The sequence below is a fragment of the Hordeum vulgare genome, chromosome 5H (genome assembly GCF_904849725.1).
Source record: "Hordeum vulgare subsp. vulgare chromosome 5H, MorexV3_pseudomolecules_assembly, whole genome shotgun sequence".
In the NCBI taxonomy this organism is placed as follows: Eukaryota; Viridiplantae; Streptophyta; class Magnoliopsida; order Poales; family Poaceae; genus Hordeum; species Hordeum vulgare.
The window spans coordinates 550,152,909-550,213,856 of NC_058522.1; the positions used below are offsets into that span (position 1 = coordinate 550,152,909).

A 60,948-nucleotide genomic window follows, 5' to 3' on the forward strand; every position below is an offset into this window, starting at 1 on the left:
TTGGTAGTTGATGACAACATATACATAGGTCTCAAAAAGATTTAACATACATTATAGTCTAGGAGATATTTAGTACGGAGCTCCCCCTTAAGATATGCATGATAAAGAAATCGAAGCTCCAATGGATCAACATGTAAAGATGATAAAAACCTAACTACGATACATTACTCCCCCTTTGGCACCAAGTACCAAAAAGGGAGCCATCAACAGCACCAATCAAACTCAAAGCTCATCACCATCATCATCAGCATCATCAGCCAAACCACTGCCACCAGCCTCATCAAGGAAATCAGACCACTCCGGACCAGAAGGGAAGCCAAAATCAGTAGGAGGAGCAGCAGGAGGGGCCTCATCATCACTCACATCAAGAGCGCCCGAGGCTCTCAGACGAGCCTTGAGGGCATTCTTGGAGGAGACTAAGCGAGAAACCACATCATGGGTTTGACCACACTGGAAAGAGACGGCCTTCATCAGCGCAGAATGTGCCTTGCCAAGGAATTTGGCAATGCGACCGAGAGGAGCGGAGCTAGATGAGGGGGTGGCGGCCCGTGCAGCAGTGCGGCGAGTGGATGTGGAGGATGAGGGGCTTTCTTGGGAGCAAAGTCATCCGCCATGTGAGCGGAATGACCCACTTGCGATGGGTGTGAGTGACAACCACAGAGAAATCAGCAACATGGTTAATAAGTGCTTGGATGAAAGGAGCGTGAGGAAAGGCTCGCTTGTACTGAAAGCTAGCAAGCCGAATCTCATGCCATAAAAAATGGGGCACATTGATTTTGCCCTTGGGGTGCTCGAACAAGTGATACATGATGTCGATACAATAGCCACTGCAAGAACCCTTATCACCCATCTTGGGATAGATGGTGCGGATGAGACACTCAAAAATAATGAAGTAAGGTGAGCGCCAGATAGATACCTGGTTAAGGTCCTTCATGCGCTCATCCGCATCAAGCTCACGTAGTGGCTTGAGAAGATGTCCACACACGTCAATGCGCATGGTTAGGGTCATCCCTATGTATTTTGAAACCGGAATTGGGGAAACCCAGTGCGGCAACACATGTAGCATAAGAAGCTTCGAAGCGAACGTCAGAGGTGATCCAGCTGACAGTGTTGTCGGAGCCAAAATGGCATGTGGCATAGAACTGGTGAATGGCAGCAGCATTAAAGTCGCAATGAAAGGCACCCGGATGCCTCAATAAGCTCAATGGCACCCGGATATTTCGCCGGGTGCATGCGAATATGCTCAACATCAATAAAGTGATGAATAGATAACCTCTTAGGAACTATGACTGTGGTAAAGATGTCTGCCTGGACGTTTGTGCGGAAACGTGAGTCCGTAGAGTCACGTGCGACCTCGTATTGATCTATCTCGCGGCGGAAAGTGAGATATGAAGCTGCGCCAAGTGTGGTGAAATTTGTGATAGCACGACCTAACGTGGCAGGAGGTTCTAGTGAAATGCGGCGAGCTTCACCTGCGGGCTGGGCAGGAGGAGGTTGTGGCATGTAGGACGCCCTGCGAGTCCCGGGCTTTGGCTTGGACCTTCGAGTGACGTGCTCAGGAAGGTCCTCGGTGGCAAGCTCCTCCTCGAAGTCGGGGTCAGCACCATCAGACGACGAGGGAGATGGTGAACGCCGAGCCGCAGAACGCCGGGCGGTCCGTTTGAAGGGACGAATTGGCTCATCCGAGTCCGACCCCGTGTTCATAGGGGTGCGAGAGGATGAGCCGGCCACGGTCTTCCGAGCGGTGTGCTTGGTCTTGCCCATGGAGCTCAAACACCTGAGGATGGATCCCGCGAAGAATACGGAGGAAGGAGTGGGGGATCCGCGAAGGAGATCGGCCCGATCTCGAGGTTGGCGGCGCAGGGCAGGAGCTCTTCGAGCAGCTCCTCGAGCTGGCGGCGGCGGCTAGGGGAAAATGGGGCGCTGGGGGTTAGGGTAAAAGCCCAGCCCCGCGCCCAGCTACATATATAGGCCCCGAGGCATCGGACGTCCGGAGGTTATTTTGGCGTCGGACGACCGACACTGGTCGGACGACCGGAGGATTTTGCCTCCGGACGTCCGAGATTAGTCGGACGTCCGAGAAGGAAGTGGAGACAGAGGCTGATTCTGTTTTTTTGTTTTGATGATGATGACTTGCATGGTATCGCACACAAAAAGAAAATACGAACATGGTTTTCCTATAAGCATTACATGCATGAATTGATCTATGTGTACTTGGTCAACTTAAAAGTATAGAATTACGACTCACTCCCCCTAAATACATGCGCACATCAAGACACAACCATAATGTGAGTGTGTGTATGTGTGCAAGATTTCAAGATATGTTGTCAAGCTCCAAGATACCAAGTTCACGCCTAAGTTGACAGAACCTAGCTACGCTAAGTGGCTTGGTGAAAATGTCGGCTAACTGCATGTCGGTACCCACATGGGTAATATCAATGTCACCCTTTTGCACATGGTCTCTCAAAAAATGATACCTAATATCAATATCTTTTGTGCGAGGGTGATCAATGGGGTTCACGGAGATCTTTATGGCACTTTCATTATCACAGAGAAGAGGAACGTGTCGATACGTGATACCATAATCCTTTACTGTTTGCCTCATCCATAGCAATTGAGTAGCACAGCTTGCGGCTGCAATATATTCGGCCTCGGCCGTGGAGAGAGAAACACAGTTCTGCTTCTTCGAGGACCAACTTACCAACGAGCGTCCAAGAAACTGACATGCACCGGAAGTGGATTTCCGTCCCACTTTATCACCGACCCAATCCGCATTAGAGTACCCAATAAGATCAAACTTTGCATCCTTAGGGTACCATAAGCCTAACTTTGGGGTGTGAACAAGGTATCTAAGAATATGCTTAACCGCCGTGTGATGGCTTTCCATAGGGGAAGCTTGAAATCTAGCACATATTCCTACACTTAACATGATGTCCGGTCTAGATGCGCAAAGATAAAGCAGCGAACCAATCATGGAGCGGTAAGTAGATGGGTCAAAAGGAATACCGTTTGAGTCTTCATTTAGAACTACATCGGTGGCCATGGGTGTCTTCATTGGTTTAGCATTTGTCATATCAAATTTCTCAAGAATGTCCTTGAGGTACTTAGTTTGAGACAAGAAAATCCCTTCTTGAAATTGTTGTATTTGAAAACCAAGAAAGTACTTCAAGTCCGTGTTGGGTGACATCTCAAAGGTCTTGGTCATGGAGGCCGCAAACTTCTTGCACAAATGGATGTTAGGAGAACCAAAAATGATGTCATCTACATAGATTTGGCATAAGATCAAATCACCATTTCCCCTCTTAGTAAAAACAGTGGGATCGATCACCCCCACCACAAAGCCATCATCGAGTAGGAACTTCTTAAGATGATCGTACCAAGCACGGGGTGCTTGTTTAAGACCATACAGTGCCTTGTGAAGTTTATATACATGGTCTTTGTGATGAGGGTCAACAAACCCAGGTGGTTGTGATACATATACCTCTTCTTGTAGAGGACCGTTAAGAAAAACACTTTTCACATCCATTTGATGCAAAGTAAAACCATTAAAAGCAGCATAGGCCAATAAAATGCGAATGGACTCAAGACGAGCAACAGGGGCGAAAGTTTCACAAAAGTCCAAACCTTCAACTTGGGAGTACCCGTGTGCTACTAACCTTGCCTTGTTGCGTAGGACAGTCCCGTTCTCATCTTCCTTGTTCTTGAAAATCCATTTAGTTCCAATGACATTATGTTCCTCAGTTGGTCGTTCTACCAATGACCATACTTCGTTGCGTGTAAAACTGTTTAGCTCCTCTTGCATAGCAAGTAGCCAATCATTGTCACATAATGCATCCTGAACCCTGTGTGGCACGGTACTAGAGACAAACAAAAAGTGAGCACAAAAGTTTGTTAATTGTTTACGAGTCACTCTACCTCCCGACACGCCTGTGAGGATTTGATCAATATCAACACGACCGGCCACACGTGGCATGATGGAGGTCAAGGTTTCACGAGGTTCAACCTCGTTTACATCATCAATGTCCTCAACATATGGATCATTTATGTGCGGAGGTAGATATTCCTCTTCCCGTTGCACCTGTTGAGGTTCATCATCAAACATACCCATGTTGGGTAACGTAGCATAAATTCAAAATTTTCCTACGCATATTCAGATCTTCCTATGGAGAGACCAGAAACGAGAGAGGGGTAAGAGCATCTTCATACCTTTGAAGATCGCTAAGCGGAAGCGTTGCTAGAACGCGGTTGATAGAGTCGTACTCGCAGCAATTCCGATCTAGTGCCGAACTACGGCACCTCCGTGTTCAACACACGTGCAGCCCGGTGGCGTCTCCCGCACCTTGATCCAGCAAGGAGGAGGGAGAGGTTGGGGAAGAACTCCAGCAGCACGACGGCATGGTGTCGATGGAGAGACGAGGTCTCCCGGCAGGGCTTCGCCAAGCACCGGCAGAGACGAGGAGGAAGAGGAGTAGGGCTGCGCCGAGAGAGAGGAAAAACCGTGTGTCTCAATGGCCAAAAGTGCCCGATATATATAGGGGGAGGGGAGAGGGGGTGCCACCCCTAGGGTTCCCACCCTAGGGGGTGCGGCAGCCCCCCAGATGGGAGGTGCGGCGGCCAGAGGGGGAGAAGGGGTTGGCGCACCAACTGGTGGGCCTTAGGCCCACCTGGCTTAGGGTTTGCCCCCCTTTTTCTCTCCCCTATGCATTGGGCTGAGTGGGGAGGCGCACCAGCCCATCTAGGGGCTGGTTCCCACCCCCACTTGGCCCACCTTATCTCCCGGGGTCGTTGCCCCCCTTCGGTGGTCCCCCGGGGCCACCTCCGGTGGTCTCGCTGGTCCCGGTACGTTACCGGTGACGCCCGAAACACTTTCGGTGTCCGAAACCATCCGTCCTATATATCAATCTTTACCTCCGGATCATTCCGGAGCTCCTCGTGACGTCCGGGATCTCATCCGGGACTACGAACAACTTTCGGTAACCTCGTATAACAATTCCCTATAACCCTAGCGTCATCGAACCTTAAGTGTGTAGACCCTACGGGTTCGGGAGACATGCAGACATGACCGAGACACCTCTCTGGCCAATAACCATCAGCGGGGTCTGGATACCCATGGTGGCTCCCACTTGCTCCACGATGATATCATCGGATGAACCACGATGTCAAGGATTCAATCAATCCCGTATACGATTCCCTTTGTCTGTCAGTATAGAACTTGCCCGAGATTCGATCGTCGGTATACCTATACCTTGTTCAATCTCGTTACTGGTAAGTCTCTTTACTTGTTCTGTAGCACGTCATCGTGTGACTAACTCCTTAGTCACATTGAGCTCATGATGATGTTCTACCGAGTGGGCCCAGAGATACCTCTCCGTCACACGGAGTGACAAATCCCGATCTCGATTCGTACCAACCCAACAGACACTTTCGGAGGTACCCGTAGTGCACCTTTATAGTCACCCAGTTATGTTGTGACGTTTGATACACCCAAAGCACTCCTATGGTATCCGGGAGTTGCACAATCTCACGGTCGAAGGAAAAGATACTTGACATTGGAAAAGCTTTAGCATACGAACAATACGATCTAGTGCTAGGCTTAGGATTGGGTCTTGTCCATCACATCATTCTCCCAATGATGTGATCCCGTTATCAATGACATCCAATGTCCATGATCAGGAAACCATGATCATCTATTGACTAACGAGCTAGCCAACTAGAGGCTTGCTAGGGACACATTGTGATCTATTTATCCACACATGTATTACTGTTTCCTGTTAATACAATTATAGCATGAACAATAGATGATTATCATGAACACGGAAATATGACAATAACCATTTTCTTATTGCCTCTAGGGCATATTTCCAACAGTCTCCCACTTGCACTAGAGTCAATAATCTAGTTACATTGTGATGTATCGAACACCCATAGCATTATGGTGTTGATCATGTTTTGCTCGTGGAAGAGGTTTAGTCAACAAGTCTGCAATATTCAGATCCGTGTGTACTTTACAAATATCTATCACTCCACTCTGGACATGGTCCTGGATGGAGTTGTAGCGGCGTTTGATGTGCTTCGTCTTCCGGGGAAACCTGGGCTCCTTGGCTATGGCAATGGCTCCAGTGTTATCACAGAAGAGTGTCATAGGACCCGACGCGCTTGGAACCACTCCAAGGTCGGTGATGAGCTCCTTCATCCAAATTCCTTCATGAGCCGCTTCTGAAGCAGCTATGTACTCTGCTTCACATGTAGATGCTGCCACGACTTCTTGCTTGCTGCTGCACCAGCTCACTGCCCCACCATTCAACACATATACGTATCCGGTCTGTGACTTAGAGTCATCCGGATCTGTGTCGAAGCTAGCGTCGACATAACCCTTTACGACGAGCTCTTCGTCACCTCCATAAACAAGAAACATTTCCTTAGTCCTTTTCAGGTACTTAAGGACATTCTTGACCGCTGTCCAGTGTTCCATACCTGGATCACTTTGGTACCTCCCTACCAAACTTATGGCAAGGTTTATATCAGGTCTGGTACACAGCATGGCATACATTAGAGAGCCCACGGCTGAAGCGTAGGGGACAGAACTCATCTTCTCTCTATCTGCTGCCGTGGTCGGCGACTGAGTCTTACTCAATCTCATACCTTGCAAAACTGGCAAGAACCCTTTCTTTGAATTTTCCATATTGAACTTCTTCAATATCTTGTCAAGGTATGTACTTTGCGAAAGACCTATGAGGCGTCTCGACCTATCTCTATAGATCTTGATGCCTAATATGTATGCAGCTTCTCCAAGGTCCTTCATTGAAAAACTCTTGTTCAAATAGGCCTTTATGCTCTCCAACATCTCTATATTATTCCCCATCAATAATATGTCATCCACATACAGTATGAGGAAAGCTACAGAGCTCCCACTCACTTTCTTGTACAGACAGGCTTCTCCGTAAACCTGTATGAACCCAAACGCCTTAATCACCTCATTAAAGCGAATGTTCCAACTCCGAGATGCTTGCATCAGCCCATAGATGGAGCGCTGGAGCTTGCACACTTTGTTAGCACCCTTAGGGTCGACAAAACCTTCTGGTTGCATCATATACAACTCTTCCTTAAGGTTCCCGTTAAGGAACGCTGTTTTGACGTCCATTTGCCAAATTTCATAATCATAAAAGGCGGCAATTGCTAACATGATTCGAACTGATTTCAGCTTCGCTACGGGAGAGAAAGTCTCTTCGTAGTCAACTCCTTGAATTTGTCGAAAACCCTTTGCGACAAGTCGAGCTTTGTAAACGGTTACATTACCGTTTGCATCAGTCTTCTTCTTGAAGATCCATTTATTTTCTATGGCTCGCCGGTCATCGGGCAAGTCCACCAAAGTCCATACTTTGTTCTCATACATGGATCCTATCTCGGATTTCATAGCCTCAAGCCATTTGTTGGAATCCGGGCCCGCCATTGCTTCTTCATAGTTCGAAGGTTCACCGTTGTCTAACAACATGATTTCCATCACAGGGTTGCCGTACCACTCTGGTGCGGAGCGTGCCCTTGTGGACCTTCGCGGTTCAGTAGTAACTTGATCCGAAGCTTCATGATCATCATCATTAACTTCCTCTTCAGTCGGTGTAGGCGCCACAGGAACAACTTCCCGCGCTGCGCTACTTTCCTGTTCGAGAGGGGGTGTAATTACCTCATCAAGCTCTACCTTCCTCCCACTTACTTCTTTCGAGAGAAACTCTTTCTCTAGAAAGGATCCATTCTTGGCAACAAAGGTTTTACCTTCGGATCTAAGATAGAAGGTATACCCAATAGTTTCCTTAGGGTATCCTATGAATACGCATTTCTCCGCTTTGGGTTCGAGCTTTTCTGGTTGAAGTTTCTTCACGTAAGCATTGCAGCCCCAAACTTTAAGAAACGACAACTTAGGTTTCTTGCCAAACCATAGTTCATACGGTGTCGTCTCAACGGATTTAGACGGTGCCCTATTTAAAGTGAATGCTGCAGTTTCTAATGCGTATCCCCAAAATGATAGCGGTAAGTCGGTGAGAGACATCATAGATCGTACCATATCTAATAAAGTGCGATTACGATGTTCAGACACTCCGTTGCGCTGCGGTGTGCCAGGCGGCGTCAGTTGTGAAACGATTCCACACTTCCTTAGGTGTGTGCCAAACTCGTGACCCAAATATTCTCCTCCACGATCAGATCGTAGACATTTAATTTTTCTGTCACGTTGATTCTCAACCTCACTCTGAAATTCCTTGAACTTTTCAAACGTCTCAGATTTGTGCTTCATCAAGTAGATATACCCATACCTACGCAAATCATCGGTGAGAGTGAGAACATAACGATAACCACCGCGAGCTTCAACGTTCATTGGACCACACACATCAGTATGTATTATTTCCAATAAGTCGGTTGCTCTCTCCATTATTCCTGAGAATGGAGTCTTAGTCATCTAGCCCATGAGGCACGGTTCGCATGTGTCAAATGATTCAAAGTCAAGAGACTCTAATAGTCCATCAGTATGGAGCTTCTTCATGCGCTTAACGCCGATATGACCAAGGCGGCAGTGCCATAAGTATGTGGGACTATCATTATCAACTTTGCATCTTTTGGTACTCACACTATGAATATGTGTAACATCACGATCGAGATTCATCAAGAATAAACCATTCACCAGCGGAGCATGACCATAAAACATATCACTCATATAAATAGAACAACCATTATTCTCTGACTTAAATGAGTAGCCGTCTCGCATTAAGCAAGACCCTGATACAATGTTCATGCTTAAAGCTGGCACTAAATAACAATTATTAAGGTTTAAAACTAATCCCGATGGTAGATGTAGAGGTAGCGTGCCGACGGCGATCACATCGACCTTTGAACCATTCCCGACGCGCATCGTCACCTCGTCCTTGGCCAGTCTCCGCTTATTCCGCAGTTCCTGCTTTGAGTTGCAAATCTGAGCAACAGCACCGGTATCAAATACCCAGGAGCTACTACGAGCGCTGGTAAGGTACACATCAATAACATGTATATCACATATACCTTTAACGTTGCCGGCCTTCTTGTCCGCTAAGTATTTGGGGCAGTTCCGCTTCCAGTGACCCTTTCCCTTGCAATAGAAGTACTCAGTCTCAGGCTTGGGTCCGTTCTTTTTCTTCTTTCCGGCATCTGGCTTACCGGGCGCGGCAACAGCTTTGCCGTCTTTCTTGAAGTTCTTCTTACCCTTGCCTTTCTTGAAACTAGTGGTCTTGTTGACCATCAACACTTGATGCTCTTTCTTGATTTCTACTTCTACAGACTTGAGCATCGAGTACAACTCGGGAATGGTCTTCTCCATCCCTTGCATGTTGTAGTTAAGCACAAAGACTTTGTAGCTTGGTGGGAGAGATTGGAGTATTCTGTCAATTATAGCATCATCCGGAAGTTCGACTCCAAGTGAAGTCAGACGACCGTGTAACCCAGACATTTTGAGTATGTGCTCACTGACAGAACTGTTCTCGTCCATCTTACAGCTAAAGAACTTGTCGGAGACTTCATATCTCTCGACACGGGCATGAGCTTGAAAAACTAGCTTCAGCTCCTGGAACATCTCATATTCCCCGTGTTGCTCAAAACGCCTTTGGAGCCCCGTTTCTAAACAGTATAACATGCCACACCTAACCAGAGAGTAGTCATCACTCCGCGTTTGCCAGACGTTCAGAATGTCCTAGGCTGCTGCGGGAGCGGGAGGGTCACCTAGCGGCGCATCAAGGACATAAGCCTTTTTAGCTGCTTCAAGGATGAGCTTCAAGTTGCGAACCCAGTCCGCATAGTTGCTACCATCATCTTTCAGCTTGTTTTTCTCTAGGAATGCGTTGAAATTGAGGTTGACGTTGGACATCTACAATATTTATAAAGACAACTTTTAGACTAAGTTCATGACAATTAAGTTCATTTAATCAAATTAAGTATGAACTCCCACTTAAATCGGCATCCCTCTAGTCATCTAAGTGATACATGATCCATGTTGACTAACCCGTGTCCGATCATCACGTCAGACGGACTAGTCACCATGGTGAGCAACTTCATGCTGATCGTATTCAACCATACGACTCATGTTCGACCTTTCGGTCTCTTGTATTCGGGGTCATGTCTGTACATGCTAAGCTCGTCGAGTCAACCTAGGTGTTTCGCGTGTGTAAATCTGGCTTACACCCGTTGTATGCGAACGTTAGAATCTATCACACCCGATCATCACGTGGTGCTTCGAGACAACGAACCTTCGCAACGGTGCACACTTAGGGGAATACATTCTCGAAATTTTAAGAGGGATCATCTTATTATGCTACCGTCGTTCTAAGAAATAAGATGTAAAACATGATAAACATCACAATGCAATCATATAGTGACATGATATGGCCATTATCATCTTTGCTCTTTCGATCTCCATCTTCAGGCATCGCATGATCATCATCGTCACCGGCGTGACACCATGATCTCCATCATCATGATTTCCATCATCGTGTCTCCGTGAAGTCGTCACACCAACTACTACTATCACTACTATTATAGCTAACCGTTAGCAATGAAGTAAAAGTAGTAAGCACATGGCGTTGCATCTCATACAATAAATTAAGACAACTCCTATGGCTCCTGCCGGTTGTCATACTCATCGACATGCAAGTCGTGAAACCTATTACAATAACATGATCATCTCATACATCATACATGCAACATCACAACTTTGGCCATATCACATCACATGTCAAACCCTGCAAAAACAAGTTAAACGTCCTCTAATTGTTGTTGCAAGTTTTACGTGGCTGATTTGGGTTTCTAGCAAGAACGCCTTCTTACCTACGTGACAGCCACAACGATGATATGTCAAAGCTATTTACCCGTCATAAGGACCCTTTTCATCAAATCCAATCCGACTAGAGTAGGAGAGACAGACACCCGCTAGCCACCTTTATGCACGGTGTGCATGTCTGTCGGTGGAACCAGTCTCACGTAAGCGTACGTGTAAAGTCGGTCCAGGCCGCTTCATCCCACAATACCGCCGGAAAAGAATAATACTAGTAGCGGCAAGCAAATTGGCAAATCATCGCCCACAACTTTTGTGTTCTACTCGTGCATAGAATCTACGCATAGAAAACCTGGCTCTGATACCACTGTTGGGTAACGTAGCATAAATTCAAAATTTTCCTACGCATATTCAGATCTTCCTATGGAGAGACCAGCAACGAGAGAGGGGTAAGAGCATCTTCATACCTTTGAAGATCGCTAAGCGGAAGCGTTGCTAGAATGCGGTTGATGGAGTCGTACTCGCAGCGATTCCGATCTAATGCCGAACTACGGCACCTCCGCGTTCAACACACGTGCAGCCCGGTGGCGTCTCCCGCACCTTGATCCGGCAAGGAGGAGGGAGAGGTTGGGGAAGAACTCCAGCAGCACGACGGCGTGGTGTCGATGGAGAGACGAGGTCTCCCGGCAGGGCTTCGCCAAGCACCGGCAAAGAGGAGGAGGAAGAGGAGTAGGGCTGCGCCGAGAGAGAGGAAAAACCGTGTGTCTCAATGGCCAAAAGTGCCCGATATATATAGGGGGAGGGGAGAGGGGGTGCCACCCCTAGGGTTCCCACCCTAGGGGGTGCGGCAGCCCCCCAGATGGGAGGTGCGGCGGCCAGAGGGGGAGGAGGGGTTGGCGCACCAACTGGTGGGCATTAGGCCCACCTGGCTTAGGGTTTGCCCCCCCCCCCCTTTTCTCTCCCCTGCGCATTGGGCTGAGTGGGGAGGCGCACCAGCCCATCTAGGGGCTGGTTCCCACCCCCACTTGGCCCACCTTATCTCCCGGGGTCGTTGCCCCCCTTCGGTGGTCCCCCGGGGCCACCTCCGGTGGTCTCGGTGGTCGCGGTACGTTACTGGTGACGCCCGAAACACTTTCGGTGTCCGAAACCATCCGTCCTATATATCAATCTTCACCTCCGGATCATTCCGGAGCTCCTCGTGACGTCCGGGATCTCATCCGGGACTCCGAACAAATTTTGGTAACCTTGTATAACAATTCCCTATAACCCTAGCGTCATCGAACCTTAAGTGTGTAGACCCTACGGGTTCGGGAGACAGGCAGACATGACCGAGACACCTCTCTGGCCAATAACCATCAGCGGGGTCTGCATACCCATGGTGGCTCCCACTTGCTCCATGATGATCTCATCGGATGAACCACGATGTCAAGGATTCAATCAATCCCGTATACGATTCCCTTTGTCTGTCGGTATAGAACTTGCCCGAGATTCGATCGTCGGTATACCTATACCTTGTTCAATCTCGTTACTGGTAAGTCTCTTTACTCGTTCCGTAGCACGTCATCGTGTGACTAACTCCTTAGTCACATTGAGCTCATGATGATGTTCTACCGAGTGGGCCCATAGATACCTCTCCGTCACACGGAGTGACAAATCCCGATCTTGATTCGTACCAACCCAACAGACACTTTCGGAAGTACCCGTAGTGCACCTTTATAGTCACCCAGTTACGTTGTGACGTTTTATACACCAAAAGCACTCCTACGGTATCCGGGAGTTGCACAATCTCACGGTCGAAGGAAAATATACTTGACATTGGAAAAGCTTTAGCATACGAACAATACGATCTAGTGCTAGGCTTAGGATTGGGTCTTGTCCATCACATCATTCTCCCAATGATGTGATCCCGTTATCAATGACATCCAATGTCCATGATCAGGAAACCATGATCATCTATTGACTAACGAGCTAGCCAACTAGAGGCTTGCTAGGGACACATTGTGATTTATTTATCCACACATGTATTACTGTTTCCTGTTAATACAATTATAGCATGAACAATAGACGATTATCATGAACACGGAAATATGATAATAACCATTTTATTATTGCCTCTAGGGCATATTTCCAACAACCCATACTTTGGTCTACCTCTTGAAGATCAACTTGTTCTTGAGTGTCATCAGGGTGAGAGACATGTTCTCCCACTTAATCCTCAACAACTGGCATGATGGGTATGCTAATATCTTGTGGAGGTACGGGCAGTGAACTGTCTTGAGGATGCGAGATACTCTCATCATCTTCATCATCATCGTGGGGTCTTTGTTCCATAGGCAGAAGTGCACCTACACCCATGTTTAAGATATCTTGTGGGGAGTTTTCTTCACCTGCATCATTTAGATCAACTTGCTCCCCATGGGAGCGGTTAAATTCATCAAACGTCATGTCACAGGTTTCTATAACACATCCAGTGGATTTGTTGTAGACTCTGTAGGCGTGAGAATTTGACCCATAGCCAACAAAAATCCCTTCAGTTGTTTTGGATTGAAATTTCCCTAACCGTTCCCGTTTGTTGAGGATGAAGCATTTGCATCCAAACACACGAAAGTACTTAACATTGGGCTTGTTCCCAGTTAGGAGCTCATATGGAGTTTTCTCCAATATTGATCGGAGGAAGAGCCGGTTTGATGCATGACATGCTGTGTTGACGGCCTCAGCCCAAAAACTATGTGGTGACTTGTATTCATCTAACATGGACCTTGCCATTTCCACAAGTGTCCGGTTCTTCCTCTCTGCCACACCATTTTGTTAAGGGGTGTAAGGTGCGGAGTACTGATGTTCAATCCCCTCATCACTAAGAAATTCTTCTAGGGTGTAGTTCTTGAACTCAGAGCTATTATCACTTCTTACTGCCTTGATGTCCTTGTCAAACTTCCGCTGGGCTTGTTTGGCAAAGTCAATGAAAGTGACCTTCGTCTCGTCCTTGGACTTGAGAAAGAACACCCATGTATATCTTGAGTAATCATCAACAATGACTAGGCCATACTTTTTCCCTCCAAGACTTGCCCATGAAGGAGGCCCAAACAGATCCACATGAAGGAGCTCTAACGGCCTCGAAGTGGATACAATGTTCTTGGATGGATGTCTTGATTGATGTTGTTTCCCAGCTATGCATGCACTGCACACACGATCTTTCTTAAAAGATACATTTGTTAGTCCAAGAATGTGATTGTCGTTTAAGAGATTTTGAAGATTTTTCATGCCAACATGGGCGAGCCGGCGATGCCACAGCCATCCCATGTCGGCCTTGGCCATTAGACAAGTTGTATGGAAAGTGCTCTCTTTCGAGAAATCAACCGTGTAAAGGTTGCCATCCAACTCTCCAACAAAGGCCACTTCAAGAGTGTCTCTCTTAAAGACTTTCACATCCGTTAGTCCAAATAATGTGTCATAACCGACAGAAGCCAATTGGCGAACTGAAAGTAAATGATATTGAAGGGATTGGACAAGCATGACATTTGCAATAGACATGTCATTAGTGATTGCCACCTTGCCCAACCCAATTACCTGCCCTTTCGACCCTCCATCAAATACAATGCTCATGTATGGTCGAATGGCTTGCATGAATTCATAGAGCAAGTTACTATCTCCGGTCATATGATTGGTGCATCCACTGTCGATCACCCATTTGGCTCCACCGGAGAAAACAGCCTGTAACGAATTAAGATTTGGTTTGAGTTACAAGAGTCTTAGGGACCCAAATAGCATAGAATCGAAATGCATTACGGGGACCAACGAATTTGGCATAGACCTCTCATTCCTTTGATTTGCGTAGTACATAGGATGGAGGCATGAATTCGGTTATCTTGTTGTGAGTAGACGCACCCCTAGTGGCCGATCCACTCACAACCTTACCTTTCTCCGTGTGTCCCTCTCGTACAAATATTTCCTTAAGAGGAGTGGTACACTTGAGAGGAGATGCACTTTTCTTGGCAGTGCTTGGGTTGAACCCAAGCCCTTCCTTGGCGAAACCTCCATTGTGTCGACTTAAGATCTCATTGAGAGTCTTTTGTCCTTGTGCACATGTCATGAGACCTCTGTCTAGCTGTGCCTTTAACGAACAGTTTTCCTCAAGGATAGATGTCAGTTCACTACTAGGGTTAGTAGTGCAGGTATCAACATTGATAATAGGTGAGGAGTAGGCCTTAGCTAGAGTATCAAGATAAGTGACCTTAAGTGCCTCAAAGCTCTTTGTAAGAACAGTGAGTTTCTCTTCCTTGTCTTTGAGAGACAAGGATAGACGCTCACAGTCCTTAGAAAGAGAAGCATGAGAGTTCACAAGTCGGTCTTTATCATTTAGTAATTCTCTGCACACATTTTCAGCCTTTTTCAAGGAGGCAAGATCATTAGCATGTTTATCAAGGTTTTCACCTACTTTTGAACATAGTGCATCATTTTGTGCTTCCTCATACAGGACTTTCTGCTCAAGGAGTTCGTTTCTCTCCTTCTCCTCAGTGACGAGGGTTTCGAGTTCCTTGATGGTATTGGTGTGCTTACTCACCATTTCCATAAGTATGCGAAACATAGTGAGCTTCTTTCCTTTAAGAGAGCACATAAATTTGTTTATTTTAGCAAACATGGGATGATCTAGATCATTATCCTCATAGTGATATTCCGCATCAAGATACTCATCAGAAGGAGTAGAAACTAGACTGAAAGAGTTTAACCGTGGGGTTACCTTAACCTTATCATCGGAGCTTTGGTCTTCCCCATCTCCCATGGCAGTCTTTGCCATCAAACACTTGTGAGCGTTGCCCTTGTAGTCCTTCATATAGTTGTAGTGAACAACATCACCACTTTTGTTGACTAGCCTAAAGGTGCTCTGTGTATCTTGATCTACTCCGGCAACTCCACCAACATCTTCTGGATCTGATTCTTCTTGTGCAACCATTGCTCTTCCACCTGTCCTCTTGAACTTGGAGTTCATAGGGTTTGGCAGCTTCTTCTTTACAAAGGTCTTTGGAAACCTTGGTTTGTCTTCTCTCTTCTCATAAGGGCAGTCATTGGAGAAGTGGTTGGTTTCCTCACAGTTATAGCATTTCCTTACCTTCTTCTTTGGGAATCTTCCCTTGAACTTCCCTGCACTGAACTTCTTTACAAAGAGAGCAATGTCCTCAAAAGATGGGCTTTCATCAGAGTGAACATCATCACCATCTTCGCAGTCATCATCACCCTCTTCTTCTTCACTTTCTTCTTCGTCACACTCATGCTTGGCTTTCAAAGCAAGATTGATCTTTGATGTTGAAGTGCCATGCATGGCTAGGTGCTTTGTTGCATTTGCCTTTGACTCTTCAAATAATTGGAAGGTGGATATGATGTCATCCGGAGTCATTTCTTTGAAACCATGATGCTGCCTCATGTCCCATACCATTTGATGGTGATACGGAGCAAGAGCATGAAGTAACTTGTCCACAAGAAATCTCTTGGTCAGATTGAAACCATCTTGCGTCTTGTCACAGTCACATGACTCAATGTCTGCGGCGAGAGTCATGAGCCGTTCTAGTAGTTGCTTGGGAGATTCACCCTTTTCCATACAGAAATTCTGTAATTGCCCCTTGGCAATTTCATATTGAGCAAGCCGAAGAGTGGAGGTACCGGTCTTGGTCCTTATGATGCTGTCCCACAATTCCTTGGCACTTGTGATGTGAATGTAAGGTCTTCGTTGCTTGTCATTCATTCCTTTTCTTATGCACATGATCGCAGTGTCATTGAGATGTTTGTCATAAGTTTCTTTGGGCATGAGGCATCTTGGATCAATAGGATTGTACCCATGCTCGAGGATGTCCAACATCTCATCATTGGCGTACCTAAGATGATCCTGCATACCAACTCTCCACAAAGCAAAATCGGAATTGTCATCAAGCAAGGGAGGTTTTCCTCCAGGATTGTACTTAGGTTTCTCAATTTGAGATCTAGCATAAAGCCATGGAACACTGGTTTGGTTCCTCTCCGGAGGAGGTTGGCCAAATGAAGTACCGTGCACGTGGGGCCCTGAGGCCCTCGGAGACGTGGTTGTCCCGTGGTTAGTGATGCTAGTCTCATTTGAATTATGGCCTCAAGAGAAGCATCATGCTCCTCTTTTTGCTTGGCAAGGGCCCGTTCCAGGTCCTCAGAGGTGAAAGACTTGACTTCCACGGAAGTCCCGTCCCTCTGCACTGGAGCTACCGTAGCTGGATCCACGTCCATCTCGCTCTAGGGCGGTTAAGCCACACAAATAGAGCACGAGGCTCTGATACCAATTGAAAAGGATCGAGATGGACCTAGAGGGGGCTGAATAGGTACAAATCCAAATTTTAATAATTACTAAGCAATTTTAGGCTAAAGTGCGGAATATGAGTGTAAGCCTAATAATTGCTATGACAAAGAGTAAGCTATTTGGAGTGAAGTAACACAAGCGGTAAACAATAATCAAATACAAGTATGTAATAAGGATTAACACAAGTAGAGAGTTAGGGTTAGGAATAACCGAAACTCCGAGAGAGACAACGATGTATCCCGATGTTCACTTCCTTGGAGGGAAGCTACGTCACCGTTAGAGGGGCGGATGTTACCACGAAGGCACACCGACGCCACGAAGGCTCACCCTATTCTCCCTTTGAGATAACTCCACGAAGGCGTTTCTCAACCACTAGTGGTAAGCCTTGAGGTGGCTTCCAAACCTTCACAAACTTTCTGGGGGATATCACAATGGTTTGATTCCTCTCCGAAGACTCCTACCGCCTAGGAGTCTCCAACCTCCAAGAGTAACAAGATCACGGGGATTGCTCAAAACTTGCTCAAATCACAAATCACTTTGGTGGGAAGGAGGAGAGGGAGACGATCTATCTTTTGATTGGAACAACACTCAAAAGGACTCACAAATGCTCTTGGGATCTAGGATTTGGTGTAGACAAGAGTGAGTGAGAGGAAAGGAGTTCTTGGGTGTATTCTAGTTGTGTTGAACACCCTTTCACGAGGTGGGAGAAGAGTATATATAGTGTGGAGTGAAATCCAGCCGTTGGAGGTGCATTAAGTCACACAGGGTCCGGACGTCCGACACTTGCCGGAAGTCCGGGCGTCCGCGAGGGGCCGGACGTCCGACAGGAGTCGGTCGTCCGAGGCCTGTAGGCACGACTTGAACTCTTCTGAATTTGTCAGTGACCGGACGTCCGACAGTGGTCGGTCGTCCGAGGCCTGTAGATACGACTGAACCTATTTGAATTTATCAGCGTGCGGACGTCCGGAGTGGACTAGAAATCCGTGTTATACAACTCAATTTCTACTGGTGGTGGCTTCCGGATTTCCGATGGGGATCGGACGTCCGGCGCTCGAACATCCGGAGGGAGCCGTATTTCCGAGATATAGAACACAAATTCTACTGGTGTAGGCTTCCGGATTTCCGGAGCTTGGCCGGACGTACGGCCCTCGGATGTCCGGAGGGAGCCGGATTTCCGAGTTATATGCCTCACAAACTTCTGGTGACGGGCTGCGGATTTCCGAAGCCAGCCGGACGTCCGGCCCTCGGACGCCCGGAGGGAGCCGGATGTCCGAGGCAATGGACATGTTTTGAATTGAGGACAGAGTGGAGAGTATGTGGTGTTTGGTATGATAGTAAAGATGTGGTATGAGCAAGTTCATCGCAAAAACCTGTGATCCCCTCTTAATAGTGCGGGATCCCTATACTCAAAAGACTACTCTACATCATCTCTTCTTAATCCCGAGCCTTCTCAAAATATAAATCACCAATCTTTTCAGACAACCTTTGGCACATAAATCTCAATCTACTAAAGTACTTGCCGTCCTGAGATACACTCAACAAATAGGATTAGTTTCCTATGTATGTGTTGTCATTAACACCAAAAGACGATTAGGGGCATAGCATGCACTTTCAACGCATACTAAGAGCATCTCTAGTAGAACCCTCAAACCCTTAAATCTAAAACCAGTTTTAAGGGTTGAGAATTGCCCATTTTTGACATTTTTAAGGGTTGAAAAACAGGGGCAAAGACTAGAACCCTCAAACCCAACCCTTATAACGGAATATTCCGTTATAAGGGTTGGGTTTGAGGGTTCTAGTCTTTGCCCCAACCCCAACCCTTAAAACTGTCATTTGGCATTGCATAATTTTCACTAGAAAAACATAATAAACCTTCAAACAAACACGGAAATAAAGATCATTGATGCATGGTTTAATAGTTTTTACATCACACAATCATCATCTTCCCCCTCTCATCGGCACCATCACCAAAAAGTTGCACTTGGCGCCATTTCCTAGACCACTTCCACGTCCATCCACACCGCCATCGCCACCACCACTCATCGCAGTGTCACCTCGAAGAGTAGAGGACGCACCACGGAATATCCTCTTCCTCTCTGCGATGTCCTCCTTGTAGTCCTTCCACCATTGCAATTGTTCTTGATCCATGTCCTTCTTGGACATCATCATGTGCTGCTTCTCTTCCACCATGAGTTCTTTCCATACCTTTGCCTCTTTCACCTTGATCATCCTCTCCTCCAAGTCGGCCTTGCGCTTTGCTTCTTCACGTTTTGCTTCAACTTGTGCAAGCTTGACCTCTTTCTTCTTCTCGGTGATAAGAATCTTCGTCTCCAATGTCTTCCTTGTCAATTCCTCTCTTGCCTTCATCATTTTCTCCATCTTCTCCCTTAGGCTTGATGCCTCTCCTTCCATCTTCACCCTTTGCTTGCCCTTCTTGGTTCCCTCGGGCTTGCCCAAGTTCCTCTCCTTCTCCTCATCTTCACTATGTCGGCCACCTCCTCCTCGTCATCCCCTTCATCCTCCTCATCTTCCTCAACCTCCTCAACAAAGGGTCCTAGAGGCAGCGGCGGGAGGAGGTTCCGCGACGGCGGCGGCCGGGGCCGCGGGCTTCTTCCGCGCCGCAACCTTCTTCCGCTTCAGGGTCGCACCGGCGGCCTTGGAGGAAGCCCCTCGCGGCCCGCGGGAGGAGACCTTCGGTCGGCTCTTCTTGACGGTGGCCGGGGCGGGGACGGAGGCCGGGGCGGGCGCGACGGCCGGGGCAGGGATGGTGGCCGGGGCGGGAGCTGGGGAGGCGGCAGGAGGCGGGGCGAGGCCCGCCCGCCGCCGCTTGGCCCCGACGTGGGTCGCCGCCACCGCGTCGGCCACAGGGCGGGGCGGGCACGGCAGGGGGCGGGGCGAGCGCTGCGGCGGGCGGTGCGGGTGCGGCGGCGGCCGGGGTGGGCGGGGTGGGCGCGGCAGCCGGGGCAGAAGCCTCCATGGCGGCGACGACGCGGGAGGAGCTGGGGAGGCGGGGCAGTTTTCCCTCCCGCGCGATGTGGGAAGAGGAGTGCGGGTTGGGGGCAGTCCCCCCCCCCCCCCAACCCTCACTTCTACAGGCTGGAAAGGGGTTTGAGGGCTGGACCTCTAAATTTTTTTACGGGTTTAAGGGTTTAAGGGTTCTAGTCTACGTCATTTTTTGATGAAAACTGTAAAAAAACGTTTTTTTTAAGAGTTTGAGGGTTTGAGGGCTCTACTAGAGATGCTCTAAGAGCAAGTCTAGTAGAACCCTCAAACCCTTAAAACAAAAACCAGTTTTAAGGGTTGAGAATTGCACATTTTTGACACCTTTAAGGGTTGAAAAACAGGGGCAAAGACTAGAACCCTCAAACCCATTCCGTTATAAGGGTTGGGTTTGAGGGTTCTAGTCTTTGCCCAACCCCAAACCTTAAAACTGTCATTTGGCATTGCATAATTTTTACAAGACAAACATAATAAACCTTCAAAAAAACACGGAAATAAAGATCATTGATGCATGGTTTCATAGTTTTTACATCATACAATTATCATCTTCTCCCTCTCATCGGCACCATCACCAAAAAGTTGCACTTGGCGCCATTTCCTAGACCACTTGCACGTCCATCAAGCACCTCCATTGGAGTCATCCACACCGCCATCGCCACCACCACTCATCGGAGTGTCACCTCGAAAAGTAGAGGACGCACCACGGAATATCCTCTTCCTCTCTGCGATGTCCTCCTTGTAGTCCTTCCACCATTGCAATTGTTCTTGATCCATGTCCTTCTTGGACATCATCATGTGCTGCTTCTCTTCCACCATGAGTTCTTTTCATACCTTTGCCTCTTTCACCTTGATCATCCTCTCCTCCAAGTCGGCCTTGCGCTTTGCTTCTTCACGTTTTGCTTCAACTTGTGCAAGCTTGACCTCTTTCTTCTTCTCGGTGATAAGAATCTTCGTCTCCAATGTCTTCCTAGTCAATTCCTCTCTTGCCTTCATCATTTGCTCCATCTTCTCCCTTAGGCTTGATGCCTCTCCTTCCATCTTCACCCTTTGCTTGCCCTTCTTGGTTCCCTCGGGCTTGCCCAAGTTCCTCTCCTTCTCCTCATCTTCACTATGTCGGCCACCTCCTCCTCGTCATCCCCTTCATCCTCCTCATCTTCCTCAACCTCGTCAACAAAGGGTTCTAGAGGCAGCGGCGGGAGGAGGTTCCGCGACGGCGGCGGCCGGGGCCGCGGGCTTCTTCCGCGCCGCAACCTTCTTCCGCTTCAGGGACGCACCGACGGCCTTGGAGGAAGCCCCTCGCGGCCCGCGGGAGGAGACCTTCGGTCGGCTCTTCTTGACGGTGGCCGGGGCGGGGACGGAGGCCGGGGCGGGCGCGACGGTCGGGGCAGGGATGGTGGCCGGGGCGGGAGCTGGGGAGGCGGCAGGAGGCGGGGCGAGGCCCGCCCGCCGCCGCTTGGCCCCGACGTGGGTCGCCGCCACCGCGTCGGCCACAGGGCGGGGCGGGCACGGCGGCGGGCGGGGCGGGCGCTGCGGCGGGCGGTGCGGGCGCGGCGGCAGCCGGGGTGGGCGGGGTGGGCGCGGCGGCCGGGGCAGAAGCCTCCATGGCGGCGACGACGCGGGAGGAGCTGGGGAGGCGGGGCAGTTTTCCCTCCCGCGCGATGTGGGAAGAGGAGTGCGGGTTGGGGGAAGTCCCCCCCCCCAACCCTCACTTCTACAGGCTGGGAAGGGGTTTGAGGGCTGGACCTCTAAATTTTTTTACGGGTTTAAGGGTTTAAGGGTTCTAGTCTACGTCGTTTTTTGATGAAAACTGTAAAAAAAACGGTTTTTTTAAGAGTTTGAGGGTTTGAGGGCTCTACTAGAGATGCTCTAAGAGCAAGTCTAGTAGAACCCTCAAACCCTTAAAACAAAAACCAGTTTTAAGGGTTGAGAATTGCACATTTTTGACACTTTTAAGGGTTGAAAAACAGGGGCAAAGACTAGAACCCTCAAACCCAACCCTTATAACGGAATATTCCGTTATAAGGGTTGGGTTTGAGGGTTCTAGTCTTTGCCCCAACCCCAAACCTTAAAACTGTCATTTGGCATTGCATAATTTTTACAAGACAAACATAATAAACCTTCAAACAAACACGGAAATAAAGATCATTGATGCATGGTTTCATAGTTTTTACATCATACAATTATCATCTTCTCCCTCTCATCGGCACCATCACCAAAAAGTTGCACTTGGCGCCATTTCCTAGACCACTTGCACGTCCATCAAGCACCTCCATTGGAGTCATCCACACCGCCATCGCCACCACCACTCATCGGAGTGTCACCTCGAAAAGTAGAGGACGCACCACGGAATATCCTCTTCCTCTCTGCGATGTCCTCCTTGTAGTCCTTCCACCATTGCAATTGTTCTTGATCCATGTCCTTCTTGGACATCATCATGTGCTGCTTCTCTTCCACCATGAGTTCTTTTCATACCTTTGCCTCTTTCACCTTGATCATCCTCTCCTCCAAGTTGGCCTTGCGCTTTGCTTCTTCACGTTTTGCTTCAACTTGTGCAAGCTTGACCTCTTTCTTCTTCTCGGTGATAAGAATCTTCGTCTCCAATGTCTTCCTAGTCAATTCCTCTCTTGCCTTCATCATTTGCTCCATCTTCTCCCTTAGGCTTGATGCCTCTCCTTCCATCTTCACCCTTTGCTTGCCCTTCTTGGTTCCCTCGGGCTTGCCCAAGTTCCTCTCCTTCTCCTCATCTTCACTATCATCCATCCTAAGCATTGCCGACTTCTTGAGTGCGGTCTCTTGATCCCTCAACTTCCACTTGTCAAAGGTTTGAAGAATTGCCCAAGCATGCTTAAATGGGAATGGCTTGATCCTACAATAGTTGTCCTCGATCCTGTGCCAATATCTTTTACCGGTTTGATCGGTGCCGGTGGTTGCATCCATCCCCACAGATGCCCAAGCACGAACCAAGAGGATATCTTCCGCTTCGGTGTAGTTTGTCGACCGCGCGTGTGGGCGGGAAGCGGCGGTGAATGCCTCCTCCCCTATCTCGGCCACCTCCTCCTCGTCATCCCCTTCATCCTCCTCGTCTTCTCCAACCTCCTCACCAAAGGCTTCCGGATTTCCGATGGGGATCGGACGTCCGGCGCTCGAACATCCGGAGGGAGCCGTATTTCCGAGATATAGAACACAAATTCTACTGGTGTAGGCTTCCGGATTTCCGGAGCTTGGCCGGACGTACGGCCCTCGGATGTCCGGAGGGAGCCGGATTTCCGAGTTATATGCCTCACAAACTTCTGGTGACGGGCTGCGGATTTCCGAAGCCAGCCGGACGTCCGGCCCTCGGACGCCCGGAGGGAGCCGGATGTCCGAGGCAATGGACATGTTTTGAATTGAGGACAGAGTGGAGAGTATGTGGTGTTTGGTATGATAGTAAAGATGTGGTATGAGCAAGTTCATCGCAAAAACCTGTGATCCCCTCTTAATAGTGCGGGATCCCTATACTCAAAAGACTACTCTACATCATCTCTTCTTAATCCCGAGCCTTCTCAAAATATAAATCACCAATCTTTTCAGACAACCTTTGGCACATAAATCTCAATCTACTAAAGTACTTGCCGTCCTGAGATACACTCAACAAATAGGATTAGTTTCCTATGTATGTGTTGTCATTAACACCAAAAGACGATTAGGGGCATAGCATGCACTTTCAACGCATACTAAGAGCATCTCTAGTAGAACCCTCAAACCCTTAAATCTAAAACCAGTTTTAAGGGTTGAGAATTGCCCATTTTTGACATTTTTAAGGGTTGAAAAACAGGGGCAAAGACTAGAACCCTCAAACCCAACCCTTATAACGGAATATTCCGTTATAAGGGTTGGGTTTGAGGGTTCTAGTCTTTGCCCCAACCCCAACCCTTAAAACTGTCATTTGGCATTGCATAATTTTCACTAGAAAAACATAATAAACCTTCAAACAAACACGGAAATAAAGATCATTGATGCATGGTTTAATAGTTTTTACATCACACAATCATCATCTTCCCCCTCTCATCGGCACCATCACCAAAAAGTTGCACTTGGCGCCATTTCCTAGACCACTTCCACGTCCATCCACACCGCCATCGCCACCACCACTCATCGCAGTGTCACCTCGAAGAGTAGAGGACGCACCACGGAATATCCTCTTCCTCTCTGCGATGTCCTCCTTGTAGTCCTTCCACCATTGCAATTGTTCTTGATCCATGTCCTTCTTGGACATCATCATGTGCTGCTTCTCTTCCACCATGAGTTCTTTCCATACCTTTGCCTCTTTCACCTTGATCATCCTCTCCTCCAAGTCGGCCTTGCGCTTTGCTTCTTCACGTTTTGCTTCAACTTGTGCAAGCTTGACCTCTTTCTTCTTCTCGGTGATAAGAATCTTCGTCTCCAATGTCTTCCTTGTCAATTCCTCTCTTGCCTTCATCATTTTCTCCATCTTCTCCCTTAGGCTTGATGCCTCTCCTTCCATCTTCACCCTTTGCTTGCCCTTCTTGGTTCCCTCGGGCTTGCCCAAGTTCCTCTCCTTCTCCTCATCTTCACTATGTCGGCCACCTCCTCCTCGTCATCCCCTTCATCCTCCTCATCTTCCTCAACCTCCTCAACAAAGGGTCCTAGAGGCAGCGGCGGGAGGAGGTTCCGCGACGGCGGCGGCCGGGGCCGCGGGCTTCTTCCGCGCCGCAACCTTCTTCCGCTTCAGGGTCGCACCGGCGGCCTTGGAGGAAGCCCCTCGCGGCCCGCGGGAGGAGACCTTCGGTCGGCTCTTCTTGACGGTGGCCGGGGCGGGGACGGAGGCCGGGGCGGGCGCGACGGCCGGGGCAGGGATGGTGGCCGGGGCGGGAGCTGGGGAGGCGGCAGGAGGCGGGGCGAGGCCCGCCCGCCGCCGCTTGGCCCCGACGTGGGTCGCCGCCACCGCGTCGGCCACAGGGCGGGGCGGGCACGGCAGGGGGCGGGGCGAGCGCTGCGGCGGGCGGTGCGGGTGCGGCGGCGGCCGGGGTGGGCGGGGTGGGCGCGGCAGCCGGGGCAGAAGCCTCCATGGCGGCGACGACGCGGGAGGAGCTGGGGAGGCGGGGCAGTTTTCCCTCCCGCGCGATGTGGGAAGAGGAGTGCGGGTTGGGGGCAGTCCCCCCCCCCCCCAACCCTCACTTCTACAGGCTGGAAAGGGGTTTGAGGGCTGGACCTCTAAATTTTTTTACGGGTTTAAGGGTTTAAGGGTTCTAGTCTACGTCATTTTTTGATGAAAACTGTAAAAAAAACGTTTTTTTTAAGAGTTTGAGGGTTTGAGGGCTCTACTAGAGATGCTCTAAGAGCAAGTCTAGTAGAACCCTCAAACCCTTAAAACAAAAACCAGTTTTAAGGGTTGAGAATTGCACATTTTTGACACCTTTAAGGGTTGAAAAACAGGGGCAAAGACTAGAACCCTCAAACCCATTCCGTTATAAGGGTTGGGTTTGAGGGTTCTAGTCTTTGCCCAACCCCAAACCTTAAAACTGTCATTTGGCATTGCATAATTTTTACAAGACAAACATAATAAACCTTCAAAAAAACACGGAAATAAAGATCATTGATGCATGGTTTCATAGTTTTTACATCATACAATTATCATCTTCTCCCTCTCATCGGCACCATCACCAAAAAGTTGCACTTGGCGCCATTTCCTAGACCACTTGCACGTCCATCAAGCACCTCCATTGGAGTCATCCACACCGCCATCGCCACCACCACTCATCGGAGTGTCACCTCGAAAAGTAGAGGACGCACCACGGAATATCCTCTTCCTCTCTGCGATGTCCTCCTTGTAGTCCTTCCACCATTGCAATTGTTCTTGATCCATGTCCTTCTTGGACATCATCATGTGCTGCTTCTCTTCCACCATGAGTTCTTTTCATACCTTTGCCTCTTTCACCTTGATCATCCTCTCCTCCAAGTCGGCCTTGCGCTTTGCTTCTTCACGTTTTGCTTCAACTTGTGCAAGCTTGACCTCTTTCTTCTTCTCGGTGATAAGAATCTTCGTCTCCAATGTCTTCCTAGTCAATTCCTCTCTTGCCTTCATCATTTGCTCCATCTTCTCCCTTAGGCTTGATGCCTCTCCTTCCATCTTCACCCTTTGCTTGCCCTTCTTGGTTCCCTCGGGCTTGCCCAAGTTCCTCTCCTTCTCCTCATCTTCACTATGTCGGCCACCTCCTCCTCGTCATCCCCTTCATCCTCCTCATCTTCCTCAACCTCGTCAACAAAGGGTTCTAGAGGCAGCGGCGGGAGGAGGTTCCGCGACGGCGGCGGCCGGGGCCGCGGGCTTCTTCCGCGCCGCAACCTTCTTCCGCTTCAGGGACGCACCGACGGCCTTGGAGGAAGCCCCTCGCGGCCCGCGGGAGGAGACCTTCGGTCGGCTCTTCTTGACGGTGGCCGGGGCGGGGACGGAGGCCGGGGCGGGCGCGACGGTCGGGGCAGGGATGGTGGCCGGGGCGGGAGCTGGGGAGGCGGCAGGAGGCGGGGCGAGGCCCGCCCGCCGCCGCTTGGCCCCGACGTGGGTCGCCGCCACCGCGTCGGCCACAGGGCGGGGCGGGCACGGCGGCGGGCGGGGCGGGCGCTGCGGCGGGCGGTGCGGGCGCGGCGGCAGCCGGGGTGGGCGGGGTGGGCGCGGCGGCCGGGGCAGAAGCCTCCATGGCGGCGACGACGCGGGAGGAGCTGGGGAGGCGGGGCAGTTTTCCCTCCCGCGCGATGTGGGAAGAGGAGTGCGGGTTGGGGGAAGTCCCCCCCCCCAACCCTCACTTCTACAGGCTGGGAAGGGGTTTGAGGGCTGGACCTCTAAATTTTTTTACGGGTTTAAGGGTTTAAGGGTTCTAGTCTACGTCGTTTTTTGATGAAAACTGTAAAAAAAACGGTTTTTTTAAGAGTTTGAGGGTTTGAGGGCTCTACTAGAGATGCTCTAAGAGCAAGTCTAGTAGAACCCTCAAACCCTTAAAACAAAAACCAGTTTTAAGGGTTGAGAATTGCACATTTTTGACACTTTTAAGGGTTGAAAAACAGGGGCAAAGACTAGAACCCTCAAACCCAACCCTTATAACGGAATATTCCGTTATAAGGGTTGGGTTTGAGGGTTCTAGTCTTTGCCCCAACCCCAAACCTTAAAACTGTCATTTGGCATTGCATAATTTTTACAAGACAAACATAATAAACCTTCAAACAAACACGGAAATAAAGATCATTGATGCATGGTTTCATAGTTTTTACATCATACAATTATCATCTTCTCCCTCTCATCGGCACCATCACCAAAAAGTTGCACTTGGCGCCATTTCCTAGACCACTTGCACGTCCATCAAGCACCTCCATTGGAGTCATCCACACCGCCATCGCCACCACCACTCATCGGAGTGTCACCTCGAAAAGTAGAGGACGCACCACGGAATATCCTCTTCCTCTCTGCGATGTCCTCCTTGTAGTCCTTCCACCATTGCAATTGTTCTTGATCCATGTCCTTCTTGGACATCATCATGTGCTGCTTCTCTTCCACCATGAGTTCTTTTCATACCTTTGCCTCTTTCACCTTGATCATCCTCTCCTCCAAGTTGGCCTTGCGCTTTGCTTCTTCACGTTTTGCTTCAACTTGTGCAAGCTTGACCTCTTTCTTCTTCTCGGTGATAAGAATCTTCGTCTCCAATGTCTTCCTAGTCAATTCCTCTCTTGCCTTCATCATTTGCTCCATCTTCTCCCTTAGGCTTGATGCCTCTCCTTCCATCTTCACCCTTTGCTTGCCCTTCTTGGTTCCCTCGGGCTTGCCCAAGTTCCTCTCCTTCTCCTCATCTTCACTATCATCCATCCTAAGCATTGCCGACTTCTTGAGTGCGGTCTCTTGATCCCTCAACTTCCACTTGTCAAAGGTTTGAAGAATTGCCCAAGCATGCTTAAATGGGAATGGCTTGATCCTACAATAGTTGTCCTCGATCCTGTGCCAATATCTTTTACCGGTTTGATCGGTGCCGGTGGTTGCATCCATCCCCACAGATGCCCAAGCACGAACCAAGAGGATATCTTCCGCTTCGGTGTAGTTTGTCGACCGCGCGTGTGGGCGGGAAGCGGCGGTGAATGCCTCCTCCCCTATCTCGGCCACCTCCTCCTCGTCATCCCCTTCATCCTCCTCGTCTTCTCCAACCTCCTCACCAAAGGGTTCTAGAGGCGGAGCCCCGAGGTCCACCTCCGCGTCTTGAAGGAGGTCCATGAACGAGGTTAGGTTTGCCATTTCCTCGAACACCTCGTGCACGGCGGGAGGAGGTTCGGCGACGGTGACGACCAGGGGCGCGGGCTTCTTCCGCGCCGTGACCTTCTTCCGCTTCGGGGATGCGCCGGCGGCCTTCGAGGAAGCCCCTCACGGCCCACGCGAGGAGACCTTCGGTCGACTCTTCTTCGCGGGGGCGGGCTGGACGGTGGCCGGGGCGGGCGCGGCAGCGGCCGGGGCGGGAGGAGGCGGTGCGAGGCCCGCCCGCCGCCGCTTGGCCCCGACGTGGGTCGCCGCCACCACGTCGGCCACGGTGGCCGGGGCGTGCGGGGCGGGGGCGGGGGCGGGTGGGGCTGGCGTGGCGGCGGCCTGGGCGGGTGGGGCCGGCGTGGGAGGAGGCGGTGCGAGGCCCGCCCGCCGCCGCTTGGCCCCGACGTGGGTCGCCGCCACCACGTCGGCCACGGTGGCCGGGGCGTGCGGGGCGGGGGCGGGGGCGGGGGGGGGGGGGGGGGCTGGCGCGGCGGCGGCCTGGGCGGGCGGGGCGTGCGCGGTGGCGGGCGGGGCTGGCGCGGCGGCGGCCTGGGCGTGCGGGGCGGCTGGCGCGGCGGCGGGCGGGGGCGAGGCGGCGGCCGGGGGATCCATGGCGGCGGGAGGAGCTGGGGACGGGCGGTTTTCCCTCCCGCGCTGGAGATGAAAAGGAGTGTGGGTTGGGATTGGGTTTGCCCTCCCAACCCTCACTTCTACAGGCTGGGATTCGGTTTGCAGGTTCGACCTTTAAATTTTTTTACGGGTTTAAGGGTTTAAGGGTTCTAGTATACGTCGTTTTGTCAACGAAAACTGTAAAAAAACGGTTATTTTTATGGATTTGAGGGTTTGAGGGTTCTACTAGACTTGCTCTAAGTAACTACTACTGCTACACAACATCTACATGGGCTAATACCATTAGGCTACTCCCAATGCTCCACCTTGTAGAGGTGCTAAGGCTGCCACATACTCCCTCCGTCCGCGAATAAGTGTACATATGAAAATTTTAGGATAAATTATAGAATGAAGTAAAAAACTGCATTGGGAAGATGCAAGATATCATCTCTCCCATCTTTAATTACTCCATACCCAATGAGCTAAGTGCATGTAAAAACTAAGAAGATCATGTGTTTAAGGCTGGTTGTAATGGGTAGTATCATATACTAGTATCATGCATATAATACTAGTTTATGATACCACATCCGTAATGCATAGTATCATATGTTACTCCCTCCGTCCCGGTGTATAAGTCATTCACGTAGTTTTAGGTCATCGATTTAAGAAATTAATTGTGTGTTATATGTTATGAAAAGTATATCATTAGATTTATACACGGATGTAGTTTCTAAATATATATTTTTTGTCACATATGATACATATTTAGATAGTTAAATTGTCGACCTAGAATTACGCGAATGACTTATTCACCGGGACGGAGGTAGTAGTATCATAGAGTAGTTCATTTATTGCCATGCAAGACACATACTAGCACATCATTTAATATGATACGGTATCATGATATGATACTCAACTCTCTCTTTCTTCATTTAATTTTATGCCACCTCATCAAAATTGGTTAGTTGGCATGCATGATACTACCTACGATACTACCATTAAGGGCAGCCTAATGTTATTGGTCTTGTTTACCATGTGATGGGAGAGAAGCATTTTTTTCTACTTTATAGTGCATTAGGAACATAGATGTACACTTTTTCATAGACAAAATTTAAAACTAAATGTACATTTATTCGTGGACGGAGGGAGTAGGTAAAAAATCTGATGTGACATGCTAATTAATAGAAGAGAGATGAGTGTGGTGACCTCAGAAAGAAACAATGCCAAGCGCGTGAACCTAGATAAACAATTAAATGAAGGAAATGCATCAATGCATGCACAACTTTAGTTGTAAAAGTATTAAATAAAGAGGCTTAGCTACAATAAGCTAAGCAACTATACAATGAAGACTTTAGTTGCTAAGCTATTTAATATGCTTAGCACCTCATCTTAACATCAATGTATTGAAAATGGCGGACTAAACTAAGCAACCACGTAAGTGGCACTGTCTTCTCTTAATTAGGAAACTGACATGGCCGTCCCTTTCACGATTCCCTGCATCGTTGGAGCCCGAGTGAGTACTAAACTACTAATTACTTCAAGTTGCAGCAGGGAGCTTACACGCACTACTGACAAACCTACTGACTAGTGACAGTTAATTAGCACTGGTGCATGTCAATCAATCCTGGGATGGTAACGGATTCCTCTGTGGTAGCCGCATGGCATGTGTATGCTGTTTGACGAATGACTCCACGAGGTTCGTTACAAACGGCTACAGTTCAGTGGGTTGCTGCTGATCTGATCAGCAGGATCCAAGAGTACGGTGGGGTTACTCCTGCCGCGTAACCCGCGATTGTCGACCTCGTGTATCAATCCAGTGGTTACCGCTACGGCAAGCTTCTTCCTGACAAGCTTCCAGCCTGACAAGTGGTTCATCAAGAAGTGGGACAAGATGAAAAGGGATTTTCTTTGGCGTGCAAATGATGGGAAAAGTTTGATGAACTGGAGAAGAGTGTGCTCTCCAAAGATATATGGTGGGCTTGGTGTCAAGGATATTTGCTGCTTTAGTAGGACACTTGGCTTGCGATGGGAATGGTTCAAATGGGCCGAAGAGGACAGACCATGGAAAGGAACACCGACACCCTGTGATGATGTTGATCGCCAACTTTTTGCTAGCTGCAGATCCCTGGAATTGGGAGACAGCAGTGTCGCGGTGTTCTGGACGGATCGTTGGCTCAATGGCAAGGCCCCTCAGCATTTGGCACCAGATATTATCAGATTGGCCAGATTCAAGAACTTGACAGTCAAAGAGGCGATGTGCAACGGGAGATGGATGCAAGGGCTGCAAAGGATGGATAACTCTGTCCAAATTTGCCAATTTGTCCGGTTGTGGGAGAAGTTGCAGATGGTTGCTCTTTCGAATCGAGACAAAGTATAGTGGATCATCGCGGCAAACGGAAGATGCTCCGCCTGCTCAGCTTATGAAGTTCAGTTTTCGGCAAGGATCGAGCAGCCCGGGATTGAACGAGTGTGGAGGACAAGGCTTGGGGGGAAAGTAAGGTTTTACATGTGCCTCCTGCTGCAAAATAGAAACTGAACTGCGGACAGGCTACAAGCCAGAGGTTAGCCACACAATGCATGTTACAGGCTATGCCATCAGTAATCTGAAACTGCTGAGCATCTCACGCTCCAATGCAGCTATGCGAGGGAGGTTTGGCACCAATTCCAGGGGACAAGCGATAGGATTTCGCAAGTGGTGTGCTCTGCAAACTCTGTTTCATATTGGTGGGAGAGTCGTTAAATGCATCACGGTGTGCCGGCCAAGACTGCTGAGGAGACGACTCTATCGACTATCGACATGCATTTTTTTTTAAAGAAAGATTACCCCTGACCTCTGCATCAATATGATGCATACCGCCTCTTTATTAAACAAATAAACAAAGTACGGATCCACATAGTCTCGAAAGAACGAATGATCGAAAATAAAATCAAAAATACCACAACCGACAAAATAGACCTAGATATCTACTCATCTATCCTATAAGTGGACTGCCATCCAAACTGGTTGAAGATATCCCGCGCTACCGTCTCCCATCGGGTAGACCCAGTAGCCAAAGGCTCCCTGGTTTTCGCAGGAGTGAGTAAGGACCAAGTACGGATCGATGCCGACGCTCTGTGTAGTACCTGCAAAAAATGTATGTTCGTATGTCTGTCAAATACCATATCGTTCCTACAGTTCCAAATAGCCCACAGAAGTGCACAAACTTCAATGTGAATATGTTTAGCAATAGTCGAATTAACTCCATCCAGCCACTTTCCAAGTAACGTATCGATGTTGTCCGAAGGTGTAATATTAAAGGCTATGCGAACAGTCTGCCAAAGAACTTTCGCGAGAGGACATTGGAGAAAGAGATGTGAAACATTTTCCTCATTATCACAGAAGCTACAAAGTAGTATTACCCTCTCAATTTTGTTTAGCCAGGTTGTCCTTGGTTAAAATCACCTTCTCGTGTACAAACCACATGAAGATCTTGATTCTTAATGGGACCTTTACTTTCCAAATGTTTCTGGTATTTGGGATTAAAATGGTATCAATAAGATCGAGATACATTGACTTAACTGTAAAAATCCCACTATTTTGTAAGCTTCCAACGCACCCTATCAGGTTCATTAGAGAGTTGTACACCCATGAGTCTTCTAACTAGGTGAAGCCAATCAGCCCATCGGTGTCCTACCAATGCCCTTCGAAAATGTATATTTAGAGGGTTAGATTGGAGTATTATGGAGACATACGCATCCTTTCGCTGTACAATATTATAGAGAGCTGGATATTGAGTAGCTAGAGGCATCTCCCCCAGCCACGAATCCTCCCAGAATCTAGTACCCTCTCCATTTCCGATAATGAATTTTGTTCTGTAAAAGAAGGATGACCTTACTTTCATTAATCCCTTCCAAAACGGTGAGTCATTGGGTCTTACATTTACCTGTGCAAGGGTCTTGGAATGTAGGTACTTATTACGCAGAATTTGTGCCCAAATTCCTTCTGTCTCTACTGACAGTCTGAACAACCACTTGCTCAGCAGACACCTATTCTTCACCTCTAGATTCTCAATTCCCAGACCACCTTGGTCTTTGGGTCTACAGATAATGTCCCATTTGGCTAACCTGTATTTCTTCTTGTCCCCATCTGCCTGCCAGTAAAGGTGAGTGTCAACATCACATTCATGCACTATAAAAAGGACACATCTATGATAATACATGTTTTTCGCAGTAGGTCACTTTTACTATCACACATGTACATCTGTGACGATTTTATGATAGAATCGAGATACTCATACATGTGTTGTCGGAGATGTGTTCCATGAGAATAGTCACTTTCTCATCACGGAAGTGACCATTTTCATGACGATAAATCACGCGTCATGGAAGTGTTTTCGTCAAGGGTAACTAAAACGTGGTAGCCACCGTAATGGGTCTTCCTTAAGCTATCGAGCGCAGGTTTTTGATACGATGGATGTTAACAGTCCCCATAAATCTCACGTGTCGGATACTCATTCTCCAACTGAGCAACGCGTCAGCTCAATCTATGACACGTGACATCCATCCAACATAGGATATGGGCCTATGAAACGACGACACATGACACAACCCAACAGTAGTGCGTCTAGCAAAAAAGGCGGGCCCATCTAGAGGCCCACAAGATTTAGGTAAAAGTTGGTAGACCATCCCACTAACAGCATGCTTGCAGATAGCCCCATTACAAGGATAACCCATAATAGAGGTGCCAATCCGGCATGTTGGCCATTGGACATCATTGCGGCTTATTTGTCAATTTTGGCCCGTTAACAACACAATATGGCTTTGGGCCCAATTATAACCAGGTGTGTTTTTCAGCCCGTTAAAGGTCCATGGTATACTAAGGCCATTTACCACCCGATGTTTCTTTTGCTTAGTTGTATGTGGTTCTATTGAACTATTTTCGTTAGGTGCGCCTTTCGGCATGTTAGCGGCCAATTGTAGAGTTTGGCCATTTGTAGTCCGAGCTGACATATGGCCTATTAACGGCTCATGTTTTCCATGTGACAGTACCAAGTCTGGTAAAGACCCGCATCATATATCAACCCATTTATGATCAAGCTTGCTTTCCGCCTCATGGTTTTCGTTGATTCAGTTTATAAAAAGCCCGGATCAAAAATCTAAATAAGTTGGTCCTAAGTATTTATTCTTTCATGAGAGTTCTTCTTGTTAAAAGAAAAAAAAAAGAACAAATTTCTACGAAGAAAGGCAAAAGAATCTATAACCAGCTGAGAGCCTGAGACTTATGTCAAATGGACACGCATGCATCATTTCATTTGTCCCGTGTGGTTGTCCTCATCCAAATTCTACGATTCCGGCGCATCGCATCAAGTGACCCGACTCATTTAAGACAGGAGAGCTAAGTTCTGGACTTTTTGTCGTGCGTTTCGTCCCATATTGGCAGGTCGACATTAGGTGACCTCGACCAATCTCTCCTGATCTTCAAGTCCCATGGCGCACACCACACACACAATAGAGCATAGTCAGGTTTCGGTCCATCCATGTTGAGCTAGATTCTTCGTGCGTCTACTTCTCATCCAAAGTTCAGGTAGATGTTGCTGCTAGCTAGTTCAACGTATGATCATGATGTCTCATTATTTTTGTAGGTGTCTTCGTCATGGACATCCATTTCTTGTGTGCACTTTGCCACTAGGAAGGAGTCATCATAGTCACACCCCAGATATCTACCAGCCCGAATTCACACATGATGTGCATGCGACCAAATCGGAGAAAGTGATCGCCACAAACAAAGTCGAACCACGAAGGGGAAAAAAGGAGCTCGAAATCCGCCGTAATTGAAAGTTGGGCTAGCTAGAGAACAAAATGTGGGTGAAGCACAAGCGCGCGCGCGCACACACACACACATGTGCATGTCAGTGTCACGTGCGAAAACGTTACTCACTCGGATATATAGAGGAAATGGATCCAAGTTTTTTCTAGCCTCCTAGCTGTATGTTATTGTAGAAGAGAGAGGCGCCAGCCGCGCTACACGACCACGAGGGGTCGAAAGAAGAGAAGATCATGCCTCAGTTTGAATGCGGATTGTAGATGGAAGGAACTAGTCCATGCTCAGGTTGTAAACTTGTAATTTGCCGATCGCTGTTTTGACCACGTTCTTTTTTCTTTCTTAGACATAGCTTTGCACTTATATGCCTTTTTTTTTACCAACATGTTTATTTATGTGGGTGTTTGTTGTGTGTATCCTAACTGTGAAGAGGTTGAGTGTGGTGTTCATCATGTTTGTATTCATATTCATTTGATGCTTCATTTTGAATCAGTGTCCATGCACGGGTTGGGCAACGAATCTCGGCAGCAGTCTCTCATTGCATGATGTAGTACTGCCTAATACGGTTTCCTCTAAAAAAAGAGGTGATTGAAATTGGGGTTGGAGAAAAACACGCTGAAACCAAAAGAGAATACATGGTTGCACGTCGCTCTTCACGGACGAAAACGTCGTTACTGACCGTAATAATCTTCAGAAGAGAGAGCCCCGCTGAAAGTAGACACGCAATTTTTCGAGGCATGCACGCTGAAAGGGAGCTGCAGTTCAGCGTGACAGGTGCCAGTAGGACGGCAGCTAGGTGGGTGGCGGGAGAAGAGAAGAGAATAGAGAGGCGCCGCACGACCACGATGGATCAAAAGAAGAGAAGCTTCTGCACCCGTTTGTACGTGCATTGTGGATGGAACTAGTCCAGCCGACGGCGAGCAAATCTTGGCAGCAGCCTCAACCTCACATCACATTATGCAGTGCCAAACTAATTGCGAACCCAGCAACAGACGAAACCAAGCTGGTAGGCGTGGCGTCACCGGCTGAAATTCACAGGCTCCCTCCCTAAACAGAGCAGCATTCTTGATCTAGAGGCACTGGCACAATGTCTTCTGTTTGGTTTTCTTTTCTCCGAGCAGTGCGATGCTGTTCATTCACGCGTGAATGGATGACGAGTCGCCTCCTGCATAGGTCCAACCGTCCAAGCAGTCACCACGAAGTAGCAGCCGAAGCAGGACTGTCACTGTCCCCTGACTCAAACACACGGACGGAGCTGTGGCTCCGCTTGCTCGGGGATACAAATGTTCACGCTTGCCGTTGGTGACCGCATGGCCACACGCTACACACAGCTCGCTTGCTCGCACAAATGTCACCTTCACACTTAGGCTTGGCACACCTGGTATCTCACAGATCATGAGGCAATGGTGATGTACCGGCGACGTCAGGTCTCCCAAACTCTCTGTATGATATCAGACCATGCTCCACGGAAACAGAAACAAAAACAATCACTGAGACGACGGTGTACATCCCGCTTATTATCTTCAGGACACAAGAAAAATTCAAGCAAGATCCCATGTGTAACAGTTTTGTTGTTTCGGGATATCTTTGAACTTGCTGACAAAAGCAAACAATGTTTCCCAGTGTAGCTCACACAACCTTGCCCTTGCGTTTCTGGTTTGGTTGTAGGGTGTGATGCTTCAAACTTCATTATTTTATTAGGCAAGCAAGGTGAAAACACTAGGCAGCAACACATCTCTACTTGTCATTTTGGTACGCATCACCAATACTGCACTGGACAGAATTGTCTGAATATGTGTAACCGCAATAAGTCGGAAGGGCCTTCGGTTTATGTTGGTTATACACACACGTCTCCATCGTCAAGGTGGAAACCCAAAGAAGTGAATTACTATGTCTGTTTAAGTTTTTGTAACTAACAAAACTGCCATGGGCAGACTGTTTTCTTTGCCAAGGATGTCAGAGTGATTACAGCAGAGGAGACACATGCTAAATAAACTGTATAAAGCACAGCGATGAGAATTCATTACACGGTGTACAACAATGTGTTTCCGAGGACTAGAACAATGGCTATTTCAAACACAAAACTATTTGATCATAGGATGCAAAGGGCTCACGGGGAAGGCATTGCGTCAAAAAACAGCGGACACTGAAAATTATCAATGTTAGGCATGCCGACGATGTTACCGTGAACTCTGATCATCAGAATTCAGACACCCGAGGACCTTTGCTCTGGAATGCGCACCCTAGGGGGTTACACCAGGTTTGTGTGCTTGAAGAACGTGTAGAACAGGATTGCTGACACCACGAAGAGGCTCAAGAATACCAGCCAGATTTGCCAAACTGCAATGTGGAAAGCATACACCGGAAATCAGTAAAGCTCTACTTATGCGCAACATGCAAGAGCACCATCTACAACATGTTTGTATGTACCTCTCCAGTCGGCAGGGACGTCGAGCTTCGTTATCTCTGCTCCCCATTGGTTCGACATGGAGATCACAATCCTGCAACATCAGCGAACAAGAGGTCATTCAGTGCTTTCATTCAAGTTTGGAGTAATCTCCAAGTGAATAGCTTAAGGAAGGAATCTGAGTTTACTATGAACAAATACTGAACTAGTTACTACTCCCTCCGTCCCATAATATAAGAGAGTTCTTTACACTATACTAGTGCCGAAAACGCTCTTATATTATGGGGACAGAAGGAGTACTTCACTAGTTTGGCAGTGTTTCAGGAAGACAATTTATATATAAGAACATTTGTTCTGGATACAGTCAGAGATCAGGATTAAGCAGTTAGGTTCATAAATTACCATTACCTTTCAGTAGGGCAGAATTCAATGGAGGAAACTGGGGAGCCAAGGTGAACCTTCTTGATCATGTGAGAAACTTGCATGCTCTTTACATCGGCAACACAACAGTCACCATCGCAGCTTCCTCTAGATAAAAATAAAAAAATGAAGCTTGTAATTCCCTCTGTAAACTCAGTTGAGTGGTAATATATTCAGGTGGGGAAGATCTCCCCCCAGGTGACCGTTCAAAAAACAAAAGATGAAAAAATATATCCATGTCAGTACCACTTCAGTACCAAAAGAATGATGATGCGTCGATGTTGAAGGCTCAACAGATTTAGACAAGCACGTTAAATCGAACGATGAACAAGTAGCATGACATACAGACAAGCTCCTTTTGTTAAAAAATGTACGCAGAATAGCAGATAATTGGTTTGTTTCAGTAAAATGATTGTTTCAGAGCCTGATAATGGCTTTATGAGGTGACCAACCAACATGTTGTTCAGTCAACTGGACACACCTCAGGTACTAATGCTGCAGCTTTCGCCATGTTCCATAAAGATGCAATGAAAAGTAGAAAAAGATGGATTGCAGCTGAGAAGTGTGAGGAACGACGATTCATAAATTGTTTGAACTCTTGGAAAGGAATAGCTATTCTGAATAACCTCGACTTTGGCGATGCAGGTATGCCTAGAAATGCTAAATATAGAAGTATTTCCAGAGTCAATATTACATGAGATGTACCATATCATCCACTTACAGTGCGAGATACATCCCATCCAAGCTAACCGAAAGTGTGGAGATGGGCTTTCGCAGGAGTCTTTTGTATCCAATTCTCTTCCAGTTACTTATGTTCAAAACCATAGTAACGGTATCATTTCCTATTTCATCAATAAATGTTCAATGAAGGTTGTCCGGTGTTGCATTTCTTGACATTATCGACGTGATTACCTTTTACAAGTGTGCAAAACAGGAAAGGTTTCTTTCCATCCCTTGAAAAGCGGCAACACTCAATCTTCTCATCCTGTAAAGCATTTACAAGAAGAAATGTAAACAGTATGGTCAAATAACCAATCGAGTTTAAAGTTATTGTAAAGCGAATAATACATGGATTTTAGCACACTATACCGAAGATCTAGTCAAATTTACGAGTGGAGCTCCCTCATCAATCTTCCATATTCTTGCAGAACCATCAGTCGAAGTTGATACTAAATACGCTGAATCCAAGCTACATAAGAAAGAGGCATTTCAGGATTGAATATGCTACCAAAAAGAGCTTACTTTGTAATTAAATGAACAAATAGCAATTGGTTAATTTGCTAATTGCCCAAATTAGTAGCGAGGATCTCTTGTGAAAAAGTGTATACTGAACTATCAAGACACACCCAACAGCTTTGGTATGTGCAATTTATCAGATCCTATTAATCTACGAGGTAATAATCATTTTGTCGATTAATGCAATACCATTCTTAAAACAAAAAGTGTCTATTTTCATAGTTTCATTCACCTGATGTCCATGTCCCGGAAGGATTTATGAGCTTTAGGTTCATCCAAAAGCACACTGAGATTTGGCCAGTGAAATATTCTTAGATGTCCATCCTGTTTTAGTGGGATAATAATAGGAAAGTCTAGTTAGGAACTCAAATTTGTGATTTGCAGAAGCTGAAGTTCAGAATGCAATGATAATTTACAGTTCATACGGATCGAAACATGTCATCAAAAGTTGCATAACTTTTCCTACATTAAAAAGTTACATAACTCTGAACAGAAGAGACTTAACAACTAGCAGTACATGATAAGCAGTAGGCGAGTCGTATGATTTGTATACAGTAAATGCACGAGAGAAAAAAAAAAAGCAAAGCGAAATGGCCTGATACCTCACCACCAATAGCAAACTTAGTACCATCAGTACTGAATGCCAAACATCGCTGAGGCCCAACTGATTGGAGCGGCGGAGAATCTCTCGACACAAAGTTGATACAGAAGTCATCATAGAGCAGCTTGAACAGCCTGCAAATGTGATGGAATGATTGTCTTATCCAGGCGAACTTGAGAGTATGGATGAAAGAAGGGACACTGAAATGCAGGTGATGTACATGAAGAGAAAAGGAAAGGGTTCAATTTCTGCTACCATACTTGTATTCTCCCCTACTGGCATTCAGTTAATGTTATCGAGTCTGAAGCCACTAGCACGTACGCACCTGCAGCCTTTGGCGGTGGCGCAGACGAACTCGTCGCCGGCGGGGTGCACGGCGATGGCGCTCGGTGTGTCCGCATCGGCTCCTTCCTCGCCCATCACGACCCTGAGCTGCAAGATTCATTAAACCCGCGGTCAGAGACCCGGCAGTAGCAGCAGCAGCAGCAGCAGGCGCCGCCGAACCCCGCGCGCCCAGCGCGCTCCGCTCACCAGGGGCTCGGATTCGGAGTCGAGTGCGCACGCCGCGGTGTCGAAGGCGAGGAGGTCGAGGAATGGCGGGGACGAGGGAGTGGCGCCGCGGCCGTACACCACGAGGAGACTGCGGCTGCCGGACACGGACGGCCCGGCGCGCGGCCTGCGTATCCACGCCGCGCAGGTCACCTTCCCGGCCACCCCCGCGGGAGGCCCCTCGCCGTCGCCCGCCATGGGAACCAACCAACTGTGGCGGCGGATTTCGGCGCCGGCACGAGCTCGGAGCTTCGGCGAATCGTACAGGCGTCTCCGGTCGTGGTTCTCCTCTCCTCTCCTGCCCGCCCTTGGTGCTTGCGGTGTATCTTTGTCGTGCCGCCGCGGTGCGCGTTGGAGGCGTCCGGCGCGGGCGGAGAGTGCGACGGAAGGGAATCGTTTCGTCTGGGGGCAGACGGCGGGATATTCTCAGGCCGGCAGCGCGTCACCGCCAGCGCCAGGCCAGGGCGATGGCATTGCCAGCGCTCTGTCAACTCCGTCCTGATCGATGCCAGCGACACCCATGGCGCCCAGCCCAGTTCAGCTTGCATCCTTCCACCTTCCAGTCCCGCCGGCGCCAGTAGCCCAGTACCATCTCTCGCTTTTTATTTTAACAAGATAAAAATGCAGATGACCCATCTTCTTTGACATTTTCCACACACAAAATATGTACTGCCCAAGATAAGTGTTTTTAACTTAGTACAATTTCTTATGAAATTAATAACAAATCAGACGACCTTGAAGCAGTGAAGATGATTCATATTGAAGATATATATATATTTTTTAGAAGGAGGAAACGAGCCCCGGACTCTGCATCAATTGAAGATATGAATAGATCAAAATATGCTTTTCCGCTAAAGTTTGATCGAGTGTAATTCTTATATTACTCATGTTGTGCGCAGCAAAAATAATGCTAGTCACTTTTCGGTAAATTTTGAACGTTCACAATGACAAACTATTATGTGGCTTGAATCGGGTCCTGATGAACTCCTCGGCATTGCCGGTTGATGGTAACCCTGGATTGTTTTGAGTAATATAAGAAGTATTATCCTGCAAAAATCAAAAACATTTAATTTGAGAAAAAGAAAAAAATATTTAACATATTGTTAAAAGTGAATGTTTGTATTCGCTGGATGCGCATCACGCACATCCTTATCCCAGCACGGCTCGTTGTCGGCTCGTTCATGTCGAACATAAGAAGATTTTGGCTACATAACTTGTGCACCAAGGAGTCTTGTAGAGATAAGATAGGATCTAGTTTAAACCTTAATATCTTTTATCTATATTTTCAGTTGTAATTAGATTAAACCCTATATCTATTTGCCTTGATCTTCAAGATGTACTTTAAACACGTATGCACTATCCAGGGTTCGGTGCCCCTGCTATATAACATGCAACACGTCCCTCACATCGAGGTAAGAAGTTTCCGCAACTCGCACATGGTATACAGAGCCCTTCCTCCACCTAAACATCTAGCTTTCAGTCACCATTAGTGCCATAGCCATGTCTTCCTCCAGATCCTCCCAACCAAACCTCAATGGCCAGGTCACGGAGAAACTTACCCGCACCAATTATGTCCTGTGGCGCGCACAGATCGTGCCACAGCTAAGAGGCATCGGCGTCTTCGGATACGTCGACGGATCCTCACCGGAGCCGACCGCAACCCTCGTCTCCACTCATAAAGACGGAAGGCCACTAATAAGTCTCAAACGTATCTATAATTTATGCTTGTTCCATGATCTTTTGGGTGACATTGTTATATGTTTTGCTATACTTTTATATCTTTTTACACATATTTGGACTAACCTACTAACTCAATGCACCCCGTGCCAGTTTGTGTCTTCTGATGTCTTTTTTGCAGGGACTTTTATCCAAATTTCAAGAGTCCCAAAAATCCCGAGAAAATATATAAAAATCAGCGTGACGGAAGCTTCCGGAGCATCAAAGGTGGGCCAGAGGGGAGTCAGGGGCTGCCCAGGCGGCCTCCCTGCGCGGCCTGGCCCCTGGCAGCGCCCACAGGTCGCCTGGGTGGGTCCCACCTCCTCTGACGCCCTCCTTCGGCCTATATTTACTCCTCCGGTCGGAAACCCTTCCATCAGATCCAGAATCACGAATTTCTCCATCGTTCCGCCGTCGCAGCGCTTCCGAGATAGGAAGCGTCAAGAGACCTCTTTCCGGGATCCTGCCAGAGGGAGGATTGACCTCCGGAAGCTTCTCCACCACCATGGACGCTTTCCTGACGTGCCGTGAGTAGTCCTTCCATGATCAGTAACTATGTGATGTCTTCTCTCCAATCTTGTGCTTCAATGATTAGCCCTTGTGAGCCGCCCTACATGATCAAGGCATCTATGTAATTTTCCCGCTATTTATTGATTTGAGCGAGTAGTAGATTGTGATGAGTTATATATTTGATTATCCTTTTATATTATGTTCTATAGTGATTCATGCATGTTCTTCGTTGCTCTTTATTGATTTGGCCGAGTAGTAGATTGTAACTCCAAGAGGGAGCGTTATGCATGATTGTGGGTTCATGCCCCCTGATGTCTAGCTTAAGTGACAGAAACATGAGACTAGGAGATGTGCTGTTGCCACCAGGAAAAAAAAGTCATCTATTTGAAAAAAGTTCATATCTTTTAAAAAAGGTTCATCAATTTTAAAAAACACTCGTTGAAATTGAAAAAATGTTCATCTAATTTGATAATAGTTCATTAAATCTACAAAAACATTAAATTTGAGTTCATAGAAACTTTAAAAAACATCATGTATTTTTAAAAAAAGTTCATTAAATTGAAAACAAAGTTCATAAACCTTGAAAAAGTTCATCAATTTTTAAACTCAAATTTCATAGAAGGACTACTCACGGCACGTCCGGAAAGTTCGTCAATATTCAAAAAGTTCATAATTTTTTTAATACTTTAAAAAAGGTTCATCGATTTTCAGAGAAAACTTAATTAATTTAATAAAATGTTCATCGAAATTTTAGAAAAAATCACCGTAGAATTTCCAAAGAAAAATGTCATTCAATGTCTAGATGGAACGGTCCATTTAAGAGGGATGCAGACGCCTGTTTACAAAATGCATATTAATTGACGCCTGTAGTGCTAAATAGGAAATGCCGAGGAATTCTCATCCGTTTCGTCAACAACGTTACCTTGACTTCGTTGGTGCTCCGGAGATCAAGAGCCGGCATCCAGCTTTGTTCATGGCGTGCCGTCTGCGAGTGAGGGAGGACGATCGCGTGGATGTAACTACGCACCTGTGTTATTATTATTTTTTCGAACCGGGCTTTCTCCCCTTTCCATTACTTTCATAACGGAAATACAATGTTTTGGCACCTGTGTCATTTTAAGGACGGTTATTACATAAGGCTTGAACGACTTTACTAAATGGCCTTGACGTCGTGAAAATAAACAGCGGGTAACGTGCTGCACCAATCTGAATTAATTTGCTACAGATATGGATATCCGACGAGACGTGGATGGGCTTTTAGTTCGAAGAATCGAAGGAGGGAAGCGTACGGTTGTAAGTCCCTCTCACTTTCCGCCCCCCATGAATAGCCGGCGAGCGAGCGGTGCCGGTGAGTAGGTGACGCGGCAGGTTGGCGTCGATTTCAGTTCCACCCGACTCGATCCGACCCCATGGAGACGAAACAGCACCTCACGGCCTTTGCACATACCCATATATCTCTCTCACTCCTCCTCCCTGCCGGAGCTCCCTGCTCTCGGTCTTGGTCTCGGCGTAAATCAAGCAGCCCGGACGCTCTCTAGCCAGCACTACAGCAGCCATTAATTGGAGTCCGGCTGATCGATTGAGGAGGCCGGGCGGCGGCATACATGGATCGCGGTGCTGATGAGCAGGGCGGCCATGGCGACGCGGCGGAGTGGAAGAAGGTGGCTGAGCTTAGGGCCGTCGTCGAGGCCCAGGACCCCGCTGCCAAGGTACCACTGACCATCTCCTTCCTCCTCATCACCTGTTGCCTGACTTTTGATCGATTCTCTTCCTCCCATAGGCCGTATAGCAGCTAGCTTAATTAGCTCACACCTTATTTCTCGGTTCAGATAATCCGTTTCCTCTCTTAGTAGCAATCAATCAGCCATTACATCTTAATTACACAGACTGGTGAGATCACAGCTCGACTTGTGCTTCGACTGTGAGTGCATGGCTAAGCAACTGACACCAAGCTACTAGAGTGTAGAGGTGTTCAGGTTAGGAGACACGTACTCCCTCCGTCTGGAATTACTTGTGGCAAAAATAAATATAAATGAATATATCTAGAACTAAAATACATCTAGATACATTCGTTCCTCATACAAGTATTTTTGAACGGAGAAAGTACATACGTATTGTGACCAGGTCATCCAACCACCAGATCAGAATCTATCTGATCCACACTGCTGGTCAAGTCGGTCCGCGAGTGGTTGCCGGTCGCTTAAAGGCGTTGATGACATGAGACGAACACGCTCTTTGGTCCGAGCTAACTAGCCACATACATACTACGGCCACGACGCCCGTACCATACCTACCCTGCCTTAATCTCGCTTCGACCGATTAACCGTAGTAGCATAACCCTATCTGCATATGCAATAATAACAGGGTAAAACGTTGAACTGGTAGGGATGATCGAAACGAAACCCTAGAAGCACACAACTATGTACCCCGTCTCATAATATAATACTCCCTCCGTTCCTAAATATAAGTCTTTTAAGCGATTTTACTAAAGGTCTACATATGGAGCAAAATGATTGAATCTATATTCTAAAGTATGTCTATATATATCCGTATGTAGTCCACTAGTGAAATCTCTAGAAAGACTTATATTTAGGAACGGAGGGAGTAGCTTTTTTTGGCACTACACTAATGGAAAAGCACTCTTGTATTATGGGATGGAAGGAATAGTTCTTTGCGAAGTATACAACCCGATTGCCCAAATGACCGATAACCTTTTATAGAACCTATTTCCTCTGGTTCACAAGGGTTGCAGATATTTTCAATCATATACATTTCAACCAACAAAATGTGAGTTATATATCATCACGGAAATCATACCATTAAATTATCAACTCAATTAATGTATTCAAAGTAATAAACCAGCTAATATACCTTTCAGGAGGAAGGTATATTATGTGCTGACATTGCCCCCATCTTTGATCCTCCCATACATACATACACGCAGGAGGAAGACGACTTTGCTCTGCGGAGGTTCCTACGAGCTCGGGACCACAACATCAGCAAGGCGTCGGCGATGTTCCTCAAGTACTTGAGCTGGAAACGCGTCGTCAAGCCTGGCGGTTCCATCACCGACGAGGAGGTGCGCGGCGAGCTCGTGCAAGAGAAGCTCTATATGCAGGGCATCGACAAGAAGGGACGTCCGTTGGTGTACCTCTTCCTCGCCCGCCACTTCCCCGCCAAGCGTGACCTCGACGAGTTCAAGCGCTACGTCGTCTACATCCTCGACAACACCTGCACCAGGTATATTATATAGGTTCAGTTAGTTGAATGCATGAGCAATCTGACCAGTTAACTGTGGTTATATACATTGATTGATACGCATGCACGTGTGTCGGTATGTACGTTGAAACAGGTTGTCGGCTGGACAGGAGAAGTTTGCGGTGGTGGTGGAGCTCCGGGGTTGGGGGTACGCGAACTGCGACATCCGTGCGTACGTGGCGGCGCTGGACATCATGCAGAGCTACTACCCGGAGCGGCTGGGGCGGGCGCTCCTGATCCACGTGCCCTACGTGTTCATGGCGGCCTGGAAGATGCTGTACCCCTTCATCGACGACAAGACCAAGGAGAAGTTCGTGTTCGTCGCCGACAAGGACCTCGACGCCACGCTCCGTGACTCCGTCGACGAGTCCCAGCTGCCCGAGGAGTACGGCGGCACGCTCGAGCTCCAGGGCTACAACGATTCGTCACGGCCGTCGCCGTGCAATTAACTATGGATGAATGGTATGAGCATGGACGGGCACCGGTCCACTTGATCTTGCACCGTGTTTCTTGAAAACTTGTTTTGAACACAGTACATACGCGAGCGCTCGTATGAACGCGCATACACCTTCTAGTAATGATACCTGGACGTGCAATGCAATGCATGCTGACTGTACATGTACCTGGCCAGTGTGCCGTGTATACACCGATAACGGACGGGTGGTCCGGTGCTCTTTTTTTTTTTTTTTCTCTGCGCAGGCAGGAGGAGCATGCACTCCAGGGGAGTGTCAGCCATTCGGCCTGCCCGCGGAATTAGCCCAATCGCCAGCGTTTGGTGTGTAGAGCTGAAGTGGGCCATAAATTCTCCCGAGCCCGAGTGTATGGCCCAGTTTAGCTCCACATATAATAAAGCCCATCCATGACTTACCTCTTACTCGTCCTGGTTGGTTCTGGAATATATATTTCTCAAAAGGAAAAGAAAAAAAAGGTCGGTTCTGGAATCCTCTGGAGCCTGGGTAACCCGAGCTCGCCGCTTTGCTCCCATCCCCCTCTTCCTCCTCCCGCTGCCGCCATTGCTCCGGCTCCAAGCAAACGCCCGCTCCCTTTGGTTCGTTGTCCCGCCTAAGCGCTCATCCTTTCTCCTCGCCCTCACTTCTCCCCACCGCCCAAGGAAGGGGGAGGCAAATCTCGTAGGCGTGAACCCCGCCCGTCCGTCCCCAGCTCCTCCTCCCCGTCCGCCTGCGTCATCGCGAATTATCGCTTCCTCGAATTACGTCGGTAATGCCTGCCGCTTCTGTCTCGTATACCTGTTGTTGCTGATCTGCATTACTATTTCGCAAGAATTTGGATTTCGTTCATGGCGCGGCGGCATTATTCGGAGGAGATTTTGCCTGCGTTTTGCTGCATCTTTTAGTAGAACGGCGGCGCGGGGCGTTCTTTCTCTCTGCTGGTATGAATGTATGATTGGCATGATGCCGTCTTGGATGTGGTTCTTGTTAGCATCTGAATGTTGGGCAGCACGCTTTACCGATAATACTTTGCTTTCTCTGTTTCTTATGTCTGGGAATTACGACTCAGTTTTTCGTGTTTCTTCGATATGACATGAATCTGAATCATCTAGAGCAAGAAAGGGATACCACGTGCTGTGTTGTTTACTAGGCAATCAAGCCTGTTAGTCCACAACTTTACTATGGGAGAATGCTCAGAGTACATATGTGCAGTTATCTTAAATACTTGTTCTGGACAGTGTTTCGGCTCAACACACTTAATTCCTCGTTTTTACCTTTGAGTAGATGTCAACTAGGCTAGGATTGAGTAGATGTTACTCTGTATCATGATCATTACTGTTTTAATTTCTAAACCAGTCGTATCATGTTCTACTACTAGTTCTTATTGTCATTTGTCTGCATATGTACAGCTGATACTATTTGAGCTGGATGCGGCTCTATTCACCTGCAATCTGTGCGCGGCGATCTTCCTCAAGTAGTATGCATGCTCATTCCAATCAGTTTCAAGGAGGACCCACACAGAGCATGGTCTTATGGAAGTGCTCCCGACCGCACTCAAGCCGCTCTCATATGACATTGGGCTTAGCTGATTCTTCTCGTAACAAGAACACAAGATCTTCTGAAGCGCAGAGTCTGAAGTACTTTGTCAGCTTAGTTGGCCGACGATTGCGTTGCGGATTATCAACCAGAGAAGGCAGTCTAAGTGTAAAGCTCGACGTGCTTTCACCCGACAGAATTTCGGGTACTGGTTTGAAATGGAGAGGTGTGCATCAAAAGATAGGAGCTACGGCCGGTGGACTCTGCTTTGGCTTTTCAGTTTCAGGGATCGCAAAAGCTGAGATGCCTGTGGACAGAAAGATCAACTGTGCAGAAACTTCAGCATCAACTTCTCATGGGAAGAAAGTCTACACGGATTATTCTGTCACCGGTGAGAAATGCATTTGTGTTGGGCTTAATAATTGCTTTTGTTAAAGGAAAATAGAGTGCACTTACAATATATATTTTTTGTGGACATTTCAGCATGACACTAAGCTACTACTTGTGACTGTTTTACCTTGATTTGCTAGGCATTCCAGGAGATGGGAGATGCTTATTCCGCTCCGTGGTTCATGGGGCATGCATCCGCTCAGGGAAACCTATACCTAATGAAGATCTTCAGAGAAAGCTGGCTGATGAATTGAGGTCAATGGTATGTCTGGTGTTTCTAGGTATTTTGTTCTCTAAAGCTGCTATTGCTTTTCATTCTCTAAAGCTTCTAATCCATCATTGTAAAGGTTGCCGATGAATTTGTCACTAGACGGGAAGAGACTGAATGGTTAGTTGATGCACATTCTTACTGTTATGTTTGCTCCTCTGTTTTTAAAATGTGAATAAGACGTGGATAATTATTATTGATACATTTCGAACTGTTGCATTTCGTTTGACAGGTTTGTTGAGGGCGATTTTGATACATACGTTTCCCAGATTAAGCAGCCACATGTGTGGGGTGGTGAGCCAGAACTGTTCATGGCTTCACATGTTCTTCAGTAAGTAATTAGACCTGTTATGCATTCCTCTTCATGGATACCAAGGGTGGCTACCAGCAATAAAATATGAAGGCTCACTTATGTTTTGTTAGCTAATATTTATATCCTCGTAGCTAAATAGCTTAATGAAAAGAGTACATGTAGTGCAAATAATTCACTCTTTATTTTATCTGTGACCTTTTCCAACTATGTTTATATCACATCATTTACAAAGAACGTATACCATTAGGGATAATAAAAAAAATCTTAGGAATTGTTCAAAATAGATGGAGTAGGCAACATTCAATGAAGTTGGCTAAATTCTGGCGATAGTTAAAATTAGATAGCAAAGAATTTCTCATGTTAATGCAAGGAAAAAGGTTCCATTTTGATTTGATGTATGTCCAGTCCTTCAGTTAACATGCACTTAGCAGTACTGCACATGGAGTAATAAGGACACCATTACTTCGTTTACACAGGATGCCAATAACTGTGTACATGCGTGATGAAGATGTGGGTGGTTTGATAACCATTGCTGAGTATGGCCAAGAGTACGGTAAAGAGGATCCAATACAAGTTCTGTATCATGGTTTTGGCCATTATGATTCCCTACAGATTCAGAAGACATAGGGGTCCAAAGACAAGAACATAGAATTTGGGAGTTCGAGATTCAGAAGGTAAGGCCAAAGTATTCTGGTTTCAAGTTTTCCAATGTCGACGTATTGGTGAGAAAGCGGGAGTAATTGTTATATATCCTCAGTGAGAAGTATTACTAAGCTTTGCAGCATTATTAGCTGAGTTGAAAAGAACAAACTTCACATTAGGTTTTCCATAATAATGTAGTGATGAGTAAGAAATCACGAATCAGGAGAAAACCGACCACATGACTGTACCTCATATGATCGTATCTCTCCCTTCTTTCAGACAAATCTAGTCTAGTGCACCTATAACATATCTATAATAACAAGTTATGAATCCTGAACCTCTTATGTAGATACCGTTTCCCTTCTGTAAAAAGTAAGTATCCTTGAGGCTGAACTTATTGTTGGCAGGCACCGTTGCAAAAGCATTTGATCGTGTGCGATAGCCTGGAGCCTGGATGACTTTGTCCGCAAGCACATGCTCGTAGAAGATGACAAGAGATTCCGTTATCTGTATGAAGCCGCACGAAGGAGCAAAATTTGGATGGGAGAGGACTAAATCCTGTTGTTATGTTGTTGTTCATGTACTCACCGTAGGGTGTAGGTTGCAGATATGACTTTGATGTAATCTCTACTGCTGTGGCAATAAAAAATGGTGGCGGATCAGTGATACTATCTTCCCACCTTCAGATGCTGATAGACGAATAACAAGCACTACCTTTGCTAGCCGCAAGTTGTGCACATCATTGTAAATCATCAGTAATGTATTCCCTCCGTTACTAAATATTTGTCTTTTTAGAGAGTTCACTATAAACTACATACGAATGTATATAGACATAATTTAAAATATAGATTCATTTTTTTTCTTTTGTATGTACTCCCTCAGTTCCTAAATATAAGTCTTTTTAGAGATTTCACTAAAGGACTACATACGAAGCAAAATGAGTGAATCTAAATTCTAATGTATGTCTACATACATCCGTAGAAACTCTTAAAATACTTATATTTAGAAACGGAGGGAGTAGTTCATAGTTGAATCTTTAAAAATTAGACAAATAATTAAGAACGGAGCGAGTATAAAAGTATTTCTGGCGGCCATCAACATTATTATGAAGTAGAGCATTTTAGTCGTAACATAGGGTTCGGTCATCTGTACCTTCATGTATATAAGACGATCTTTGGTGAGAAGGAACAAAACGCTTGTAACGAGTGCCCCTTCTCTCAAATGAGTTAAAATTATATTGTAGTATGTTTTTTTATCTCTAGCTCACCAAGAGTAGAACAGGAATTAATTTGTGAGAGACATTAGGTCCTTTTAAGAAATGCTGGTTTATGTGGAAAACCGGCCGGCCAGGTGGGAGCGGTTTTCTCTTTCCTTTTTCTAATCTCTCTTTCTTTTTATGCAGCAGCAGCAGCAGCAGCAGCATTTTATCGAGCACTCACCCTGCACACCGACGGCAACGGGCGGGGGCGGGCGACGCTGCCGAGCTGGAAGCCATGCGTCTCCCGCCACCTCCACGTCGACCCCCTTCTTTGCCATGGCGCGCGTGACGAGAGGCTGGCCGAGCACGAACGGCGAAGCCCTCCACCCTCCACGCCACACCCATTGTGCGTCACGTCCCAACTCTGCCACCTGCCGCACCCACCCCACCTCCACCTCCACCTGGACCATGCATTGCAGGCCACGAGTTGGACGCTCAAGTGGGAGTCCGTGAACGTGGTGAAGCCGCTGCTGTGCAGCATGACGAGCAGGGGCGAATTTACCGTCCGGGCACCCTGGGCACGTGCCCCGGCTCGACGACGGCGATTTTCTGAACTATATCTAGCTTTCCAAGGTATTATATACATAAAAATCGCGATAGAAAATACGTGCAGTGTTTTAACTGGGCCTGCCTGGGTGTTTTTCATACAGTTTGGGTACCCTTGTGGACAACGTGTATTACAAGGGCCACAAGGACCAGTTTTTTTTTTTTTTGCGTCAAAATTTCAGAGCTTTATTGATGAAAAGTGTTCGCTGGGCAGTCAGCCAAAAGGCTGCTCACCAGAAAACTAGGAGTTTCAGTAAACCAGCTTCCGGTAGCGTTTCTTATGCAAGCATACTTGGCACATAGATGCGCTGGACCGTTTGCTGCTCTTAATACATGCTGAATTACAAAAGAGGAAAAAGTAAGAGAAAGCTCTTCAATCTCAAATAGAATTGCAACCACGACGGATCGTCCGTCACGGCGATCATGCCAGAGATTAACCACCTCCTGGCAGTCTGTTTCCATCACCATATCAGGGAAGCCCCTTAGGCTTGCAAATATGACTCCTTCCCTTAGTGCAAGGGTTTCGGCAATGAGGGGATCAGTCACCCCAGCATGAGGCTTGGCCCATGCACCTAGTAAGGAGCATCTGGGTTCCTGTAGACGTCTACGCTACAAACGCGAGACGTAAAGATCGGCTGCAACGGTTGAGCCAATATAGCGTGGGCGTGACCTAGCTACTGCTACGCAGCTTCACCGCTGTGACTGCGAGCCGGCGAGGCGGACCGCCGGAGCCGGACGGCCGGATTATCGTCGGACAGGCAGGAAGATCGCAAGGCCTCGGCTATGACTCCGGCGACGGCGGGCGACGGTCAAGATCGGAAGCGCAAGCGCTTGCTCCAAGGCGGCGGATCCTCTAGTATCGGTGGAAATACTACTCCGCCTCGCAGGAGTCTACCACCAACAATTATGTCAAGCGGCAATTAGGTGAGTTAATTGTTGAATAAATAGGCAATTTTCCGAGTGTATTAATCCATAAGATAATAACTAGCATGGCATTGACTAGACTAATGATATACTGATCATGAACTAATCTAGCACATACTAAGCATATAGTCGATACATCTATGCATGCAAGTAGTACTGCTAGAATAAATACGAGTATGAGGATAAACGAGTCATACCCTCCAATAGGCCAGTTGGCCGTAGCAGCAGCGTTGGTGTTGGACGCGGCCGTAGCAGCAGCATCCTCTGCCCCTCTTCTTCTCGGCTTCAAGGACGAGAAGATCGGCCTCGGATGGTGAAGACATGGCGATGACGAGGACGACGTGGATGTAGACGAAGTAGAAGGACGGACGTATTCTTCGTTCCTAACTGACAAAAATAAGCGTGTAGGTATGAGCTCGGCTCGTTCCCGCAACCCGCGTCGTGACGAGGCGTGGCGAGGCGGCGGCGGAGGAGGAGTGCGCGAGGGCACATTCTCTTCTCACTCTCCAATAGCATGTGGAAGACAGACCCTTATAAAGGGGTCCAACTTCTCCTCCATTAGCGGGATGGGACTAAACTTCCCACCACCTTGTCATGCCACCACCTACATGGGCCCTTGGAGATTTTTCTGAAATTCTCTTATGGGCCTAAGGCCCATCACTAATTTCAACAATCCCCCACCAGATCTCAAGGGCACATCATGTTCCCTCGTTCCAATCACTGTTTTAATATACCAGCATTTTAGTGAAGACCTGTTAAGGTTGAGCTTCACCTAGAGCAAGCAGCTACACTCCTTTACAACTGAACAATGGACTATGCCTTGAATTGTCAGATTGGCGTAAAGAAGCTTTACCACAAGTCTTACTAGTACTAGGCTACCGAAGGTGACCCCTCGGGTGGAGCATATTAGTCACACTCCTGGCCTATTCATGAGTTTACTAGAGATCACCCAAATCTCATAGACTGTGACCAACAGTCAAGCTCATATAGGTGTGTTCCTCCAAAGATTGCTCTGTAGGACAACATCTTGCTTACACATAAGCTTTAGAACACATTAAGACAGTAGTCATCCTACCATACAGTATCCGAGAGCATTGCATCTCCAATGGAGTGGGTTAGTAAAGTTACTCTCCTCAGTTCACCACTGGCTTGTTTTCCCGGGTCCTACTTCACGGGATCTCCGATCATATAGGTTGGGTTACTGCCATGGCAACTCATGTGGGTCTCATACCCATCTCCCTCGATGCACTATCTATCACAACACATGATAGCCCTTTAGTAAAGGGATCTGCCAGATTCTTAGCCGTTTGGATGTAATCCAACACTATCACTCCGGAGTTTCTCAAACGTCTGACAGACTTCAATCTCATTCTTATATGTTTGTTGGACTTCATATTGTCCTTTGAACTCTTCACTTTGACAATAACCGTCTGATTATCGCAGTTCATACGGATAGCCGGAACCGGCTTCTCAACCACAGGTAAGTCCATCAAAAGATCTCGAAGAAATCCTGCTTCGACACCAGATGTGTCTAATGCTGTTAATTCTGCTTCCATTGTTGATCTCGTTAAGATCGTTTGCTTGCAAGACTTCCAGGAAATAGCACCACCCCCCAAGAGTAAACATATACCCAGTAGTGGCCTTCATCTCATCAGCATCAGAGATCCAATTTGCATCACTGTACCCTTCAAGTACCGATGGGTATCCCGTATAGTGAAGTTCGTGTTGACAGTACCTTTCAAGTAGCGCATAATTCTTTCAACAACACGCCAATGAACATCGCCCGGGTTTGCAACAAACCGGCTAAGTTTGCTCAGAGCAAACGCGATATCAGGCCTCGTTGCGCTAGCTAGGTACATAAGCGAACCGATAATTTGAGAGAATCTCAATTGATCTATAACTATGCCTTTAAACTTTCGAATAAGCACACTAGGATCATATGGTGTTTGAGAAATTTTGCAGTCTGAATATCCAAAGCGACTCAAAATCTTCTCAACATAGTGGGATTGCAGAAGTGTAATCCCACCCTCATCATCTCTCAACAGCTTGATGTTCAAGATAACATCAGCCACCCCAAGGTCCTTCATCTCAAAGTTTTGAGACAGAAAAGAATTAACCTCCTCAATTACTTTGAGGTTGGTTCCAAATATCAGTATGTCATCAACATACAAGCACAATATAACTCCTTCGCCCCCACCATGGCGATAGTATACACATCTGTCAGCTTCATTAACAACGAAGCCAACAGATGTCAGAGTTGTATTAAACTTCTCATGCCATTGCTTAGGTGCTTGTCTCAGACCATATAAAGATTTCAGCAACTTACACACCTTTCCTTTCCGACCTTCTATCACAAAGCCATCTGGCTGTTGCATATAGATTTCCTCATTTAGCTCTCCATTCAGGAAAGCCGTCTTAACGTCCATTTGATGAACGAGAAGACCATGAGAGTCCGCCAATGAGAGTAGTACTCGAATGGTGGTCAGTCTAGCCACAGGTGAGTAAGTATCAAGGAAATCTTCTTCTTCTTTCTGGGCATAGCCCTTGGCCACAAGCCTAGCCTTGTACTTTTCAATCGTACCATCGGGCCTAAGCTTCTTTTTAAACACATACTTGCATCCCAATGGTTTGCAACCATAGGGACGATCAGTAATTTCCCATGTCCCGTTAGCCATGATGGAATCCATCTCGCTACGGACCGCAGCTTTCTAGTAATCGCATCTGGAGAAGCATGCGCTTCTGAAATAGAAGTGGGATTATCATCCACGAGGTATACGAAGAAATCATCACCAAAGGTCTTTGCAGTCCTTTGTTTCTTGCCCCTACCAAGGGTTTCCTCGTCATCCTCCTCGGGATTATCATCATGTGTTTGTTCATAATATTCCGTAGGAATAGCAGGCTCGGGAGTTATCTCAGATTCCTGTCTAGAAGTGTTTTGCATATCTCTCATGGGAAATATATCCTCAAAGAATGTAGCATCCATCGACTCCATTATTGTACCGACCTTCACGTCAGGTACCTCAGATGTCACTACAAGAAATCTATAGCCTACGCTATTCTTAGCGTATCCTAAATTAACGCAGTCCGCAGTCTTTGGTCCAAGCTTACGCTTCTTGGGGATCGGTACATTGACTTTCGCCAAGCAGCCCCAAGTACGTAAGTACGAGAGCGTCGTCCTTCTCTTCGACCACTCCTCATAAGGAGTGACTTCATTATCTTTTGTAGGAACCTTATTCAGGACATGACACGCAGTCAATATAGCCTCCCCCACCATGCCTTGGATAAAACCGATGTATCTAACATGGCGTTAACCAAATCAGTTAGAGTATGGTTTTTCCGCTCGGCAACCCCGTTTGACTGGGGTGAATAGGGAGGCGTCCTCTCATGAATAATGTCGTGTTCCGCACAAAAGGAATCAAACTCGTTTGAGAAGTACTCTCCACCACGATCAGACCAGACTCGTTTAATTTTCTTTTCAAGTTGATTCTCCACTTCTGCCTTATAGATTTTAAAGTAGTGTAGAGCCTCATCTTTAGTATTTAACACATACACATAGCAATATCTAGTGGAATCATCTAGCAATGTCATGAAATATTTCTTTCCACCTCTAGTTAACACACCATTCATCTCACAAAGATCAGAATGTATGAGTTCTAATGGTGCCAAGTGTCTCTCCTCTGCAGCCTTGTGAGGCTTGCGAGGTTGCTTTGCTTGCACACACGAATGGCACTTAGAACCTTTGGCTAAAGTGAAAGTCGGAATTAAATTCAGTTTTGCTAGCCGCGTCATAACACCGAAACTTATGTGACAAAGACGTGAATGCTAAACTTCAGATTCATTAACACTCGAATGAATATTGTTCACGACTTTATTACAAAAATCAGCAAGATAAAGGCGGAACAGACCTCCGCATTCATAACCTTTTCCAACAAAAAGTCCATATTTCGTAACAACTACTTTATTAGGCTCGAAGACCAACTTAAACCCTTCTCTACACATAAGGGAGCCACTAACGAGATTCTTCTTGATGGCGGGGACATGCTGCACGTTCTTCAGCTGCACGATTCTTCCCGAAGTAAACTTCAGATCGATCGTGCCAACACCAAGAACAGAAGCACTCGCGCCATTCCCCATCAATACGGACCCGCGACCGGTGGCCTGATAAGAAGAGAACAATGATAAGTCAGCACACTCATGAATATTTGCACCCGTGTCCACTCACCAATCGGTGGACTGACAAACTAAAAATACAGTAAGTAAATTACCGTACCCAGATGCACCACTTTCATCGTTGCCCACAATCATATTGGCAGACTTGGAGTCCTGCGCCGGCTTCTTGTACTTGTTTGGGCATTTGTTCGCCCAATGTTCCTCTGAACCACAAGTATAGTAGCCATCTCCCTTCTTATTCTTCTTGAAGGGCTTCTTTCCCTTCTCCTTGAAGTCGGTATTCTGTCGGACAAAATTCTTTCCCTTGGGCTTGTGGGAATTGAAGTTCCTCTGATGTACCATATTGGCAGCAGAAGAGCTTTCCACTGCTTTTCCATTGGAGTCCTTTGCTCTCGAGTTCTGCTCAACACTCCGATGATGTCCTCTACTGAGAACTCACGCCTTTGATGTTTCAGAGTAGTAGCAAAGTTCCTCCAGGAATTAGGGAGCTTAGCAATTATACAGCCCGCGACAAACTTGCCCGACAAATTTCACTTAAGAACCTCAAGTTCTTTAGCTGTGCATATTATCTCATGAGCCTGTTCCAATACAGAACGGTTGTCAACCATCTTGTAATCGTGGAACTGCTCCATAACATACATCTCACTCCCAGCATCGGTGGCCCCGAATTTAGATTCAGGGCCTCCCACAGGTCTTTGGCAACATGCATATGTAAGTATGCGTCAACCAGCTTATCTCCGATCACGCTTATGACTGCTCCAAGGAATAGGACGATGGCCTCCGCGAACGTCTTCTCCTGTTCAGGAGAGATCGTTCCCGTTGGAGTGACACCGGCTACTGATACGTCTCCATCGTATCTACTTTTCCAAACTCTTTTGCCCTTGTTTTGGACTCTAATTTGCATGATTTGAATGGAACTAACCTGGACTGCCGCTGTTTTCAGCAGAATTGCCTTGGTGTTATTTTTGTGCAGAAATCAAAGTTCTTCAAACGTCCTGAAAATTTACGGGGAGCAGTTTTGGAAAATATCAAAAATATCTGCGCCAAGTTCCACCTCAGGGGGTGGGCTAGTAGGCCACAAGCCCCTGCTTCTCCACCACCCCCCTGGTGGCGGTGGGCATGCTTGTGGGGCCCACAGGCACCTGCCGCCCCCAACTCCAGCTCTATAAGTTGCCTTTCGTCCCAACAAAAATAAAAGAGAAGTTTCCGTCGCGTTTTCGATACGGAGGCGCCGCCACCTCCTGTTCTTCATCTGGAGGGCAGATCTGGAGTCCGTCTTGGGCTCCGGAGAGGGGAAATCGTCGCCATCGTCATCATCAACCTTCTTCCCTCTCCAATTCCATGAAGCTCTTCGTCGTTCGTGAGTAATCTATTCGTAGGTTCGTTGGGCGGTGATGAGTAGGATGAGATCTATCATGTAATCGAGTTAGTTTTGATGGGGATTGATCCCTAGTATCCACTATGTTCTAAGATTTGATGTTGCTACTACTTTGCCATGCTTAATGCTTGTCACTAGGGCCCGAGTGCCATGATTTCAGATCTGAAATTATTATGTTGTCACCAATAAATGTGTGTTTTAGATCCGATCTTGCAAGTTGTAGTTACCTACTATGTGTTATGATCCGACAACCCCGGAGTGACAATAACCGGAACCACTCCCGGTGATGACCATAGTTTGAGGAGTTCATGTGTTCACCAAGTGCTAATGCGTTGGTCCGGTTCTTTATTAAAAGGAGAACCTTAATATCCCGTAGTTTCCTTTTGGACCCCGCTGCCACGGGAGGGATGGACAATAGATGTCATGCAAGTTGTTTTCCCTAAGCACGTATGACGACACACGGAATGCATGACTACATCACATTGACAAACGGGAGCTAGCCATATCTCTCTCCGTGTTATAGCTGTTGCATGATGAATATCATCCAAACAAATCACCGACCCATTGCCTACGAGTTTGTCCTACTACTGCTGTTACTTGTATTGCTCTGCTGCTGCTCCTACTACTGTTGCTACTGATGTTACTTGTCTTGCTCTGCTGTTGCTGCTACTACTGTTGCTACTGCTATTACTTTTCTTGCTCTGCTGCTGCTGCTACTACTGTTGCTATTACTGTCGCTTGTTACTGTTGCTACTTGCTACCGCTGTCACTATTGCTGTTCCTTGCCACTGCTATTGCTCGTTACACTGCTGCTACCTGTTACAATCTTGATCGCTGACCGTTGACGGGAACTGACAACTTCCGTCAACGCGGCAACGGAGGCGCCATTGATACAATCGTTAGGAATAGTCTGTCGTCAACAGATCGTTTCTAACACCATTGTTATCATACTACTTTGATGTTACTACTGTGCTTGCAGATACTAATCTTTCACGTGTGGTTGAATCTGACAAATTCAGCTGCTAATACTCAAGAGTATCCTCTCACCTCGTGTGGCTTATCAACAAATTGGGTCAAATACTCTACCCTCGAAAACTGCTGCGAACCCACGCGCTGGTGGGCCACCAACAACATTCTTCCAGTCTCATTACTGGGGAGTGCTTTCAGCATTCTTCTGGTGCCGTTGCAGGAGAAGGCTTGTTATCATAAGCATTCGTCTAGCTAACACCAGAGATTGCAGATCAGCTACCCAGAACACGTTCATCGCCGTGAGCCATAAGCTGGTTCTCGTTTGCCAACGTTTGAAATAAGTACCGGTAAACTTGTCCGGTTTCAGTGCAGCAGCAAAACCATTACTCGAAAAATTCCTACACAAATTAGGTTTTTGGATTGTTGAGTAAATAGGCAATTTTCCGAGTGTATTAATCCACGAGATAATAACTAGCATGGCATTGACTAGACTAATGATATACTGATCATGAACTAACCTAGCACATACTACGCATATATTCGATACATCTATGCATGCAAGTAGTACTGCTAGAATAAATACGAGCATGAGGATAAACGAGTCATACCCTCCAATAGGCCAGTTGGTCGTACCAGCAGCGTTGGCGTTGGACGCGGTCATAGCAGCAGCATCCTCTGCCCTCTTATTCTCAGCTTCAAGGGCGAGACGATCGACCTCAGATGGTGAAGACATGGCGATGACGAGGACGACGTGGATGTAGACGAAGCAGAAGGACGGAGGCGAGCAGTCGTGTGATCGCTCCCCAAAAACCTAATCGCCCCTCTCCCGTACAGGAACCGGAGAGGCGGTGTTTCGGAGGCCTGCTCTCCCGTCGACCGTGTACGCGGTAAACGAGACAAAGTCGCTGGAGGCAGCAGCAGCAAAAGGAACGAACGCGTGAGGCAGATGTGATCTGATTCTCGTGACGGCTAGGGTAGGAGTTAGCCTGCTTATAAAGGCGGCTGGGCGGAGAAACGTGGGCCGAACCCACGTCCGAGTCGGTAACAGCCCACGATTCGACATCTCGGATCATGCCGTGTCCGTTACGTATTCTCCGTTCCTCTCTTGGAAGAGAGACCCTTATAAAGGGGTCCAACTTCTCCTCCACTAGCGGGGTGGGACTAAACTTCCCACCAACTTGTCATGCCACCACCTACATGGGCCCTGTCGTGGGTATAAGCCTGACAGTAGATGTGTAGGGTACGAAAAGGATGGGCAGAGCCTTAGCTACGGCGAGGTTGTATGAGTTCAGGCCCCTCTGCGGTGGAGGTAATAGCCCTACGTCTCAGTGCTCAGGGAGCTTGTTGTCGAGTGGAAATATGGAATACAATGAGTTGCTAACCCCTGCACCACAGGGGGAGGGTGGCTTATATAGAGTGCGCTGTCCTCCACAACGGTTCCGGTACAGGGGTGGAGTAGTGGCGATTGAATGCGTACGTTACCGGTAACGTACGTCCTAAATGCTAATAAATGCACAGGGAAACGTACAACCGTTTCCCTCCAGGGGGGTTACGATGTTCTGAGTGGCATCCAGTCGGTTAGTTGGATGTTCTCCGAATGCTAGTCTCCGACTGGATGGTCGAGGACTTGTTGCCGACTGGATGATGGGGACTCCTTAATTCAGTCGGAACTGACTAAGGGTCTTGTCCCTTATGAGTGGTAGTCCTTGGGTAGGACTTATAGGGCAGGCCTATGACCCTACCCTAGGACTATAACCCCATCATTAGTCCCCGAATGGATTGGGGTTGGAACGATGAAGCGGTATTTGAAGTTTGGATCCGACTGGAACGGATGTGACTTTGGCGTTGTCTGCCTCGATCCATTTTATCTTCTCTGACCAACGATCCGAGTGGAAATCTCTGTGGAACAAACTGTCGGAAACCGAGTGCTCCCAGGGTATCTCTTCACGCGACCAGTCAACTGAGAGCAGCGGATTTTCCGGGATCCTCAAATTTCGGTTTCCGCGCGCTCAGCGGGGATGACGCCAGCGCGCTCGAGTAGCGCGTGACGCCTCGATTCTCGCGCCCTCAACTTCTCCACTGATATCGCCGCGGTCGGTCGGGGGATAAGGTTTCGGGGCCACCTGCCAGCGGCCGAGTCGGAACCTTATTTAAATCTCGGCGGCGAGGGTTCTTCGTTACGCTTGCCGAATCTCTTGCCTTCACCTGCTCCGTCCTTCTCGCCACCTCCAGCGCCTCTACACTCCTTCCTCCTCCTTCCTCCCGCGGGTTCGCAGTTTCCGCCATGACCAAGGGTCAGACCAGCAAGATGGAGGCGAGGAAGAAGAAGGGGAAGGCGGTGGCTCCTGCTCAGCGGCGGCAGCGGCCGCTGCCGGCGGGGTGGATTCAAGGCGACTTCCTCCCCTCCACGGTGACGGAGGGGGATCTGCTGCAGCTGGTGGAGCACGGGATGATCGTGCACAAGTCTTGGAGGCTGCCGGCGGAGAACGAGGTCGAGCCGGCACCCCGGGAGGGGGAGCGCGTCTTGCTGCTCAGCCACGTCTATCGAGGTTTCTCCTTGCCCCCGCATCCTTTCTTCAAGGGCATCATGAATCACTTCGGGGCACAACTTCACCACTT

General features: G+C 47.6%; 3 protein-coding genes across 4 annotated transcripts; 2 read left to right on the forward strand and 1 right to left on the reverse strand.

Moving 5' to 3' along the window:
* Window positions 1-36,767: 36,767 nt before the first annotated feature.
* On the reverse strand, window positions 36,768-40,480 carry LOC123398925 (SEC12-like protein 1). The gene is made up of 10 exons (XM_045093367.1): window positions 39,985-40,480; window positions 39,779-39,885; window positions 39,455-39,587; window positions 39,085-39,176; window positions 38,706-38,805; window positions 38,529-38,601; window positions 38,338-38,458; window positions 37,605-37,724; window positions 37,220-37,290; window positions 36,768-37,129 (listed from the first exon to the last, which is right to left on the reverse strand). Exons 1-10 carry the CDS (start codon window positions 40,198-40,200, stop codon window positions 37,041-37,043), a joined length of 1,122 nt encoding a protein of 373 aa, XP_044949302.1. The 5' UTR covers window positions 40,201-40,480; the 3' UTR covers window positions 36,768-37,040.
* Window positions 40,481-43,613: 3,133 nt separating this feature from the next.
* Window positions 43,614-46,165, forward strand: LOC123452777 (phosphatidylinositol transfer protein 3-like). Its single transcript, XM_045129491.1, has 3 exons — window positions 43,614-43,937; window positions 45,173-45,468; window positions 45,581-46,165. The coding sequence occupies exons 1-3, from the start codon at window positions 43,833-43,835 to the stop codon at window positions 45,933-45,935; spliced, it is 756 nt and encodes a 251-aa protein (XP_044985426.1). The 5' UTR covers window positions 43,614-43,832; the 3' UTR covers window positions 45,936-46,165.
* A 240-nt stretch (window positions 46,166-46,405) lies between these two features.
* LOC123452776 (OVARIAN TUMOR DOMAIN-containing deubiquitinating enzyme 4-like) lies at window positions 46,406-49,878 on the forward strand. 2 transcript variants are annotated; one of them, XM_045129488.1, is made up of 7 exons: window positions 46,406-46,704; window positions 47,345-47,862; window positions 48,002-48,123; window positions 48,209-48,249; window positions 48,362-48,460; window positions 48,919-49,116; window positions 49,492-49,878. In XM_045129488.1, exons 2-6 carry the CDS (start codon window positions 47,364-47,366, stop codon window positions 49,067-49,069), a joined length of 912 nt encoding a protein of 303 aa, XP_044985423.1. In that variant the 5' UTR covers window positions 46,406-46,704; window positions 47,345-47,363; the 3' UTR covers window positions 49,070-49,116; window positions 49,492-49,878. The 2 variants fall into 2 exon arrangements, with proteins under 2 accessions (XP_044985423.1, XP_044985424.1); XM_045129489.1 differs by lacking the exon at window positions 46,406-46,704 and adding an exon at window positions 46,713-46,876.
* Window positions 49,879-60,948: the final 11,070 nt, after the last annotated feature.

Excerpts from the sequence above, each read along its gene's own strand:
- LOC123398925 (XM_045093367.1), bottom strand. The coding sequence starts at position 40,200 with ATGGCGGGCGACGGCGAGGGGCCTCCCGCGGGGGTGGCCGGGAAGGTG. Across the intron at positions 39,886-39,984 it reads ACTCCGAATCCGAGCCCCTG|CTCAGGGTCGTGATGGGCGA; the intron begins GTGAGCGGAGCG and ends TGAATCTTGCAG. Across the intron at positions 38,806-39,084 it reads TTCCGGGACATGGACATCAG|CTTGGATTCAGCGTATTTAG; the intron begins GTGAATGAAACT and ends TTTCTTATGTAG.
- LOC123452777 (XM_045129491.1), top strand. The coding sequence starts at position 43,833 with ATGGATCGCGGTGCTGATGAGCAGGGCGGCCATGGCGACGCGGCGGAG. Across the intron at positions 43,938-45,172 it reads CCCAGGACCCCGCTGCCAAG|GAGGAAGACGACTTTGCTCT; the intron begins GTACCACTGACC and ends ACATACACGCAG. Across the intron at positions 45,469-45,580 it reads CTCGACAACACCTGCACCAG|GTTGTCGGCTGGACAGGAGA; the intron begins GTATATTATATA and ends ACGTTGAAACAG.
- LOC123452776 (XM_045129488.1), top strand. The coding sequence starts at position 47,364 with ATGCGGCTCTATTCACCTGCAATCTGTGCGCGGCGATCTTCCTCAAGT. Across the intron at positions 48,124-48,208 it reads CTGATGAATTGAGGTCAATG|GTTGCCGATGAATTTGTCAC; the intron begins GTATGTCTGGTG and ends ATCATTGTAAAG. Across the intron at positions 48,461-48,918 it reads ATGGCTTCACATGTTCTTCA|GATGCCAATAACTGTGTACA; the intron begins GTAAGTAATTAG and ends TCGTTTACACAG.